General features: G+C 32.8%; 3 protein-coding genes and 1 long non-coding RNA gene across 4 annotated transcripts; 1 reads left to right on the top strand and 3 right to left on the bottom strand.

The window, feature by feature from the left end:
- Positions 1 to 860: 860 nt before the first annotated feature.
- On the top strand, positions 861 to 5510 carry DIN9 (Mannose-6-phosphate isomerase, type I). The gene is made up of 5 exons (XM_078318232.1): positions 861 to 1464; positions 2751 to 2918; positions 3418 to 3741; positions 4089 to 4355; positions 4997 to 5510. Exons 1-5 carry the CDS (start codon positions 1165 to 1167, stop codon positions 5315 to 5317), a joined length of 1380 nt encoding a protein of 459 aa, XP_078174358.1. The 5' UTR covers positions 861 to 1164; the 3' UTR covers positions 5318 to 5510.
- A 19601-nt stretch (positions 5511 to 25111) lies between these two features.
- LOC144568175 (uncharacterized) lies at positions 25112 to 25824 on the bottom strand. The gene is made up of 2 exons (XR_013515603.1): positions 25764 to 25824; positions 25112 to 25403 (listed from the first exon to the last, which is right to left on the bottom strand). It is a non-coding gene; the product is annotated as an uncharacterized LOC144568175 (long non-coding RNA).
- Positions 25825 to 29887: 4063 nt separating this feature from the next.
- On the bottom strand, positions 29888 to 32017 carry MYB62 (myb domain protein 62). Its single transcript, XM_078319058.1, has 3 exons — positions 31723 to 32017; positions 31146 to 31275; positions 29888 to 30706 (listed from the first exon to the last, which is right to left on the bottom strand). The coding sequence occupies exons 1-3, from the start codon at positions 31889 to 31891 to the stop codon at positions 30094 to 30096; spliced, it is 912 nt and encodes a 303-aa protein (XP_078175184.1). The 5' UTR covers positions 31892 to 32017; the 3' UTR covers positions 29888 to 30093.
- Positions 32018 to 56812: 24795 nt separating this feature from the next.
- LOC144568351 (uncharacterized) lies at positions 56813 to 57606 on the bottom strand. Its single transcript, XM_078318670.1, has 2 exons — positions 57163 to 57606; positions 56813 to 57050 (listed from the first exon to the last, which is right to left on the bottom strand). The coding sequence occupies exons 1-2, from the start codon at positions 57505 to 57507 to the stop codon at positions 56988 to 56990; spliced, it is 408 nt and encodes a 135-aa protein (XP_078174796.1). The 5' UTR covers positions 57508 to 57606; the 3' UTR covers positions 56813 to 56987.
- Between the last annotated feature and the right edge of the window lie 3859 nt (positions 57607 to 61465).

The following is a 61465-nucleotide window of genomic DNA, read 5'->3' as shown; positions in this document are numbered from 1 at the left end:
AATCAATATTTTGGTTCAACTTGGCAGCCTCTGTCTTTGAATTGAAAAAAAATAAAAAAAATAAAAACATTTTTGTTTAACTAATTTTCGCTATTTGGGATCAGTGCCTATTTGGGCTCCGCTAATTTGTTTCGCTCAGAGTTTATATGGGCTCCGTTCCGTCTATTAGAATTCTAGAATGGGCTACAGGGGGCAATTTGAATTCCAGGAAGGATCAGAGGTCCGGAAAGCAAATTTTTAACACTATTTTTGAAAATCCAGCGGGGGGCAGCTGACCCCCCTGTGCTACAGTGGGTCCGCCCATGGATGTTGATTGTTGATAGCAGTTCTCTGAGCGAGAGCAGAAAAATATTTTTTAAAGGATGCGCAAGTAAGAAACAGGTCACATCTGATAATTGATAAAAATTCAGAGACCTTTTCAAATAACTGCGTGCGCCGTTAGTTATTAGTTAGTTTATGGTCCTATAAACTCCACCTGCGAGTCAAAGGACAGATTTTTTAATTGTTTGGACCCGGAGCTGCGGAGCATTTCCAGATCCATCAATCTTAGTTGCTGACATGTGGACCCACTTCGTTTCAGTCCTTCTATAACTGTAGAAACTCCGATTAAACCGTTTAACAGTAAACGCTGTTAAGTGGTCCTAGGTATTTCCTACAGTTTCCGTCATAGCAAACTAATTATAAATATTTCAAACATATTACATTATTTCCATAGACCGCATCTCTGTGAACCAAATAGGTGCCTGTTACATCGGTGTACCACATCAGGTTCGCTCAAATCTTTTTTATTTATTTTTTATTTCCTGTAACTCAAATCTTATAAGAGTGCTATTTGAAGGCTTTGTGAAGAGTAAAAAGACAAAAATATTTCTCAGCTCTCCAGAAACGAACTCAGATATAGTAGCACCCCTAAATATTTATCGTCTAGTCATTTTCGATGGCATCTTCAAAGACACAATTCAGTTTTTCTCACCGCGTAAAATTTCCCTCTCTATTCGACTCTCTTTAAATACTTCTCTCTGTCTCAAACCTCCATTTTCAAACTGAACCAAACCCATTAAAAAAACCCCAGTTCCCACTGCTCCAAAACCAAACCCACTATATATATATTCAAATCTTTCTTGAATCCCTCCAAGCTAACATTTCTCAATCTAACCTCGACAAATGAGTAAACTAAGGTCAATTGTGAGGCTTCGATGTGCAGTGAAGCAGTACGAGTGGGGCCAAATTGGTGAGAGTTCCCACGTGGCTAGACTCGCCGAGAGAAACTCAGGCGAGGAGATCGATCAGGCACGTCCATATGCCGAGTTCTGGATGGGGACCCACCCGTCAGGCCCATCCTACGTGGCGTCCGGTGCGGAGGAGGATCCAGTGTCCCTGACAGATTGGATTGGAGAGAACCCCGCTGTTCTTGGAGAGAAGATTGTCGACACTTGGGGCCCAGATCTTCCGTTCCTGTTTAAGGTAGCGCCTCGTCTCTAACTCTTTTGATATTAGTTGTCTTGCGGCTCTTTCCCTTCGAAATTTGCAGTCTGTGTCGGCCTAAGTGGGGATTATAGTTACCGCACTGTGTTGGTCAAGGTACGCTGGTGAAATTTGCATAAATTTGAAAATAGTTGGGTAGATTGGATAAATTGAAGGATAAATTCCCCGATTTCGTATCTAATTTGAGACTTGAGGTCAAAGGGTAGTATCGAGGGGAGAGGCGATGTCAGGATTTAGGAGAATTGGGTATGATGGAGAGGACGAGATCGAGATTGAAATTGAGAAGAGAAAGATTAAGCTTACAGCGGGACCCACACATGATTCAGGAACTCAAGAGACGCGACTTGACTTAAAGATGTATGGGCTGAGAAAGTCCAAGAATAGATAGGCTCATTAAATCAAATTTGGGCCAGCAGTGGGTTACTCTTTTGTTTGTTTGGGCTTCGTTAAAATTAAACTGACTGGATAACGCATATACAACTGGATCTCAAAACTGAAATGCATATATATTCATTTTAGAGGAGGGTTCAAATGCCTCCATTTTTTTTTTTGTGCCTCCATTTTTTTGTGGCTCCATCGTGCCTCCATCCCTCTTCATCATTTTCAAAGTTCAAACAGTCGATCCGAACCGCTCAACCTAATCTCCATACTAAAATATGTTTGGAGACCAAATTTTATAATTTTAGGAATTTTTTTACTATTTTTTTAGATAGGTAAAAGAAATACTTAGATGGTTCAAATTTACTGATTTTGTACCTATTTAAGAAAATAGTAAAAAAATTCCTAAAAATATAAAATTTGGTCTCCAAACATATTTAGTATGGAGGTTAAGTTGACCGGTTCGGATCGACTGTTTGAACTTTGAAAATGATGGAGAGAGATGGAGGCATGATGGAGGCACAAAAACATGGAGGCATTTGATCCCTCCTCTTCATTTTATTCATTTTTTTTATTATGGAAAAGTCAAGACTTTGTTATTATTTTTACCCATTCATCGCACTTGGAATTTATTTACCCAAAATTAGATTGGAATTAGTTATTCGTCAGATCTCTGCGACCAAAAAAAAACCACCGGCGAATATGAAATTACATTCCTTTTTCTGTTCTAACAATTTGTACAAAAAGTTGACTGTTGCATGTGTAAAACCCAATATTTCTATAGGTAATTGTGTAACATTTCTATTTTTCTGGTCCATATCCCCTTTTTATTCAAACACTTGTATGGAAATTAGGAAAATTGAAGTTTGTATCTTTAATAATGATAGGTACTGTCAGTGGCGAAGGCTTTATCAATTCAAGCGCATCCAGATAAAAAACTAGCTGAGTTACTTCACAAATCAAGACCAGATATATACAAGGATGCAAATCATAAGCCTGAGATGGCAGTTGCTATCACTGAGTTTAAAGCACTTTGCGGTTTTGTAACCGCCAAGGTATATGTTTCGTAAGATTTTGCATTAGTTTTTAAACCCAGTGGCATTATTTTAAATAATCTAGTATTTTGTAATGGATTGAATTGGTGATTCATACAGTCGGGTGTTTCCTTACTTAATTGCTCTTAAATCGAGGTTTCTTAACAATATTGGATGACTGGTACTACCATCTACAGTTATGGGCCAGTATGAAATTGAAATTTTTTGAACAGGCCATGTATGACAATATGTGAAGCTATAGGTAAAGAATCATTTATTGTTAGTTTTACCTAGAGTATAACATATTTGCATCTTCTCTAGTGTTTCATTCTTCATCCTAAGAAAAGTTTTCTTGCTTTCTCTTTATTTTTTCATTGGTACATTGCTATGTGAAGTTACTTTTACCAACCAAAATTACCAGTTCTCTATTCTGGTAGGTCACTATGCTAACTAGCTCAGTTATATGCAGTTTCTTATATTGCTCGAAATTTGAACGTTTTGTATTAATGCCTTCTTGTAGGAGGTCCAAGATGTACTAGCAACAGTACCTGAAGTAAGAGAGTTAATTGGTACAGTGAAAAAGGGTAATGGGTTTATTGGTTGCACAGAGTCTCAAGGTAATGGATGTAATCCTAGCATAAATGGTAATGGGTGTGTCAATGAAGAACATGGTAATGGGTTTGCTCTAGGAAAAAACTGTAATGGAGCTGTTGTTGAGGAAGAGCATCTTGATGAATCAAAAATCTATCTCAAATTAATCTTCACTACGCTGATGTCAGCAAGTCAAGTTGCTGTTTCCAATGCAATTCAGAAGATTAAGAGCCGTCTGGTTGCTGAAAATAAGGTAAAAGAAATTTACTTCAAAATATATAAAGTCTAAAGAGTGAGGCTATACAGTACTATGCATGCGGATTGGTCTGTACTATAGATCAAATTTTCCATTTTCAAGTAATTTTCTACCTATCTGAAAAAATAGTAAAAAAATTCTAGAAAATGTAAAATTTGATATCCAAGTACATTTTATATGGAGATCATCTTGAACGGTTCTGATTGAATGTTTGGACTTTGAAAACAGCGATATTGATCCATAGTACAGACCGATCTGCGCTATGCATAGTACCATACCCTCACTCTATATATAAAAATCTAAAATCGTTTGATTACATATTAAACTGTTATAAATTTTGGCAGACAAGAAGTTTGACAGAGAAGGAACAACTCATACTCATGCTGGAACAACAATACCCTGGTGATGTCGGTGTGATATCAGCATTTTTCTTCAACTATGTTACACTTCGTCCTGGGGAGGCGCTTTACATAGGTGCAAATGAGCCACATGCGTATTTATATGGTGAATGTATTGAGTGTATGGCCACCTCTGACAATGTCGTCAGAGCTGGTCTGACACCCAAGTTTCGTGATGTTCAAGCTCTCTGTTCTATGCTTACCTACAAGCAGGTACAGTACCAAATTAAAATAGTCTAAACCAAAATTTTATTCGGTTTTCAAAAATCTAACCGAACCAACCAAAATAAGAGATAGATTAATTTTCAGAAGGTCAAAACTCAATGCATATCAAGATTAAATAATCATATAAATAAATATCAAGATTTATATCAGTCGAACCGCAATAGGTGAAATTTAACCGAACCAAATATAAAAAACCAAAGTAATTCAAGTGCATATGAAGTAAATTTTGGTATTTTAGGTTGAACCGAAATAAGAGAAATTAAACTGAACCAAATATCAAAACCAAAGTAATTCAAAGATTCAACCAAACCGAACCATTTAAACCAAAAAACCGAAACATTTAATCCAAAATTTGTCAGTTCGGTTGAAAACCAAATAAACTGGATTCAATGAACACCCTTAATTGTGACCAATGACTGTCAGTTTTCTTCTTTTTGTGCCCTTTGATACAAGCTTCTGGTATGATCCTACCTTAGTTGTTACCAAAATGGAACTGGTATAGTGCTGCCTGTTGTCTGTCTTAGACCAACATAGTAGAAAACTCAGGGTACAAAATTATATAAATAGAAGTTGCTAGCATGAACTAAAAGTTTTAATAAAAAAAAATCCTATTGTGTTTATTTTTGTAGGGTTTTCCTGAAATTTTATGTGGGGTCCCTCTAAACAAAAATGTCTACCGCTACACCCCTCCATTCGACGAATTTGAAGTCGACCGGTGTTCTCTTTTACCTGATGAGACAGTGACTTTTCGACCAGTGCTGGGTCCCTCTATTTTTCTGGTACTGAGTGGTACAGCCAGCGTCGGAATGGACTCTTTAAATGACTTGGAAACATTCTCTGAAGGTAATGTGTTCTTTGTAAGTGCAAATACTGAGGCTAATATAACAAATGCTGGTGATGCACCATTAGTGTTGTTTCGGGCTGGTGTTAACCAGAGATTCTTTGATTAGTTTGAAGAAGGAAATAGATAATAAAAATAAAATCGAATCTACACATTGGCTCTCACTTTTTATTTGTTATGGTGTGTATATAGTGTTATAATATAAAATAATAACAGTGCAAAAGTGAGCAAGCTTTTTTCTTTTTCTGTAGTTTTTTTATTCTTTTATATCTGGAAGATGTAAGCCTGATGGGAGACCTTTATTGTTTTATTTTTTAAAGATAGGTTATAGGTGATATGTAATAATCATTGTTGTTGCCTAATAATTAGGCAAGCAATGTTTTGGAAAAAAAAGAGAGTTCCAATTCATTCATTCATGCTAGTTATTGTTCTTCTCACTTTCCACACAAATTAATAGCAAACTGAAAGCCGAATTACTTGGAACATAATTACGAATGGTATAAAACTTTCACTATCTTAGAAAACAAAACAAGCTATCGATTTTTCTTTCTATGTTTGCGTCGTGTTCTAGTTAGTCTAAACTTCATAAAAATTTGAGCTGTATATCATGAAAGCCTAGTGTAAAGTAAGAAGGCAGCGTACCCATTTTCTTTACAAAGCACAGAAAATATATCAAGTAGCTCATGTTCAAATTAGGTACTTGTATGTAAATAATTTTACATGGGCTTGGAGCCCAATTTTATTTGAAGGCCGAAATATCTGTTTTCCATTTCATGGCCCAAATATTTTGTTTGAAGATATTCTGCACTGTTCTTCTGGGAATTAAATCTGCTACGATTCCAACAAGAATTGTAGGACCCTCCTTTTTTAAATCTAACCATCAATATTTTAGAATGCACGAATCTCAAAAACAGTTGATTTTCATGCACGAATCTCTAAATAAATGAGTGGTTGGATTTGAAAAAGCAGGTTCCTACGATTCCTTAGAATCGTAGCAGATTTATTTCCGTTCTTCTGTGGTATAAATGTATAATCACAATTATTCACTCACGAAACATTATTTGAGAGAAAAAAAAAAATTCACAATTCATCATGGCATCGTAAATTGTGAGGTGGGCCCATGGGATTACAGACAAATCGGCAAGTCATAACGGTCATTTCAGCATAAGACTAGATTTTTCATCATGCATTGCTCATGTATAGAACATTATTCCCCCAAATAGTAAAAATTAATCAAGTCAGGCTATCTAGGCTACTAGCCAAATGTATGGTCATTTCAGAAAGACTTTCTTTCCATCGCCATTTATTTGACTTGTTGGTGACGCAAGTACACGCCTTCCACAAGAGACTGGGCCCCTACAAAGGAAAGAAGCTAACTCTCCACTTGATTGAATTGGAAAAGAAAAAGAAAAAAAGAGAATGAAAGAGACAGAGAAAGAGGAGTCAGAATATTTCATTTTTAAAAGTATATTAAATATTTTATCAGCAAAGAGATAGAATTTTTTTTTTTGGATCTCATGTAAGGAATCAAATTATTAATTCGGTTTCTATAAACATTTTTAAAGGATAGCAGATCACCAATTTTGACTAGCATCAATACATGAAGGATATGATGCAATAATTCAGTTTCTTTAAAATTTCAATGGTTAAACAAACCAAATCAATGATGTGATTTTTTCTATGACATAGAAAAACCATCATCTATTTCTTTTCCGATAAAATATTTATTACATTTCTAAATAAGAAGTTATTTAGAGGAGAGGTTGTCAACCTGAAAGTTTCCTCCTAAAGGTCAATTCACTCGTGGTGAAATTGGTAGTTTTAAGATACGTGTTTTGTTTGAAGTCAAATATGCCACAAACTTATCCAATCAACAAATTAACCAAGAAAATTTTCACAGGGATTGAAATTTCATTGACAGTTTGGAGGTGATTTGACCAACTTAAAAGAGTTGGTGCTGGATGCTTCTAATAGAGGCCTAATTCAAAACTTCAAACTCTCTAATTAATAAATTAATTAAGTACCTCTCTGTTGATCTGTAAAGTACCAGCTGTTTGGCACCCATTTAACATTTTAATTTGAAATACTAAAACCTCCAATCTTTCTTTAAAAATAAAGTTTTGAAAATTAGAATCCCAGAATAAGTGCAGTGCCGATATAGCAAAATAGTAAATTACAATGAAAAGGAAATAAATTTAATGCAGATGGGACCCACGAAATCGACGGATGCAACATGGAACAACCAGGTGGGGGGTGATTTTAGTTTCGTAGCAGGCTTTTGGTCACGTTGTTTCGTTAAATGCATGGTTGGATTTTGTCTGATTTGGTTTGGTAAATTTGACTTGTTAATTGCTTTTCCTGAGCCTTCACCACTGATGGTACAAGTCATGCTTCCCATTTTGTTTACTTCCTCACTTCTTTCTGCTCACTAGCTAATTTTTTTAATAAGCATAATAGTCAATTGAATTAAATATATAAAAATGGCAGATATATTTTGAAATATAAACCAGCGTCTCTAGCCAATTTAAATCTTTACCTCACAATTTCATTCCAAATTATAAAAATATTAGATTTAACTTTTTTTTTTTAACGTTAGTGGTTTTATATTACTAACAATTCTATTGATAAAAAAACGTATTTACAATGAGTCTAATAACTCTAATTTCTAATTAACCACTCTGATCGAGATGGAGGACTCCACGCTGACATCAGCTCCGCCCCCTCCCCTCTCTCGCATTCTCCTCTCTCACGCTCTGATGTTTCAATACAAAAATATCAATATTTATGTAATAAGATATGAGTGTCACATCTTCTTAAATAATAAAAACTAAAAAATAGACATGACAACTGCTAGTTTTATCAGTGGTTGGGGCTTTTAAAAAAATGTTAGAGTATTTCTGTAATTTTTTTTAATTGAGGATATGATAAAATTTGGGTTTTGATTGACATAAAGAACTTGCAAATATATCAGAAGTATATATGCATGTGGGTAAACTAGGTTTTTAATATTTTCAAATTTGATCTCTATTTAGAGACGGTGACAATGTTGACATTTCAATGCGGGCTAGCATTCTATTTCTCTTCTTTCATAAAATAAGCTTAACATCAAATCATCAAAGTTCAATTCTATCACTTGATTCAATCATAATTAATGCAATACAAGGCGATTTTTCTTCCAAGTCTAATATGGAGGAAAACTTTAAGGAAATACACACATTAATTGGATTGCTAAAATGATCCAAACTATCATTTTAGAGAAATAAAATCACAAAAGATGGTTGATAGATACAGATAACATAAACTACATCCAAAATAAGGAATAGTTCTTAGTCAAATTTTTAATTTTTTTTACTGTAAATGAATATCACCGACCATTAATAAATTATTCAACAAGGATAATTATGATGTTCATTTTTTTACCTCACGCATGAGATAAAAATATTCGATATTTGGTTTAAAGACAAAAAAGAAACAGGTTTTGTAGAGGCCTCCAAAGGAGACACTATGCTACTGTGTGCAATCAATTCTTCATAAGCTGAAACACAAACAAAAACAAAGTGGGTGTAGATCGATATATGGAGATTATTTATTCTATCAATCCACCTAGCGACTAGCGTAGGTCAGGTGTCTGTTTTTGGTCTGGCACGCCATTTATTTCCGTTCATTTATGCATTTTACTAGTAAAAAGTGCTCTGCAATTGCTAAGGACACAATGCTCTGCGTGTTATTCATTTTTGTCTTGAAATAACATAACCGATAAAAAAGAAATTATATTTGTCTCTAATGATATAATATTAACTATGACAACCGATGTCATAGAAAGATCCTTCGTTAACTAATTTTGCTCGAATTCCTCTAAAATCACGATGAATATTATCAATCTAATCTAAATGTCCAAGGAAAAATAATAAACAAGGGAATGTTCATAACGAACTAATTAATCAAGGACTATAAAATTCCTTTCCATGAGGATTCGCCTGAAATTAATATCGAAATTGATTAGGTCACTTCTTTTCATTAGCACAATAACAAAATATATATGACATTTTAAAAAAAAAATTGATGTCTTTTACCTTCTAATATAGTTTTTGTTGTATGTTGAAATAAATCTTTTATGGAAATCAATTACAATGCAAATTATATTATTTGAATTTAACAATGAATTAGTGCCAACAATAAAAGAGTATATTTTTATGGGGGTCAAAAGTATTATTCTGATAAAAATGTTTAATTATCCAATAAGAACTGCTTTATGTGAAATAAGATTCTTGAACAATAACCTACATTCTTTTCAGTTAAATTTGCCTATAAATATTGCAACATACGAATTTTTATTGCTAGCAATTTAAAATAAAATTGATGATTTGTATTTGTAGTTTGAATTATACTACAAGAATGAGATAATATTCGCGAGGATAAAATCTGACTATCCGCGAGGATATACCGACAAAAAATCATTATTTTTGAATGTATCGATTTTAAGGACAAGAATATCCGCGATGATATACTTGCAAATATTATGCCATTCTTGTATATATAGTTGTCAGATACAACGACATTGACTTGTGTAAAATAGTATTATGATAGTGAAATAACATAAAAAGTAAAATATAATTAAAAAATTTAGTCAGCAACGCACATCAATATCTTATTTTCTTATAGTAATGAACGATTGAAATTAAAATTTCTATCAATTAGATTTCGGATTTGGCATATTCTACTTTACCAAGTTGTAATAAAAAGAAAAAATGTCCTATTCTCTATTCTGGTATTTACTATTCCACACTTGGAATCGTAAATAAATTTTGTGCATAGAAATTCTAGCGGACATGGGCTGAGGTCATGGCTGCATTACACCTTTCGCCCTATCATTGGTTGCCAAGGAAAGGTTTTTTTTTTTTTTTTTTTGAACCAAATCCTCTGCCCTTCGGGACAGAAATTTCCTGTATCCAGAGTTACTGCGTGTGGTTCTGAAGTGGACCCTCAGTTAAAAAATTAAAAGTGATCAGTCCTCTTTAACAGTGACCGGTCACACGCAATGACTAAGGAACAAAAAATTCCTTGGGGAGTAGAAGATTTGGAGTCTATTTTTTTGATGAAATTTCATAGCAAGCCTTTTGTACTATTTTTCTCAATAAATAGGAGAATTTTGTACAGACAGCTACTGTTTAAATTTATACGGGCTGATTTAATGCATCCTCGTTGTATTTTTATTGTTCGTAACTTTGTATTCATGCCTAGAATTGTATATATAATTTCCCGACATGTATTTTTAGTAAGTTTCTATCTATTTAAAATTTATATATATATGAAATATGCTAGCATGCTATGCATAGCATAGAGCCCCTCCATGCAACGGCTCGGATTTCGAGTTTTCAAAATCCTAATAGTCGATTCGAACCGTTCATATTGTTCTCCATATTAATATGTGTTTGGAGACCAAATTTGACATTTTTTGAAATTTTTTTACTATTTTTTTAGATTTATTGAAAATCGCTGTTTTTTTATGGTTCAGATTTTCTGAAAACAGGGATTTTCTATCCCATTGTGTTATTTTTGTAATTTACATATATCCTTCCTCTGTTTGTTAAATTTTATTTGCGGATTCATGGATGTATAATTACTATATATATATTTATCTGGAAAAATTTGAATATGAATTCTGATCTTGGTATATATCGACAACTACCTTAACCTGGCGAGTTGGGCCCAGCTTAAACTCGTCACAAGCTGGCTCGTCCAAGTCACGAGTGAGCTGATTTTAGAGGTCCGAATAGAAATCTCAGCTTGAAATTGTCACGAGTTGAACTGAGCTGGCTTGTTGGTTTTGGTACGTATGACCTTGTTTTAAGAAGAAAATAAATTATATAAACTTTTTGGACTGAGCTGAACCGAGTTGGACAGTATAAAATGCACACAAATTCATACAAATTCACAAATTGATGCCTAGCCGCGAGCTAGCTTGCGAACTGACGAGCGAGCTAGGCCCCAGTTTGAACTTATTAATTATGGACCAAACTAGTGGCGAGTTGACTTATTAACAGCTCAATCCAGTAACAAGTGAGTTATTAACGAGGAAGTCAGATGTGAATCACAATTGAGCCATGAACTACAAGTTTTTTTTCCACCCTACTTAACACTTATGATAAATATATAGTTAAATACTGTAAAATTTTTCCAAAAAAATATAAAAATTTGGTCTCCAAACACATATTAATATGGAGAACAAGATGAACGGTTTGGATCAACCGTTAAGATTTTAAAAACTCAAATATTGAACTGTAGCATCGTAGCCCTCTATGCAACCCATAGCACTATAACCTTTCCCTACTGTAAATATCAATACTTGATGTTAGTATGAATGTATGATCCAGGACTAAACTTCCTATCAGGCAAATATTGTACCTCACACTGAGCACACAAGGGCGTAAACCAGTGCTTTAGAAAAGGTGCTAAGACATTCCTAAAAATTGAATTTTTAAAATTTTGTCTCTACCAAATTTTTATAATTTTTATATGCATTAATACTTTTAGCTTCTTATAAAATAAATATTATATTACATCTTATTTTTGTCTTCGCAATCTCAATTTTTTAACTCTGCCTCTGGGAGCACAAAGAGAGATCACAACTGGTGAAACTAGGATTATAATTTCAGCATATTATGTATTTGCACTAAATGGTATTCAATTATATTGTTACCCTTAATTATATCTATCTAATCTCAAATTATGACAAAATTAAAACGAGACATGAATAATCGTTTTCAAAAGACAAATTGAAATGACACCGTAGAAATGCAAAATTACATAGAATGCATCAATGTGCGCATTTATGTATAGAATAAGACTTAGGTGTTATAGATAGCTTAAGGTTATTGCTATCAATAGTACTTAAGCGTTACTCTTATGCTTATTGCCACAAAATAAGCACAGCGTCGACGCTCTGGACTAGCGTTGTCAATGTAAATATGAGAATATCACTTTGATTTGATCAGTAGACACTAGACACTAGTAGATAGGTTGATTGCACGACAAGTGTCACCAAAACAGATCCCGAGGCTAAAGATAGAGAAACGAATCAAGTGGATGCCGAAAGATGTGATCTGATCCATCACAAATCCTTTCTGATAAGATGTTTCCTCTCACTAGCGGCTAAACACCTAAACCTCTCTAATTGAACGCTTTCGCGCTTCTCCATTACTTCACTAAACTGGACGTCTCCGTAATGGACCCCCAACAAAAGGATTTGTTTTCTTGCTAAGAAATAATTAATTGTCATATTGACTGTATATATATAATGTATTTTTACATGAAAAATTAGAAACAACCACAACATTAGTTGTAATGTTTTCTAAACAAGTAATAATATTAAACTCGCGTGTTATTGATTTAGAAGTATCTTAAATACTGTATATGCAAAGCGAAAAATACAAATTGTGTTATTAATTAAGCTATACATCCTTTGCTAGTTTTTTTTTTTTTTTTTTTTCTAATCAAGTTTTTACATATTGCGGTATAATAACAATGTTTCTAAATTATAAGCAGATGACAATAAAATTTTATGTTTTAGCGGTATTTTTTATTTCTATCTATATTCTGTCTCAATTTTTTTAAGATATATATTGGAGTCATGATGGTATATATAAGAGAAGATTCAACACTTCAAAAGATGAAAATTAGAACAAAAAGTTTGATATTTGTGTAGGTAATTTTGGTAAGGTTATAAAATTACAACTTAATTCTTTTTTTTTTTAATCTTTTTTTAGAATTCATCTGTAAAATTAAATTTAAGGTAGAAGTTACCACTAGTAGCGCCTATGGTAAAATAGAATCTCTTTGCAACTCTAACTATACTGACGTGTCAGATGTACATAACAATAGCAGCAATGCAGCTATTGCACAAACAAGTTGACAAACAAGTATTAGTCAGTATGCTAACACCAAACATACAACTCCCACTTTCTCAGTTTCTCTCTGTCTATGGAATATTCATGTATTTAGATGGATTAATTAAAATCCGAAATGCTAATGCATATATATAACCATACATATATATATACTAGTTCGTTCGCACCAATCCATATGCATCTATTAAGAGAGAATGCATAAATTATGGCCTATAATCTATGCGGCCCATTATGATTTAATTCATATTTAATTTAAGAAATTAAACCATTAATTTTGGTCCAAATAATTCGACATTTAGGACATTTCCATCAATATGTCAATAATCAATTAAGATATATTAATTAATCTTAATATCTTTAATAGATGATCAAGAGTTGTTGAAGTTTTCATATTTAAATAAATCTTATGATCTTAATTTTCTATTGGATGATATTACTTTAATTTTGGGTATAAAAAAAATTCTTAATTTGGAGTTGGGGTGTTATTTTTGAAATGAATGGAGAGGATCATTATTCATTAAAAGTACAACGCTCTATGCATGCACCTGTCACCAGCTAGGAATTTACTTGTGTCATTCCAGTGATGCCATCCAATACATGGGGCCCCACTTCCATAATAGGAAGTCCACTGACACAGTTCCACTTTTAATACCATCCATTTCCTCCATCAAAAAGAGCAAAAAAAAGATAAAAGATAACTATTTCAAGTGCATTTATCTCTGCTAATGCTACATTTACCCCTCTTTGCCTTCATATGTTTATAATTATAATTATGGCAAGATTGAAAATTTGAATTACGCAACATGTTGTATATATACTACTACTTCATATATTATTGTGGATTAAATGTGGAATAAAGACTTTAGGTCTCTTCTATTCTATCAAATGAGATTTAAATTGACTGATCTAAGATGGAATAGCTTTAAATTTAGTCTAGTTTAAACATGTCTAAACTAATTCACCTTCTGAGGTGCCTTAAATTTTAGTCCATTTTTCATTGATTGGGGACCCACTGTCACTGTCACTAATCACTGTTCACCCACTTTCTAATTATTTTCCTTTCTCAAGCAAAAAAGAAAAGAAAAAAAAAACTAGCCGCCCTCCCTCACTTCCACCTCTACACACGCACAACCTTCTCCTCCGTCTTCGACTTCCTTCTCCTCTGTCTCGTATAATTAGAATGAAGAGAAGAAATGAAACAAAAAAAATGATCTAAAATAAAAAGAAAATACTACAGTAATTAATGTATATATTGGTGCACAGAATAAAAAAATGCTACACACAAAATAATATATTACATAGCAATAACAAAAAAAATGACAACAATAACTAAACTTAGAAAAACAAATAATTAATGGCATGCTTTAAGCCACCAAATTCATATCAAACAAGGAATAGCTTAAATTATAATATAACTTTAGACAACCAAACATAAATAATTTAGACTGACCTAAGTTAAAATAACTAATTTAGACCATCTTAGTTTTAGTCCACACCCTGTTGTTTTTCTTATGCCAACAATAATAGATTTTTTTGTATTATACAATCAGTGATTACCAATATATGGATGATGTATATCCAATTATTTATGAATTATATGCCCCTTGCCTACATATGGATCCAATTAACTCATATTTAGAAGTTGACATCTGATAATGAATACAATGAAAATTTTCCCATAATACTATTTATATTCATGAAAGAAAATGAAACTTTAGATTACCGATCAGGTAATTAAGAAATCATGTTAATGGTGGTAAGCTAATTTGGGATCTTATAGGAAAAAATTAATGGGGCCCCATTATGAGTATAGATTTTTTCCCTTATAGTCAAGCAGTTCCGTTGGAAATGGAAATTAATAGTTCCACAAGTACATGCAAAAGGGCCCCACTCAGATATAGTTAAAAAGGCGCAATTATTATATATGCAAGATACATGAATAGTTCTTGGCATTACAGAAATTAACTGAGTTAAAATATTTCAAACAAAAGAGAAGTTTTTAAATTTAGTGATTAAAAACAAGGTACGGAGGGATGCATGTTCAAAATCAAGATGTGGTCTTTATTGATATTTAATTAAAGTTGGAGAACTTATCTATCATCTTTAATATTAAAAAAAAATAGTGGTAGCTATGCACAAGTCTTTATCTCAGTCATGAAGATTGACTTTTTAACTTTTCTAAAATAGCTGGTTATATATGGTTATATATTGTAATTTACTGATAAAAATAAGTATATATCAGACCAGGTAGAGTTCGGAAACTATTGTATTCAATACTATATTTGAACACGCGCGTATTCTAAAAATATTTGGGTCTGAATTTTAATTCATATATTTATTATTTTCAAACCGAATCATGGATCTGGATCCAGATACCGTCTTTAATAGTAGAGATTTTGAGTCTAGAATTTTAGTTGCGGGTACATAGATTGCGAATTATCAGATCCAATTCGAAACCAGAGCTAATACATGTCATAAACATTTGAGGAAACCTTTATTCTTAAATATAATTATAATTTCTTAAGTATCTTACACAATATATTATTATAATATAAATTAAAAATTGCTCCAAAATCAAAATTAAACTATATAAATTAAATATCTCACATGATTGGAGTACTCATGGTGTAACAAACGTAAATATATTGGAATTAGAGGTTTAAGTTTTTAGTACTTTTTTCTTAATAGCGTTTTGAATTCAGGAGAAGAGATACAATTTGAAAAAATAAAATATTATTATAAATATTTCTTTTCAAAAAATGGTACATGTGATTGCGTATTAATCTATGTTTCGATACTAATTAATTATACAGAATTATATTAGCATTGTATTTGATATATATACATGCATGTATTGGGTCGGATTAATTTGGTTGTGGAGCAGATAATTAAATCATACCTATATCCTATCTATTACAGTATCAGTTCCGATTCGTATCTGAATCAGAAATTTAATTAAGTACTCATTATGTGTGTCCATAATTTAACCGTTATATTTATTAAATCATAACATATCCAAATCTGATCCGGATCAGTTCTAATTCGGTACCAGATAATTAAAAAAAAGTAGCACCCCTAAACGTATTCTTTGTAAGAAATATAACATGTAAAAGGTAATAATAATTGGACAAAATTGGATCAGTTTTTTTTCTTCACAAGAACGTCAAAAATAAAAAAAATGTTCTAAAAATGGTCTTTAGATGCAAAAATAATAAAGAGTTTTTTTTGGAAAATAAAAAAAAATAAAAAATAATAAAGAGTTGTTGTGTTCTAATTCGTTAGATCGATCTTAACATGCAATTATTACTATATATATTTATTCAAATTTCTTATAACAATTGATGTCACCAAAAACTCTGAAAAGCGATTTCATCTGATCAATTGCAAAGTAATGGTAAATGCTGACGTACGTGATATATCGTTAGAATTTTATTCCTTTTTTTTTTTTTTGAAAAAAAGGTAATTAAATTCGTTTCATTGAAGAAACTTTAAACTTACATTATTCACAAACCAGAAGAGAATAACTGTCATATTTTCAGCATACAAATTAAAGCGCCTAACTATAGACTAGGAAAGAGTTAACATATTGTCCAGCATCAGTTATCAACAAAACAAGATAAACCAGCTTTAGAGGTACAAAACAGAAAAGAGAAAATATAATATCCTTCTTCAGAGTACTCAAAGTTAGGATTGAAAGCTAGAGGTGTCATCATCCGACAGGTTCATCACTTGAGTGTTCTCATTGGGGGGAGAGCTTGCATGGGAATGAGGGTGGTGTCTCTTGGCAGTCATTGATTAAGTGCATCTTCCTCCACTCCAAGACCTGTCCAATTAGGGGTGTAAACGGGCTAGGCCTCAGCTCGGCTTGTTTATTTTGGCCCGAGCTTGGATCGAGCGAGCTGGACCTAGGTCATCCGAGCCAAAAACCCCTGGCTTGCTCGTGACAAGCCAGCTCGAGCTAGCTCGTGAACTAACTCGCTAGGCTTTATTGGGTTGGCTGCTATTATACAAATTCAAAAATATAAAAATAAGAAAGCTCATTCAAAAAATTTAAGAAATCGTTCAGCAGGCACATCTTAAAGCAACTGAAGCCCATATCCTTTTTTCTCAGACCAAAAATACATCAATTTTGCATAATTGCGCCTTTGAAAATGAGACTGGACTTAAAATTATACGGGGCTAAACCCTAAATCCACTGTAACTTAACGAGCCGAGCTGACCCCTGGCTCAGCTCGTTTATTTTGGCCCGAGCCTGAGCTGAGCTGGCTCGTTAACAGCTCGGTCCACTACCGAGCGAGCTAGAGGCGAGCCACGAGCCGTGAGCTTTTTTGACAGCCCTATGTCCAATACACCACAGTAGTGAGAATAGAAAGAATTACATGTCTGCCTGGAGGGCAAGGTTTTTGTTTAAAACAAATACTATTTTGAAGTCTCCAGACACACCAAGCCAAAGCACTAAATATAGCTAAGAAGGTTTGCCTAGAAAAGGGAGGATAGCGATGTGGCAAATGCCATGATATCATCAATAGTATTTCAATGATAGAATAAATCTTGACAATTCCCTAATCAGAACCAAATTTGTGTAACAAATTAAAAGAGGTTAGAATTTCAATTCTAGGAATGCATATATAACAATTTCTAGTTTTGCAATTTTACTAAGTTCGAAATTTGTTTAAAAGTAACACGCCATCTTACAATTAGTTTCAATTGAAAATTACATAATGTGAACACACAATTGCAAAAATTATAGTCCCTAATCGAAATTTGCAAGAGATTGCTAAATTATAATTGTGATCGGCACATCAATATTATTGCTTGCAATACGTACTTCTACAAGTGATATGAACTTGCTATAAGGACGAACATAATATAATTGAAACAAAACTTCATAAAAGACGAGAAAAGAAGAAAGACACCACACTCCTAGAAATCTCCCTGTCCCTCCCAATTTTATTACTCATAAAAATTTAGTGCATTGTATATTTTTACACAACCTAGGCATCCTTTTTTATACCCATCAGCATAAGTAAAATAAGAAAGTATCACAAGGATTTTCTGTATATCTAGCATGATAATTTCCTAATACAAGAGAACTAAAAACAAGAAATAAATCCAGAAGATGCCATATTCTTTTGCTCCCATATTTTATTGATCCGATATTCTTATTTGAGAAAGATCTCCTGCCCTTGTTGTTTCACACCAGCACATACTTGCCTTATAACAAATCCTACCATGTAATACACATAAATATAGTATGCAATATTTACCATTCCTTAACACTTCCCCTCAAGTTGGTATGTATAGGTCAAACATACCCAACTTGACCAACATGTCATGAAATATGGTCCCTGACATAGCTTTGGTGAGGATATCTGCCAACTGTTCACTAGAACGTACATGTGGAATTGCAATAACTTCCGTCTCAATTTTCTCTTTGATAAAATGTCTGTCAATTTCAACATGTTTTGTCCTGTCGTGTTGTACTAGATTATGCGCCATATCAACATCTGCCTTATTATCACACAATAATTCCATTGCTTGTCCTAGATAGGGGTGCAAACGGATCGGATATCCACTTTTTATAATAGTGAATAACATAATTTTTTTCATAATTCATATTAAATTATATAATATATATCTACTATTCGGATACGGATAATTAAAATTCAAAACCATATCTGTATCCGTATCCGCACAAATATTCGGATATCGGATATCCGTATTAAATTTTTGGATACGGTTGGATAATATCCAACCCGTTTGCACCTCTAGTCCTAGAGGATAGCCAAGTTCGATAAGTAACTTCTTTAACCACAACAACTCGCAAATTCCCTTAGCCATGGCTCGGAATTCAGCTTCAGTGCTCGACAATGCAACCACACTTTGTTTCTTGCTTCTCCAAGTCACCAAATTTCCCCTACAAATGTGAAGTAGTCTCCAGTGGATCTCCTATTACTACGATTACCTGCCCAATCTGCATCAGTGTACCTTGAGATATTTAGGTGCCCATATTTAAAAAAAATAAACCCTTACTAGGAGTTCCCTTTAAGTACTTCAAGATTCTCACAACAACACTCATATGTTCCTCACTAGGGTTATGCATGAACTGACTGACCTGGCTTACTGCATAAGCTATATCTGGGCGAGTATGAGACAAGTAGATCAGCTTCCCTACCAATCGTTGATACCTCTCCTTATTAGCTGGCACCTGGTCTTGAGTTTCTTCCATTTTATAGTTCGGCATCATTGCGGTATCTACAGACTTGCAATCCAATAATCCTACTTCACCTAAGAGATCCAAGATATACTTTCTTTGTGACAATACAATTCCTTGTTCAGAGCGAGCTACTTCAATACCTAAAAAATATTTTAGTCTTCCCAAATTTTTCATCTCAAAGTTTTCGGATAATCTTTCCTCCAATTTCTTGATTTCTTCAGTATTATTTCCTATAATTATCATGTCATCGACATAAATAATCAAAATAATTAGTTTATCTTGATCTCTTTTAAAGAAAAGTGTGTGGTTAGAATCTCCTTGCTTAAACCCATAATGTTTCATGGCATGACAAAATTTCCCAAACCAAGCACGAGATGATTGCTTCAAACCATACAATGCTTTCTTCATACGGCATACCTTTGCTCCTTGAAACACAACTCCAGGAGGAGCTTCCATGTATACCTTTTCTTCCAGATCAACATGCAAAAAAGTATTCTTCACATCAAATTGGTGTAGTGGCCAGTCAAGATTAGTTGCAAGAGACAATAAAACTCGAATGGTATTAAGTTTTGCAACAGGAGAGAGTTTCCTGATAATCGATTTCATAGGTTTGTGTGTACTATTTTGCCACTAGTCTTGCCTTATACCGATCAACATTACCATTGAGTCATATTTAATAGAGAAAACCCACTTACAACCTACTGGTCTCTTGCCTTCGGGAAGGTCAACTACCTCCCATGTTTTATTCTTTATAAGTGCCTCCATCTCGACTTCCATGGCTTTCAACCAATTTAGATCCTGTTTAGCTTCCTGCATACTATTAGGTGCTTTGAGAGATAAAAAATTATCACAGAAATATCTTAGTTTTTATGGGAGATGTTTAGTGGTGACATAGTTAGCAATCTCATATTCTTTACTACTTCCATCTTCTGGTATATACCGTTTTGGTGCCTTACCTCTAGTGTCACGAGGTGGTAAAACATACCCAGGGTTAGGAATACTTATAGTGTTATCTCCAGGAGATCTTGGGCTAGGCGGAGCGTGTACGATCTCATCTCCATTTATGTCATTCCAAATACGGGCATCACCTTCCAAATTCTTACCAAAGACACCTCTATTCTTATCTCTAATATACACTTGCTGAACTGTTTTTTTGGTTTTTATCCCTCATTTCCTCATTAATCTCAATCCCAACCGAATCTTCATTTCCCTCACAGTTGTTCGATTCAGGATTTTCTGAGCCCAGTTCACTATCTCTACCATACAGGCCGTTTTCAGGATTTTTGGGCCTGAGCACTGCACTAGACACTTCTCTGTCCAGCAACTGTCCTGCTGGATTGTCATTGTTTCCTTGGGTTACAGGCCCAATTTCTTCAATTTCAACTGAGCTGTTGGTTCCGGAATCACCACTGGGTCTGGTGTTTTGGTTTTGGTTGGTAGGTTGACTATTTTGGAGATTATAGTTAATGCCAAAACCAGCAAGTATATTGTTACCCCATAATTCTCTAGTGTGCTCCCCCTGAAAGGGGTAACTTTCTTTCTGGTAGAAGGGTTCATGTTCAATAAATGTTACATCACATGTCACATACTATTTTTTGGTTACAGGGTCAAAGCATTTATATCCCTTTTGATTTATACCAAGACCAAGGAAAACACACTTAACGGCACAAGGTTCAACTTTGGTACGATTTCTTTTGGGAACATGCACAAATGCGACACAACCAAATATTTTCGGGGTGAGACTCAAAATAGAGGGTATGGATCTAAACTCAGACAATATTTTCAAAGGGGTTACAAAATTGTTACTTTTGGTAGGGAGTCTATTAATAAGATATACAACCATAGTTACCGCATTCTCCCAGAACTTTTGAGGAACATAATATTCAAATAATAGAGCTCGCGCCATTTCGAGTATGTGTTGGTTTTTCCTTTCAACAACTCCGTTCTATTGCGGTGTTCCTACACAAGAAGTCTCGTGAATTACTCATTTTTCAGAGAAATATTCCTAAACATCCCTATTCAATTCACCTCCATTATTGCTTCTAAAATACTTGATATTTTTTTCAAATTGATTTTTAATGAGGTTAAAAAATTCCTTTGTAATTCGTGACACATCATCTTTCCTTTTCAGTAAATACACCTAGGTCATTCTAGTGTAATCATCAATGAATAAAACAAACCACTTAAAACCATTTACATATACCACTGGAGAAGGACCCTAAACATCAGAATGAATAAGATCAAATAGTTCCAAGCATTTATTTAAACTAGAAACATAGGTGTTCGCTTACAAAGGTATGCTACAAAGTCTCAGGTACAACAAGTTGTACCAGTTTAAACCTTGAATCTACTCTCGTCTAAGGTTGCAAGTGCACAACCCTATCCGTATAGCATAATAAGGTATCGATCCTCAGGGACGGTTTAATTCGATTCTAAATTTCTACAAATCCGAGTTAAGTACTAGAAGTGTGAAAGGTTTGGTTTGAATTCGTTTCAATTTCTCAATTCAATAACAAAAGATTGCAAAAGAAAGTAAATGTTTGTTTCAGTCAAGTTTAAAAGGATGTTTCCAGGGTTTCAGATTTCATCCTCAGCTTTGCCTCTCTGGACCTTCACTCGACTCGCATCATCTCTGATGCGACCCTAGTGATGCGACCCGCATGGTCTCCCATGCGACTCGCATGGCCATCGAGTGAATGCAGCATTTCACCTGTTTCTGAGTTATTCGATTGTGCAAGGTTCTACTGACCCTACCCATGATTCCTGAGCCTCAACTCTCGTTTATTAGCACCAGTAACCTAGTAGGGAATTGCAATTTCACCTTCTTAGATCTACAACTTTCAACTCTCGTTTATTTGTATTCAATCCAAGTCAATTGATCGGTTTGCTAAAGGTATCCACTATCTCTCAATAAATGGAAATCTCACCTTTCGGTTCAATTGATCTATCTTTTCAGATTTCTAATCTACCTCAAGTGCTTGATTAAATTGCAAGAAAGATCTAGATCAAGATATTAGAAGAGATGAAAGATTCATTCAACAATAGTCAACAAAATGCAATCACACAATCTCAATCAAGCTTTAAAAGGAAGATACACAATCAATTGATCACAAAAACAACTCAAATTCAAGTGAAATATACACAATCAAAGCTTTAGACTAGATCAACCCTAGAAACAAAGAAGGATCTACTCAAACAACATCATAAAAGAAGAGAGAAGAGATAGGATCATGATAGAACCAATTGAAGCAATCTTGCAAGGATCTTCCCTCCTTTCTCTCTTTCTTGATCAACACTCCAATTCTTGAGGCTTTGAATCTTCAAATTTCGGAACTCTCTCTCTGGTGACCGAGGCGGGCTATTTATAGACTTTTCAAAACATTTGCTTCAATTCTGGGCCCTTATTGGGCCTTTGCCGTCTGCTCTGGAAGCTCGCGATGCGACCCGCATCACCACTGAAGCGACCCGCATCAGAGTGTGATGAATGCGCCTCGCATGCAGTGGTGCTGCGACCTGCTGGTGCGGCTCTAAGTGGTTGATGCGCCTCGCGTCAATCCTGATGAGGGTCACATCAAGGTCTCTTAACTTCAGTAATTTGCTTGATTTCACCAATTTTCCTGCAAGATAAGAATGAAAGCACAGTAGTACCAATTCTACGCATAATCATTATAATAGATGTTATTTAATGGCTCAAGATTCATGTTTTGGTACCGAAATTGGTCAAAACAATAGGTCGGATATAACAATATCAATAGGGTACACGATGGCTCTTGGCCATTATGCAAGTCTTACATGATATATTACGGATATCAATCTTATTAAAAAGGCCAGGTAAAAGTTTTTTCATATAATCAAAAGAGGGATGCCCTAAATGACGATGCCACTGCCATATCTTTGTCCAAAGTTTTTTATTCACTCTCAACCAAATTTGCCAACCCAACTTTCAAGTCTTCGAGATGGTACAGCCGCCCGCGCTTAACTCCATGCCCAATGATCTCCCTGGTGTGGATGTCCCGGAAAATATAGCAATTTGGGTACATTAGCACAACACATTTCAACTCTTCTGCAAGCTGTCCCACAGAGATAAGTTTAGTAGAGAGTGAGGAAACCACAAGAGTATTTGTCAATCTAAGAGATTATGAGAGATGCACATCACCTGCTCCCATAACGGGATAAGAAACACCATTTACGTTTAAAATTTCTATTTTTCGAGGTTTATTAAAATTCATCACATCATTCTTAGAGAAAGTCATATGGTCAGTAGCACTAGAATCAATAATCAACGATTCATTTTTATGAGGGTTTATTAAGGTGAAATTATTACCTTCTTCTTGATTATCATTACCATAATTGGTGGTTGCAAGAGTTGCCTTGGGTAAGTCACCACTTGATTTCTTCTTCTTCAACTCCTTGTACCAGTCGGGTGTACCATATAGTTTGAAGCACCTATCCTTTGTATGACCTTTGATACCACAATGGAAACATTTTATATCGTTGCTAGTGCGATTCTTACTCCTTGCATAAGCAGCTGAAGATGACGGATCAACCCTGTTTCCATCTGTAGTAGCAACAGCTGCAGCGGAGCTGCTGCCACTGGTCGGTTCATTCTGGCTGGGCTGACCCAGTCCAAACCCGGGTATAGGCATCACACCTGACAACACCTGTCCTACAGCCCTAGTTGTGGTATTAGTAGGATTTTGAAAAAAAGAATTTTGCTGAGAGTAAGTACCTTGAGCAACCATAGCCATCGGATTATTAAAGGCACCAAGTTGGCCGACCATAATGTCTTGTCGAACATCTTCCCTTCTAACATGCCCAAAAGCCTCTTCAACAGTGGGAAACGGTCTCATCCGCAATATCTCTGCACGGATATTGTCAAGCCTGCTGTCTAGCCCTCCAAGAAAAATATGTAACCTATCTTGTTGCACAATCTCATTATATTTTTTTCGCATCCTTAGGACTACTCATTTCATTAGGTCTTCTAAAATCTATTTCCCTCCACAAGGCACACAAAGTATTATAAAATTCCTCTAGACTATTTCCTCCCTGTTTGAGACTCCAGACCCGCATTTGTAACTCATATAATTGAGAACTATCACTTAAATAAAAAAAACCCGACTTTAATTGTATCCCACACATCTTTTGCAGTAGGCAAACTCACAAAATTACCCAAATGAACAGGTTCAAGGGAATTAAGAAGCCAATTCCTTACCATAACATCTTCGGTGTGCCATTTTTCGAACTCGATGTCATCTTCCATTGGCTTCTTTGTCTTCCCATTGATGTAACCAAGCTTCTTCTTTGAATCTAGGTAGATGTTCACTGTTTGTGCCCACAACCAATAATTTTTTCCATTAAATTTGACAGAGGGCGCTTGGTTGAGTTCTTGGGATATGGTGCCTTTAGTGGAAGGTGGAGGAAGGGTTGCAAGAGTGGAAGAGAGGCCAGCAGTTTGGAGTAGGGATGGCAATGGGCCTAGCCCACGGGTATTTTGCCAAGCCCAGGCCTGGCCTGCCCGTTAAAAATCAATGGCCCGCCTGCCCGGCCCAAACTGACAGGCCTAAAAATTTAGGCCCAGCCTTCCCATGGGCTTTTTCTCCAGGCCCAGGCCTGCCCGTGTCTGCCTGCTTGTGCCCATGGGCAGCCTTACCTGGCCCGGCCCGGTGACCCATCCATACCAACTCCATTAAATAGACAGCACGCAAGACAACAACATTATATAAAAATTTACTTAATTTATATAGTACACATCAACAAACAGAACAATAAATAATGATAATTAACAACAAAATAATTCATGGTGTGGTTTTTTGCTACTGTAATAACAAAACAATATATAGTTTAACAACAAACAACAACAAAATAATAAATGGATTACATAGTTCAAAAATAACAAACTACAACTTACATTGTTTAACAACCAAATAATAAATGGATTACACAGCAAACAACAAAAAATGACTAATCACTGATGAGCAAATAGAGTGATTGCTCTAATTACCTCATATATTTGAATATTTACATCGCCTCTGAATTTATCCATAAAAGAAGGGCTTCAAGATTTTATCATTCTCTGTCAACAGAGACATGAAGACTATTAAAATTTAATAGATCTAAGATTTCAATAATCTCTACAAGATTATGCTAATCATATACATCCAACATGTGTTTTGAATTAGTAGTTCATTTACAATCTATTGATCAAACTTGTTGCCTTTTTTTATTTTCGTAACTTGTAATCTCTAATTTCGTGATATCGGACTTTGAAATCTCAGAACTACTAAAATTGCACAGTTCTTTAAATTTGCATGTAAAAAAATGATATAAATGAAAAGAACTTGCATTAGTAATTTCAAGATAAATTAGACTTAGCAAAAAGGATATAAATTTGCATGTCAAAAAATGATTAAAAAAATAAGAGTTACCTTAACATCATTAGTAATAACAAAGCAGTAAACCACTACTCTTCTAATTCTTCTATTGCACTGACCTGCATAATTTGTTCAATTATGTTGTTTAATATGAATTGATTTAAAACACAGGATTTCTCCTTCTAATTGGAAGTGGGGTTGGAAAAGATGGAAATCATGGAATATATTATAATTGTACCTCGTTTTGACTTCTCAACTTTAGGAAGAATTTCTATGTAGCATGTATCCTTGAAAGATGTTAGCACAAATATTTTGACACCGTACTGCATTGGAAGACAGGAGTACCAGTCAGGATAATCAAACCAGAAAATTAAAAAAAAAAAGTAAAAGAAAATGTGTGAAAATATCAGGTGCATAAAACATGAAATATCATGCATGCCGTCAAATATGGGAAACACCACCTATTCCTATACTAATTACCTTTTCTAAAAAATCTTAAACTACCCTTATCTTTCATTTAATTGAAGCAAAGCAAGTGCAATAGAGGGAGGGACAGTTTGGAGATCTTTTGTACAAAATTGAAAAGGAAATTTGTTCATCCTACTGGTACGGACTGTACTGGTACGGACTATAGCAGAAAACTGGTACCACGCCAATACCAGTCACCATTCAAGCATATACTCATATTCTGATTGATTCAAAGAATTGAAGCATTAACAGATTAAATCAACTCATTCAATTCAAGAATCAACAAATCACATTTCATTCAATTCAAAAATCAACAAATCAAATAACAGTTCAAAAGAAGGATGAAGTCTTCGTACCATCACATAGACAAGAAAAAACAAAAGGGTTAAGGCAAAATTACCGGAAAAGCCTTCGTGCCATCACCTCTCGGACTGGTGGCGGAGAAGTGAAAGAGACGGAGAGAAACGATCTGGTGGCGGAGAGAGATCACAACTGTGGTGGCGGAGGCAACGATCTGGTGGCGAAGGTGGCGACAGAGAGAGAAGCCTAAGAGACGGAGAGAGAGGGAACAGAGAGGCGAGAGCGAGAGAGACTCAGACTGAAGAGTGAAGAGTGAAGAGCGGCTGCTCACTGGATGGCTAAAACTAAAACCCTAATTCAATATACTTGTATTAACATATAAGCCCAACGGGCTGCCCGTGGGCTTAGAGTGAAGCCCAGGCCTGCCCTGGCCCATCTTTAGGCCCGGCCTTACCTGGCCCGTCACTGTATCGGGCCGACCGGGTAAAGGGCGGGCCGGGAGGATATTACCGGGCCTCCGGGCCAACTGGGCTTTTTTGCCATCCCTAGTTTGGAGTATCATCTTAGTGATCTTATCAGTCAAGGCATCAATAAAATCTGTAGGCAAGGTAATGGTTTTAGGAGACTTCAGGGTTGAGGTCTAATCATTTAAGGCCATGGTTGGGAGTGACAAGAAGAGAGATAAGAATTAAGTTAGCTAGGGTGTCAAGGCTCTGATAACTATACCAGAATAGCCAGAGCAAAGTAAATGAGAACAATAAGAGGAGGTATTACGAGGTAGAAATACAAGCTAGACCCACTAGTTCACCTTCGGCATAGCCATCAACAAACTAGAGAATCGAACCTGTGCTCTGATACCATGAAACAAAACTTCATAAAAGACAAGAGAAAAGAAGAAAGACACCACACTCCCAGAAATCTCCCTGTCCCTCCCAATTTTATTGCTCAGAAAAATTTAGTACATTGTATATTTTTACACAACCTAGGCATCATTTTTTATATCCATCAGCATAGGTAAAATAAGAAAGTATCACAAGGATTTTTCTGTATATCTATCATGATAATTTCCTAATACAAGAGAACTAAAAACAAGAAATAAATCCAGAAGATGCCATATTCTTTTGCTCCCATATTTCATCGATCCGATATTCTTATTTGAGAAATATCTCCTGCCCTTGTTGTTTCACACCAGCACCCGAAATTTTTAAATATACCATACTTCCAAAAAAAATAAACCAAACAACCACGATTTCTGAAAAATTAGATTTTTGACATGGCCGCATCCCCTAGGTGCGGCCACCTTTTTTCGGGCCGCATCTAGGGGATGCAGCCACCCCTTTTTTCCCGTTCAGATTGAACTGCACGAAGAAGAAAAAAAAAAAAGGTGGCCGCATCCCCTAGATGCGGCCCGCAGAAAAGTGGCCGCATTTTGGGAATGCGGCCATGTCAAAATTTGAAATTTTGAGAGAAAGTGGTGATTTGATTTATCTTTTTTGGAATAATGGTATATTTAAAAATTTCGGCACCAGCACATATTTGCCTTATAACAATAATATACATAAATATACTAATTGAAAAAATGTAGTACACATAAATATAGTATCAATATTTACCATTCCTTAACAATAATATACTAATTGACAAAATTGTTGATTTGACAAAAAATATTTTTTCTAATTAAAAAGGGCAGAGATAAATCTGAAGCCTAACTCTAGCAACATTAATTTTTCTTCTCTATTTCTTTTTATTAATTTTAGATTGTTACGTACTTAATAAATATTGCTCCCAAACTATTATTTTTTATTTTCTCCGTTGTTCATCTTGACCATTTTTTTTTTTTGTATTTTTGTCGTGTTACAATTGGATAAGAAAAGCTTCGGACTTACCCAATCAAAAAATTCATGTTCTTATCTATACTTATACTTTATGTCAAATTCAGTTGAGAAGCCATTCAATCTGTTCCATCCACATCGAGGAATGATGAGAAGTATAAAATTCTTTGCAAGGTTCTAACTTCAATTTATATTTTGCATCTATATATGAAATTTCATGTATAACCACATATTGCGTACACTTGTTTTTCTCGACATATCACAATTTATTTTACATTGTTTTGTCATTTTTAATTAGTAAAAAATGAAATATTTTAGTTTTGTACTCTTTAAATATTTTATCCGACTGTTTTTGGTCAATTTTTACAAAAAGAGAATTAATAAACAAGTGTTTATTTTGATTCAGGCAAATGGTTTTGTTTCTCTTTAAACTAATGCAATTACTTTCGCTTTTATAGAATTATAGAGCTGAGCAGTTTTGGAATTGTTTGAAAAATAGTTCGAAAATTCAGCACCACAATGGTTCAATTTAGCTCAGATTAGTTCGACAAATATTCACTTTTATTAAGACAAACATATATTTTAGAGATTCAAATAATGAGTTTGTGTTCAAAAAATATGTCGGCAAAAACATATTTAGTAGTTAGCGGTAACTATATATATATCTTGAACTGAAATAAATGAGTAAGTAATCATTTTAGTTCACACAAATAATTAATATTCTTTACACAGTATAATTAATATGTGTATTATGACATTACCAAACATGTATTCTATATTGGTAGAAATTCTCATGGAGATCATTATTAGCTAAGGGTAGACTCCAAGTATATATCATGATCAAATAAAATTAATGTACAGAACCCAAAAAACTGGTAGGAATACTGATATAACTAAGGAAATCATCTTCATATATCCATAAAAAAATGGTAGGGATTTTGACCAGATCACAAATTTATCTGTTCTCTCGAAGTACAGATATATGTATCTTTAAAAACGGGTTCATCTTGCTTTATGAACACTAACATATTAATACAGCTAATGCCTTGTGGTAGTTTCATTTTTAATTTCCTTCTTATTTTCTCAACAAACAAACTAATTTTATATGAAGCGTAATAAAACAGCATGCCAGAAACTTGTGTCAAATTAAATTGTGTTCATATTTTGTTGGACGTTTATTGATCATGATATATATATATACCGCATCTGTAAGTTACATCGGACCAATGACCAAAGAGGAAAATATTTTAATTTGCTAAATTACAAAAAGATTATTCATGGAGATAAGTATATATCTAGCTAGCTAACAACATTTGACAAATTTTGTTCTGCATGCTAGAGCATATCCTTTTCTATTTATCTTAAATCTCCTCAAATTAAAAAAGTAAAAAAAAAAAAACTATGTCGAATTTAAAAGTGATATAAATAAATAATAGGAACGACAATAAAAGTTGAATATTTTATATCATAAATTAGATAAAATGAATCCATTTCCCGTGAGTATCTTAGTTCAGATGGAAAAACATACATATAGATGTGAACTAGACATGTTCCATCTGGCCAAAATAACATCTCAAGAGAAAATAACCTTTTAAAAAGCTCCTGATGGACTTGAACATCCTAGAAAATTAAGAACACACGCAATTACAAAGTATGCATCGCACATTAATTCTTGCATCCACGTGCACACCACCATAATCACACATCAATTTCACTAAATATTACAACCCCTCATCTCACCTCTCTTTAACATAGTGAGACATTACCACAAGCAAATCTAACTCCTTTATTTAGATTCCACCCCACTCATTTAGCTTTCTCACATGCCACATTTCATCAAATTTCCAACTTCCGTCAAATGCTGTATTAGCCATTGAATTGTAACTATCAAATTGAGATGTTGATGTCAACACCTGGCTCAAGTCCATGTCATCTAACCCTAACTCACCACTAGTCGCAACTTGGTCACTCATCATCGAGTCAAGGTTGTCCGTTTGATTGACAACAAAGTTACTATTCACATTATCGTGGAGTTGTTGCGATGAGGTGCTCGGACTGCATGTATTTTCACAACTGAATTGAAGCATACTCGGATCGACCAAACTTTGATAGTAGCTATCTGCACCATGATTGTTTTGTTCTATATTTGTTGAGGTGGTGCTGGCATCAAGATTGGTAATGTAATTGGAGAAATTGCTTGGTTCGAAGGATGCAGGAGGTTGTTGTGACAAGCCCATTTTTTCGAGCAATCGGGGCATCCAATAACACCGCACAGCATCACGAAACAAGGCACTATTTGCATCGACTTTTAGTTGCCTCGCTTGCTTCTGTACTCTTGTACGCCAGTAGTTCTTTATCTCATTGTCGGTTCTGCCTGGTAGATGTTGTGCTATCCTTGACCACCTATACATGGCATATGTTTACAAATTTTATATAGTTTTGTGTATTAAAGATACAATAACAACAATAAGGTGTATGCTTGTAAATTGCTTGTCAGAATTTAATGGCCCTGGTATGAGTGTTGAAAAGCGCAACAGGTAGATACTAGTGTTGAAACATATATATATATAGATGAGTTTTGAAATGCTTCGAGTAATTTCATTTTCATGATAAAAGTGAAAACCAAGATTACATAATATATAGTTAATTACATAGTCTGTGTATTGACAGTACTCTTTTGAGAAATATAGCCAACACATATAGACTCTGCAAATAATCAGCTGTAGACTGTATCTAGCATGAGCAGTACTATTACTATACTTTTTTTGTGCATGAACCATAGATATTGTTTATATATATTTGCTTAGAAAATAACAGAAAAGAGAGGGAGATGTATAAGTACCTATTGCCCCATTTGGAATGAAGCTCAAGGATAAGGAACTGTTCTTCCGGGGATAGGTTTCCTCTCTTTATATCAGGTTTTAGATAGTTCAACCATCTCAATCTACAACTTTTTCCTGTTCTCTTCAACCCTACAATTAATTAGATATAATATATTGTTATGCCATTAGTCACCAGTTGAACTGCAGACCTTAGAACTAATAGATCACTCCAATTAATTTTATTTATAATTCTGAGTCTAATCATTTATAATTTGAACTAGATTAAAATCCTATAATCAGGGTGACATATATAAATGATATCCCCATGAGATTCATAGACCTTAAAACCGTTAACAGCAATGATGTAACCATGCTTAACAGTAAAGCCTAAGATCTATGAAGAAAAAACATATAAAGAAAGTATAACCTAGCGCCTAGAATCCTAGATCAAAGCGTGAACTAATTAAACCTTTTTTTTTTCTAAAAGAGGACCTATTATTAAACACGACATCTGACAATCACAAAAGAAAAAAAGAATAACGCACATAACTAGCTAACAAGCAATATTTCTTGAAGAATAAATCGGTAGATTCGTACCGGAGCATCTGGCAAGGAGATTCCAGCGGCCTTCGCCATGGGAAGCAATGTAGTTTATGAGCAGGTTATCTTCTTCCAAAGTCCATGGCCCCCTCCTTAATTCCATTTCTTCTTCAAATTCGCTAGCACTAGTTGTTGGTGTTGTTACCTTCTTGTGAGACATTCTCATCAGGTTTTGAACCTCTACCCAGCTAAAATCTACTGATCAAAAGCTCAGTATAGACAGATATGCCTCTATAAGACTATGAGAGAGATGGGGTGGGGAGAAAGGGGTAAATAGAGATCACAATTAGTTGAGAGCTAAATAAGGATGCTTTTATAATAAAGAGACATGTCATACGTGGCAATCATCAAGGAATTTTAGTGGTGAGAGGTAGTAGTAAAAAATAGTATGGTGGCTTTTAGTGGGAAAAAGATGTGTGTGTGTGTGTGTGTGTGTGAGAGAGAGAGAGAGAGAGGTGTTTTCCAATTTTTCATTGATTGAGGAGGCTTGGCTTTGTTGGGTCTTTCCGCATTAAATTCTATTAGTTTCGTTTCTATTTTATTATTATTCTCATGTTTGTTTCTATTTCTTGGAGTGTGAGCATTCAATTCAAGTTAGATAGCTTCTCCTTTTGGGAGCTTTGTGGAAGTTTATGTAGATTCTCTTCTACATGAAGCGTGTTTGACTGGATGATTTGTTACTTTGGTTTCACTGTTTATCTATCTATCATTCTATCTCTTCCAAAATGGTAGAAAACAAGAAAAAGAAAGAGATAAAGGTAATAAGCTTCCAACAATTATTCATGTGAAATCCCCCTAGAATTCTTAAAATCTGAAATTAAGTATACTGGGATTTAGTCTCTCACACACTCACATTATTTAGACCAAATTTGATTCCCAGTCCGGTTTAGATCTTTTGATCCGTGTCGAACAAAATTTGCGTGCCCGGTTTAGATTCATGTAACATTTTATAAATTTAATTATTTTCTGCACTAATTTCAACACTGATTGAACGGCTAGATTATATATCAAACTGAATTTCACCCGATGCGCATTAGAAACCACATGCTCCTGTTTGACATAAATATTTATTTAATCACAATAAAAGTGAGAATTCTTAATTTTAATTATATGATTCTTTTACAAGAGTATCTAATAGCAAAATAATTGAGTGAAACTTGTATGTTAAAACTTAAACCACAACTCTAAACAGTAAACATAGCAAATAAAGTGAAAAAGAAAATAAAAGAAAAGATTGAGAAGAGATGAATCCACGGAGATAATTGCAGAGGAATTAAAACCAGAGAAAGAAAAGAGAGAAAAGAGATGTATGTCTAATCCGGAAAAGGAACTAGCTAAGAACAAAGGGAAATATACTTAACCCTTTTTAGCTACCCCATGCCAGTACCCCTCTTCACATTAGAAAGAATATTTTGTCTATTTTTTGGAAGACAATAGCTAGGTAATAACAAGACTTTTCCCTGCACGAGTAAATAAATTATAAAAGGAATCCATTTGCGAGACAGCACCCTGAGAAGTATGCAAAAATTAGGCAGATCAGCCTTTTTTAACCACATTTTATTGATCTCTGTGTCCCTACCAATACAAGCTCATTTTTAGCATTAGGTATATGCATGCATGCATTCTCAAACTCAATTATTTGTATATTAATAACATATTTGATATTTCTTAAGTGATACTCTATTTTATACAGAAGTAAACACATGCAACAGTTTAATTTTCTCATTTGTCAAATGTGTATATATATATATACAGAAATTTACACATCCAATAAGAATAGCAGTATCCGCAAGGGTACATTGACAGAAATATTTTTACTGAGTGTATCGGTATTACCGACAAGAGTATCCGCATTGATACCCTCGCGAATACTGAGTGTTTTCATTAAAGAGAATCAAAGAGAGAGGGAGGATGATCAATTCTGACCAAAATTAATTAGTTACTTGTTGCAGAATAAAAAAATTCAAGAAGTAGAGAGAAGCGTGAACTCTATGTAAATATTTAGCAATTTTTATCATCACAGAATCAAATTAAATGTAGATAATTAATTTGTTGAATGTCTCCTTTCTTTTCTTTTCGTCCCTTTGGAGCACACTATTGAAGAACCGCCAGCTGTGTAATATCAGACAATATATAAGTGTAGCGGGACACTAATTAACTAGATAATATAGTTAAGTCATATAATTCTTTTGCAGAAGAAATTCAAGTGATAGTTAATTACCCATTAATTGAATATTGTATAATTGCTTCTTTTTCTTTTTTTCTTTTTTTTGATAAAAGTGGGTAACTCCCACCGATTTTCTATTGAAAATCAAGCGTTTGGGTAATGGTACCAAACCACTGGTACCACACCCCTTGTATAATTGCTTTTAATTAACATCATGGTTTAAATGTGCTTGGCGAAGAGCAGCCTTGTGATAGGTACTGAGCCAAACATGATTTCCTTGATATTATGAACCAATAACATAGTACCATGCATGGTCAAAAAGAGATAAATAATTAAAAGAGAGTTAGTGGATCCTAGTGGAAAATGCTCTGGTATATTTTGACCAAAGAAAAACATTGTTGATCCATTTGCTTTATCAATTTAATTGGCAATTGTCTACATAACAGTGAAAACATAATTTTCCATATACCAGCTGAAAATCTGTTTAATTTATCAGCAAGGATAAAAATATATCTCTTTTTTGATCGATATTTCATTTTTTTTTGTTAATGTTTTGACAAAATAATTAATGAAAACATGTGTATATGTACAATTTGTTAACCACATACACTATACCGAACTGTCATATTTTAAATAACTACTTCAAGTGTATATGGAAAACTGCAAAAGCATTTAAATATTATGATTTGTTCTTTGTAGGATAACACTAAAGCTAGCTATATGTAGGTTCCTATCTAAAGAATGATATTTGGATGCAATGTACCTATGCACATATGTAATTTTCTTGCCTGGTCTCCACAACATCCCATTTGTTGGAAGTTACCATCTTAAATTCCCAGCATGCATGCGTCAAAAGATTTTATATACTATCAATAGTGTTTCCATAAAAACTCTCCAGTTAGAAGGATAAACAATTTTGCAAAAAATGTAATTATTTTTGAAAAAAAATATTTTATACAATCTTTTTATTACAAATACAATTTAATAGATATAGTTTTATAATTACTTAGGGTTAAGGTGGCATGCAAGTGTCCCAACCTATGCCGCATGAATAGATAGTTTCTATGGTTTTTTTTTCCACTATATATTATCAAAGTTACAATATCTTCAAATTATTTTTTGTTCAACACTTTCCGAATGAATAGGCGAATTGAATTAAACATGTTTCTGAATTTTTATTCAATTTTTTAAATTATTCACGATTTACAAATTAAAGTCGAATTATTCATGAGTTAATCACAAAATTTATTATTTTTAAAACATTAGAATTTTGATATTTTGATATTCATTATATAAAATTAAATATTTTCCGAATTATATACATGTATTATATTCCGTATCATAAAATTTAATTAGGCTTCGCCGAATTAATTATTTTCAAATTTCGAATATGTCATTATGACTATTATTACAACTTATTGGCATGATACATGGATCGATCATAAGAAGTCTCCATTGGTCAAGGGAAACGGAGAGGTGTGCATTCCTGTTTAATAGATTAATTAATGCAACAAAAAAACACCTATATAGGAAATATATATTTTATGGTATGGTATCTTTCAGGGACCACAAAACCATGTCATTTACCATGATCAACAATTTAGTGGGTGATGGAATAGTAAGCACAAATGCACAAGGGTTAACATTTATATTGTTTGTATTACATAGCTCATAGCTATATGACAGAGAAATATTCATTAGAGTCTATATCTCATTATTGCTATCCATGAATAAACAATATAGATCACGAGATATGCACTTTTACTATTATATTAGTGTATTTAGTCACCTATAAATTAAATTTATAATTGTAAATATATGGAAGATATTTGTTAGAAATATCTGGCTTATTCTTATATATTGTAGAACTTGTTTGCAGCATGAATTAACAGAATGATAGAAAATTAAAAATTAATTATGATTATATAACTAATTAATGGACTGTTTACTGTGACTTAAAATAAGATGTAGTATTAGATATCTGTTATTAAATTTTCTTATAGTCAATTCTATAAATTATTGCAAGTTAAATTAGATGGATTTTGTGATTAAGTTGGATAAGCAAGCTCAAGTTGTTCACTGGTTCAAATTGGGCTAATAAATTGTTTTTTATAGGTTCATTTCACCAGAAATTTACCTGTTTGACCTGATTTAGAAATAATCAACAATAATTGACTTGTCAACTCGTCCCTTACAAACTAATCAACACATTTCACCTCTGTTTTACAATGTCACCTCCACAATTTTCTATTTAATTGTAGTAAACAAAATTAAAAATAAAATAAAAAATAGTTTCTTTTAGTTATTGTGATTTTTTTTTCTTCATGTCACAAGTAACCCTCTGATCAGAAAAGGGTGAACTTGCGTAAAATAAGAAATAGAATCAAAATTCATGCTGAGTATTTGATCAGAAGTGGAGACGATGAAGAAAACAAAAGGAATTCACACTTCTCTCTTGAAATTCCGTTGAAAAATCCACACCAAAACAAAGAAATTTGACGAGAATTGTACGAAATTGCATGAAGGGATGCAAAACCATTCCTTTTTCTCCTTTGCTCCAATCGATGATTTGACCGCAAGTCGCTTTTCCGTTTGCTCCGACGAGATGAGTTTCTACTTCTTCTCCTCCGTTCTTTTTCCTATCCGAAAAAAAAATCTTTTGTTTTCTTTTTCTTACAAACTCAAATTATAAAAGTTAGATTTTAATGGCATTATTTTTAAATTGAAAGAAATTTGAACATAATTATATAATTATAAGATTACTGTGCATAAATTTATTCGAAAAATAAATTTAATCGATCTTAAAATTTCAATTGAAAATCATATCCGTTTTGTTATTTTAAATTTTTAATTCCATTAAATACTTACATATTTTGTTTCCGTTCACATTGTAAATTGGCAGCTGAAACTCTGCAAAAGAGGCATGGCTTCTGTATGACATTTGCATATGCAGTTATTCGTGTTGCTCTAGTCTGACAGCGCTCCTTTTCTCAAAAGTCAAAAGAGAGTGTCATGCTTAAATTGTCTCCAGTTTATACTACAACATAGATTAGACTTGAAACGAGTACATGAGCAAATTAGTCAACATAATAAAAGTTGTTGTACATCTCTCTCTCTCTCTATATATATATAAGCAGTGTTTTAATATTTGATTCTTATTCGGTATTCGGAAAGCCACCGAATACCGAATATACAGTATGCGGCCGAATATTTGGATTTATATATTCGGATTTTCAAATAAAAAATCATAGACATTAACTCTAATAAACATAGATAAACATTACAAATAAGCATAAATAAAACATAAATTCAAACTTAAATAAATAAAATTATAACTTATTCGGTTCTTATTTAGATTCTTATTCTCTATTCGGAAATATTCGGAAATATTCGGTTCTTATTCGGATTATTATTCTCTATTCGGAAATATTCGGTTCATATTCGGTTCTTATTCGAATTCTTATTCTCTATTCGGAAATATTCGGTTCATATTCGGTTCTTATTCGGATTCTTATTCTCTATTTGAAAATATTCGGCCGAATAGATAATATGCGGAAAAATATATTCGGCCGAATATTTGAAACCGAATATTGGACCGCATACTCATTTTCTATTCGGTTTCCAACCGAATACGAATATTCGGCCAAATAGGCCGATTTTAAAAACACTGTTTATAAGATAACCTACATATCATATATTAATGTCAAACCATATTGAAAAATCAGATTCACATAGTCATCGTTATAGTATTTTAAAGGTCAATTTTAAAAAAAAAATTCAAATTGATTTTGTTTTTAAATAGAAAAAGATAGATAGTTCATTTCATGATGCTTATATTTTTTTAAAATAGAAAATAAATTATAGTCTATACCATGATGCTTAGGTTATTTTGAATGGAAAAAAGATATATAGTTTTATAATATTATTTGGAGTATTTTGAATGGTAAATTGGACTTTGTACTGGTTCAATATGAATATTCTAATTCCTTAATCAATGTTGTGTTACTTATTGCTCTATGAGACTAGATAATGTTGATAATTAGTAAAAATATAAAATATATCATTTTAAACAAATAATGTTATGTATGATAGTTTTGCTATAACTACACTATTCGCGATACTTTTTTTTTTTTACACTTTCGCTATGACGCGATAATCGCTATTTAAAACCTTGTGTAATATTATTATTTTTTTCTATTTAAAAGATGATTGTACCTTGCATCTTTTATGTCATATTTTTTACTTAATTTGTTGATATAATTGTGCATTAATTTTGAGATTTGATTGTAAAATTAAGGTGTTGTAAAGATTAATCTTTATGAAATTTTGTTTTAATTTATTACATGCAAATCATTTCTGGTAACACTGACTTTGTTTTAAGCATAAATGAGTTTACATAAAATCTTAAAAAAAAATAGCATAGCGTTATATTTTCTGACTTTATATTGTCTAAAATATCTTACACAAATTTGGCGACAGGGATGGCCACCTTGGTCTATAGCAGAGCAGAGCAGAGCATTCCATTTCCAAATCCCAACCAATAAAAGCATTGATTATGCTCACAGTCTCACACTGTATCTCTCAAATATCTTCAATATTCATGCATTGATGGCAGGAGATTCTATTTAGTAGAATTATAGTTCAAGTGGGACCCACTTCCTTTCATTCAGTTCCATCAATTGACTGTTTGTCAATAGTTTCACCTGTTAGAGAAGATCACAAGTGGGTGTGAACTGTGAAGCGCTTGTTTGCTAGTTGCAATCTCACCCCTTACCTACCCTTTCATCATCCTACACACAGTGCAATACAAATAAATGTTTACATCTATGTAAAAATGGTTTGTCATTGTTCAACTTAAACGAGTTTTTAAATAATTATTAATTATTTAAAAAAAAAGAATTCTAAATTTTTTAAACTCTTAAATTTTCAAAATTAATTTTAGAATTTATATTAAACCATATTATTAATAAATTAAAAATAAGAAATAATTTGAGCCAATCATTTAATCATATGGAATTTATAAATAGTTTCTCTATATCTCTGGTACTGTGAGAGTTTTTAATATGATGTGGCAATTTATAAACCAGTTTCAGCGATGTGGAAGAGTTTCTTATTTAGAAACTATATACAAAAGTTTATTATTAAGAAATTGTTTATAAATTCCAAGGGTTGCCAAATGATTGGCTCAAATTATTTCTCATTTTTAATTTATTGCTGACGTGTCTTAATAGAACTTTTAAATAAATTTCAAGAATATGAGAGTTAGAAAATTTAGAGACCATAATTTCTAAAAAGTAATTAACAGTTATTTAAAAACTCATTTGAGTTGTTAAGATGTAGATGCTCACATCTCTAAAACTGGATAAGAAGCTGCCAGCTCAAATTAAAAACTCTAATAATACTATAAATGCAAATACTCTAACTCTCTAAGAAATATATAATTCATGAGTGAGTCTATGGTACTATGCATATCACGATTTGGCCTGTGCTACGGCTCAATATTCGAGTTTTCAAAATTTTAATGGTCGATCCAAACCATTCATCTTGTTCTTCATATTAATATGTGTTTGGATACCAAATTTTACATTTTTTGAAAAAATTTTACTATTTTTTTAGATTTATTGAAAATCACTGTTTTTGGATGGTCCAGAATTTTCAGATCAAGTGATTTTCTAAATATCTAAAAAAATAGTAAAAATATTTCAAAAACTGTAAAATTTGGTCTCCAAACACATATTAATATGGAGAACAAGATGAACGGTTCGGATCGACCATTAGGATTTTGAAAATTCGAATATTGAGCCGTAACACGGACCAACCCGTAATATGCATAGTACCATAGATTCACTCTATAATTCATTGTTAAACAAACACTTAGAAAACTATTAAATAATATTTGAATTTTAAAAAGGTTGGAATTTCAAATCCGAACCCTATATAACCAGTAACCATGAAATTTCTGACATTTAATAAGAAATAAAGCCGTCATCGATGGTTCGGCTCTAAAAATGGCCGGAAATTTAATTCCCGGTCTAAATTTGTTTTTTTGTTATTGTTTTAATATTAAAAATAAGGGCTGGAATTTATAAATAGCCGAAATGTTAATTGTTGTTCTTAAACTGGCCGGATTTTTAAATGACAGACTTTGAAGGGTCGGAATTTTAAATAGCAGTTTTTGAATATATCAGAACTTTGAATAGCAACCTTTGATTTTTATTTTTTTATTTTTCCTAGTTAAAAAGTATCTATTGATCGGAATTTAAAAGTTATTAACTTCGATCCCCCATAAATTTTGGATTTGTTTTTAAATTTTCCTACAAGTTTATTTTAAAAAATATATATATATCTTAGAGAACTAATATTTCAATCTAGTGATAAAGACAATGTTCTTTGCATGAAAAGTTGCAAGTTTCAAATTCAGATATAGAAATCTTTTTATAAATAGTTTGATAGTTTAGAACTCCAACCTCTACTTAAAAAAAAAATTACATATCTTAAATAGAGAAAAAAAATATAGATGACATGCCAACTCACCACTCGGTGCTATATATCTTAAATAGAGAAAAAAAAATTAGATGACATGCCAACTCGGTGCATCATTCCAAGATGGCATGTTATGTTAACAGTTATAGAAAACTTGGATGTGGCCCCGCTCGTTGCGTCATCATCACATCGCCATGAAAGAAAATAAAAGTTGTTGGTTTTAATTCACTTTTTTCAAATGAGAAATTATTGAGGTTTGATCTTAGTTTTGGCGCTTATCAGTTAAACTGCATGTAGTTACAAATGGGTTTTTATCGTTGTAAATAATTTATTTTACCATTCAGTATTGACATAATTACAGAACCCCTCGTCAAAAGTACAACACATGAATTTGTAATGTAGTGTAATCTGTTGGGGGTTATTCTAGAAATGCGGAATATCAGTACACAGGTACTAACTACAAGAAACCCGCTAAAGATCCCGTATACCAACAATATCCGAGCAATTAGAGACAAATACAACTTGCATGCAACCAAAATCAACAACAATAGAGGAAAGATGTTACCGCGAGATAAATCAAGTTCAACAAACACACAAGAAAAAGCACATAAGAGATTAGGTGGTTCGGTCGAGCCTACTTCACTGAGAGGCAACCAATTGACAAACTTCACTATTAATCAAGAAATTACAAGGAATACATAAGAGTGTTTCAATTGTTAGTACAAACAATCATTCTATTTCATTATCTCTATCTCTCTCTCTTTTCTCTCTTTCTCACTTTCTATCTTGCACAAGAAGGAGCAGCCACCACTACTAAACAAAACAGTTAGGTCACAAAATATAAAGAGAAAAATGGGGAGGGAGTTGGGCCTTAGGCCTTATTTGAGCCTAAAAAAAATCGCAACATAATCATATCAATGTCAAGCCTAAAAGAGAAACACACTTGAATCCAGAACAACTAAGGAATAACAATATATCTTTATTAAAAAAAACATAAAAGCCAAGAAAGACACAATATATCTTAAAAAAAAAGTGGCGGGTCAAATTAAGGAGAAAAAACAAAGGGTGTGCTTCAAATGGGAGGATGCGGAGGGAGGGAAAGGACAAATTGATTGTGCAGAGGTGAGAATTCATCAAATTAGAGTTGATTGAACGAGTTCACCTACTCCAAAAAAGAGAAATCAGAGAGAATAAAAAGGGGAAGAACACTCCTATAGAGTTTTGGCGAAACCCTTCACTTCAAATTGGGGGTAGGTTTTACTGTGCGGAGAAGAGTCGGATTTCGCCTCCTTTTTTCACCTTCATTCTCCTTCTTCTATGCGTTGTGTTTCTGGAGCACACCATAAAACTTTCGCAATATAAAATTAATTCTTAAAAAAATTTATACAATGTAATTGAACAATTAACAGGATAGTACTGTGTTTTTTAGACAGAGGGGTTTTATGTATCCCAAAGCATTCTTTTCAAATTTGGAAAATGTATTATTAGCCATTGGTATATACAAATTTATTCCGTAATAATTACTACTAATTGGTCAATACAACCATTTAGAACCAGTAATGCTCCTTTATACAACAATAATATACGAAACATTTTTAAAAGACAAGCTCCTTGATTATTATTATTATTTTATTTTATTTTATTTTATTTTATTTTTGCAGCTGATCAGCTCCTTTAATTATCAAGTGGACCGACTCGGAGCAACCCATAATAGCCAAACGGCCCAAACCCAAGCACTACTAGTAAAAGACTTGTGTTTTTGGAAATTTATATCAACTAAGGTAATATAATATTTCTGGTTAGATTCGGACCGTCAGATCAGAATCACACGAATATTGAAGGAGTCATGTGCATTCAATCTCTGAATTAACTCAGAATCTAATCGGACAGTTTGGATCTAAACAGAAATATTTGAATTACTCTTTGTATTATGATTTATGTTTCTTGATTCTCATTAAAAGATATGCTTGATGTGTCTAAGGTATTATATATACTCTGTCTTAATTCAATGTTTTTTTATCTTTTTGGATTTTTATATTACATCGCTGCACAATTAATTGTGTTGTTTATACTATTATATATGTTTTAATATTTCCAATAAAATATGTATTTGGATCGATAATTTCATTCGCTTAATTAAGTTTCTGATCTTTTCATTGTTTTGATCGGATGGCTCTTGTATCATGTTTCTTTCTCTTCATTTAAAAATATATGTTGCAATATATATAACTCTTAAAACAATATAATTTTTTGTGTTAATTCCTCCGTTGAATCACTATGCAGTTAATCATGTTGTTAACCATTGTATGTTTTTAATGTTTCAAAAACAATATTTATTTGTGTCCAAATTTTTCTAGATGTGAAATATTTGGTAAAGCAATTAATGTAAAAAATTACGCTTTCTTCATCAGATATTTATTTTTTGTGAAAAAAGTCCGAAAAATAGTCATAATTCATATAAAATTGTTGAAACCATATATAATAATGAGGTTTTTAGATTATTTATTTTCAGCATCTTTCGGAATGAATAGACCAATTAAACAAATTTCCAAATTTTGCAAGATAATAAGGAATACTACTATATATAGGCGTGTCAATGGTACCTTTTTAGCCGTTTATCCGACTCGTATCGTATTCGATGAGGCGGGTATGGGTAAGTTTCTTTTTTCGTTAGCTTGTTGGGTATGAGTATGAGTAAGATTTTTCCCAAAATTATAAAATTTCACCCCTAGACATATTTTAGTATGGATATCATGTTGAGCGGTTCGGATCGACGATTTAGACTTTGAAAACAAAGATGTTAAAAATGAGGTATAAAAAGAATTAGGTATTGGAGCCCTCCTCTTAAAATATAAAGGGTAAAGTTGTAAATTTGCATGAAAAAAATGCAATTATTAATTGTTCTCACATTGAAATCAGATATTATTTTTGTGTAATTTTTTTACCAAGTGCAAACTTACTAAGTCGCATTTAAAAACAGTAAGAGCACATAAGGTGGAATGAAATGTCAACAAATGGCAGTGCCTCCGGTACTTGGATGTATTGCTTAGATTAGATGTAAGATGTGATTGTGACCTGCATTGCATCCTTGTTTCCTTCTTGTGCCACAAAACAGAAAGGGATCTCTCTCTCTCTCTGACCTCTTTTGCCTTTTCCCATCACTAACTACACCATCAATTTTTCCTTATTTTAGCTTAGTGCCTCCCCTCGTCTAAACCTATACTTAGCCTAGGTTAGATATTCATGCTATCAAATGACTTTCATAGCATTCATTGGACTATTACACCATCATACCGCACGTGATATTTTATCCCACCCGTTGCAAACAGAAAAAAAAAACTTTGCCATTTTAAAAATAAATATTTATCATAAATTCATATTTATCCTTTCAAATTTGAAAAACTCACAATTTTATTAAATTTATTATGTTTTTTCTTATTAAAATTCATTTTAAATATGTAAAATTTTATTTTATAATTTATTAAAAAATAAAAATTGAAGCATGGGTAAGAGAATTATTCAGCCTTATAATTGACCGGTTATACACAATGACATTTAAGCATACGTGTCTGTGTGTCACAAGGAAATGAATCATTTGCTCTCACAAGTCAGCTAATTAGATATGTATTTCGTTAATTTGTGAGTTTCTGAAATTTTGAAAGATAAATATGTATTTGTAAATTTTAAAAGAACAAATACATAATTTTAAAATTTGAAAGGTATACATAAGAGTCTCCCTTTTTGAAATTAGTTAGAAAGTTTTACTAATAATCTATTAAATGGCTTCAATTACCTTTTTCTTTTAGAATAATTATAACAAACCCCCCACTCCCATCCCCCCATTTTCCCCGCACTCTCTCTCTTCCTTACCTGCCATATATCCCCCCACTAATTTCCCTAAAAGTTTCATTTTATGCCCCCACTAATTTTCCTAAAAGTTTCCTTTTATCCCCCCACTCCCATCCCCGCATTAATTATGCATTCCTCTAATAACAATTCTCGCGTTAATTATTGTTTTAAAAACAATCTGCGCATTAATTATACTGTTATCTAATAACAATCACTGTTAATAAATGCTTATCTGTTAATTGATATTCAAAAAAGTATTTATCATTATTTCTGAGAAGTATTTACGCTTGTAACATAAAGTATTTATCTATGTAACATAGAGTATTTATCATTATGTCTGAAAGTATTTATCATTGATATTTTACTGTAAGTTGCAATTATGTCTGAGAAGTATTTATCTATGCAATACAAAGTATTTATCCATGTAACATAAAGTATTTATCATTGATGTTTTACTAAAAGTTGCAAGTATGCCTGAGAAATATTTATCCATGTAACATAAAGTATTTATCCATATAATGTCAAGTATTTACCCATGTAATATAAAGTATTTATCATTATGTCTCAGAGTATTTATCATTGGGTGAGAGGATTGTTTATTTAATGGTCTCCAGTTGTGCGGGGACGATTCAAAAAAAAAGAAATTTTGTGCGGGAACAATTAATGGATTGATTTATTCTTTCATAAATAGAGATCATTGCATAGGGTTTAATACCTGATAAATTCAAGTTAAATACTTTGATGCTTCAAGTTAAATACTAACAGTTTTTTAAACGTTCATTAATGATTGAGCGGTCCCCCCATGTTTAATGGTCCCCAGTTGTGCGGGGACGATTCAAAAAAAAAGGAAATTTTGTGCGGGGACAATTAATGGATTGATTTATTATTTCATAAATAGAGATCATTGCATAGGGTTTAATACCTGACAAATTCAAGGTAAATATTTTAATGCTTCAAGTTAAATACCCGCAGTTTTTTAAACGCTCATTAATGATTGGGCGGTCCCCCCATGTTTTTTTTGGCAGTATCTGCGGGGATAAATGCGGGGATTGTTATCACTGTCCTTTCTTTTATATCAATATAATCTATTAAAACAAATTAGATGTAAATGAAGCCGTTTGATTGAATTTGAACAGTCCGGATTGGAGAATAGGAGGGTCCTCCTTTTCTCAAGAAAATGAACATATTTCATTCCCTAATAATTTATCAGGGGAATATTATTTTTCAATGTATATAGTATCTATATATTTTTTTTCTGACATTCATTGACCTGTACCTTTTATTTATTTTTGCACCATGCTTTATGCATTGTATTCAATGGAAGGACAGAGAATGGCATGATGGTTGGGGCCCTTTGGGGTAATGTGGAATTAAGAGAATTAATTGAGGTAAAAAATTTTGAAATATATGAAGTTGTTGTAAATTCTGTTATACTTTCTGTTAGCAATTTGTTAAGAGGTTAACAATAGTTAGATTTGGAATATATTTTCGACTTACGCTATAGTTCAAAATGACAGTTCATTTTTAAAGAAAATCAAATGATATTTAATTTCTACGTGAGAAATCGCATATTTAATTTTTCAGGTGTTACATATGGGTATCTAAAGTGACGGTTGGAACTTTATCTTTATCTTAAAAAAATATCAAATTAGGTTAGAAACATAATATAATTGAACTAATCGTCGTGATTTTTGACTAATTAATATTGCTGAGGCGACCAGACCACCGCCCTTGAAAAATATCCAAGAGAATAATTAATGGGCTTAAATCTGTTGCTATCAATAATCAATCAAATAAAAATAGGATGATGATGTTAATTTTCTGAGGATAAGGGGGTTAACATCTAATGATTAGTGTTTCAACCAGAAGAATTATTTATTACTGGTCTAGAATTGCTAAAATTTGGTTGGAATTGGTGCAGCATGCGTCTATGGACCATTATTTTTAAAGCTAAGTATTTAATGTACGGTAGATGAATACTTAGTTAATTATTATGATCCGGACTTAGCTACTTTCTTTCTAAAAAACATAATTAACAGAAACCATTGATTGATTGTTATATTTTAAACGGTCATATTCTTGCGCCCGTTGTTTTGAATAACTGTTTTTATTTACTCTTTTTTTGTGAAAAAACAACTAGTTTTTATTCCTCTTTTTATTTATATATATATAAAGAAATATGTTATTTTTTTAATAAAATTGAAAACCTTGACAACAAAAATATTAAAAACAAGAAAATATTATTCAATGTTTTCTCTATATTTGGTGAAATTTGAAAACCAATTGATTATCAATCAAGCTATTTAAATATTATCAAAATGTTTGAAAAAATATCGATTTAGCTTTCTTGTCACTTGATTGTTTGACTACAGAATTTTCAAATTGCACCAAATTATCTGATACGCGATCTATTCAAACTATAACAAATATATCTACAATTTAGTTTTTTTTTTTTCTGGTTATTTTGACAACTGTCTAGTCAATTGTTGTAGTTGTCAAATAAATATATTTAATTTTACCCTTGAAAATTAACCATTAGCTTAATAAACACTTGATTGATGATCAAACAGTTTTAAGATTGCATAAAATTTGACACACAATCTATAATTTTATTTTTTTATTTTGACAACTCTCTTATTAATTGATACGGTTGTCCAATCAGTATAAATTTTAATTTATTTTCAGTGGCCCTATTGTTGTTTAATTGTAACTTTTCTGAAGTTTATTTGGAGTCAAATGAAAATCCTTTTTGCAAAACACTTTATGCAATTACAATTGAATAGGTGAATAAATTACTTATATCTGCACATCATTTGGTCGCTAATAACCCATAAATTACTATTGATGATTGGGTGAATTATGCAAATTTTCGCTTACCGTACTGCTCAATTAATGTTTGGATTAGAACTAAATATTGAGAATGTTACAAGGATAAAATGGGCATGTATTAATCAAAAGGAAAATAGATTAATTTAACCAAAAAAAAGACATAATTAACAAGAGTTGCGATTCATTGATATATGATTATATGTAATATTTATTTTTCTCTAAAGTTTCATAAACGAGAATAAATGCAAGCTGAGGAAAGCTTTTCTGGGGTGGAACTTTCTAGAGTAACTAATATTAATTAAAATTAAATAAAAATTTAGTCAATGTTAAACTCTTAGTGCCGTAAACTTTTCCGACAGATAGGTCACTATTTAAGAAAAAATAAAAATAAATTAAAGAAAAGGGGCAGAAAGTCATTGACCCATTTGTTACCAACTCCAAAAGGGTGTGAAGGGATTCAATCGCATATGATTAAATTCAGTTCAATATTTAATTTTGATCAATTGATCAGCATTGAAATTTGTGTACCAATTTAATTGTTTATAATTTTAACTGTGCATGCAAACATATCGAATATGAATTTGCAAATCTGATCCAAATTCTAACTATCTTTTTGTTATTTGAGTGCAGCTGTTGAAAAGCTGATGAAATTTTGGGCCACAAGGTTTTGTAAGGTTAGCGCCCCTTCGTTATTTTGGGCCAAATGTTACTTGGATGTAATTTTTATGTAGGAACCAGAAATGGCTCAAATGGTCCATGTATGTTGCAAATATCTTTATATGAACAAAATTTCGAACGAAAATTACACTTTGACAGATAATAAATGCAAACTATATATGTTATGGAACCATCGCTTGGGATCGTCTCGGAATTCTAATCCGTTGTTCGAGATGTGTTTCTCTTCTATAAATTAAACGACGGATTTGGATCCGGAGACAATCCCAAGTGACGGATTCGAATCGGACGGTCTCGATCGAAAACTCAAAAATTGAATTACTTCACTCGATCTGAATTCAAACCTTACTCCGAGCTTGGCCTCGGGACACCGAGGTGTAATTGTTCAGATCGGGAACAATTTTGGCCTATCCCAAATGGATAGGCTACCTGTAATAACACTAACATTAGTAGTTCTAGCTAGCTAATATCTTATCATTTTATCAAAATTATACACACATACATACATATATAATTTTTTTTTTTAAGGTGCATACATATATCTTATATGTAAAATAAGCATTTACACTAATATATAACTAAAGTCTATAGTGCAATTTTAATATTTTTTTTACATATACTATTACATCTTCTCACTAATATCTGTTCATGATTGACCTAAAATATGTGCCTTCTTTGTTATTAATCATAATGTGTGATAGAACGAGCATACCTCGATGTCTCCGTGAGGTGCTGTTGTAACGGCTGGCTCACCGACAAATTTGAAGATGCAATCAACATCATTAGTACAAATAATGTAGCATTGGAGAACAGAAGAGAAAGAATATGCATATATGCACTCTAATTAACAGTGTTTAATTTGTTAATGTGTTTCTCTTCTAACAGTATGAAGGTGCAAGAAAAGCAAACAGAGAGAGAAGGTTTCATCCTATTTAATGCTCTCAAAACTGGTTCATTTATAATCCAGCTTGGTTTGTAGCTAGGTAGATTCAGTACATACTGACTTTAATTAATTGTAGGCTGCTCCAATTAATTATTGTCCTTTTATGGAATGCTTGAAATGCTTTAATTAACCTGTTTGCTGTACCTAGTAGATATTTTTCATTAATTCGTTGTAACCAGTAGATATTTATTGTTAGCTGTACCCAGTAGATATTTGCAATTTGGTGTAATTAGTAGATATTTATTGTTTGCTGTACGTATCTAATTCCTGGTGTAACCAGTAGATATCTGCCGTATCTAGTGGAACCAGTTTGCTGTACCTAGTTAAGAGCCGTACAATATCTATTTTTTTTTTTTAGGAGAGTACAATATCTAATCGAACTTCCTCTTTTGTTGTATGTAATGACTAAATAAAATTAATTAATTAATATGAAATGGAGATAATACGGTTGGTTAAAAAAAGTCCTAATTATTAGGACTGTCGTTTACTTAAAGGTTGAGAATTTAATTTTTTTTTTTTCTCACGATTTTGCAACTTCTATTATTTACCTCAAGATTGAGAATTTGACTCTCACGATTTCACAACCTTTGTGAAGATTTTCAAAAAAAATCTAATCGACGGCCCAAAAAACTTAAATCTTTTCTTCAACAGCCCATAATTATTAGTGGAACCTATAAATTTCCCAAACCCCTCTTCCGATCGAAATGATATCCTCTGCGGAGTTTTTATTCTGGTCCGTTCGTTTTGGATCGGACGGATCGGATTAAAAGTTCTGCAAACTTTTTTTTTTTAAATTCGGATAAGATCTGATCTAGTCCGTCCGATTCGAAACGAACGGATCAGATTAAAAGCTCCGCACGGAAAAACTCCGCAGAGAATACGCTTCCCTTCCGATCGGGAAGCGTATCCTCTGCGGAGCTAATCGCTGCGAAGCTTTTAATCTGGTCCGTTCATTTTGAATCGGACGGACCATGTTAGATCTTACCCGAATTGAAAAAAATATATATATTCTCAAAATTTGCAAGATCTGATCTAGTCCGTCTGATCCGAAACGAACGGACCAGATTAAAAGCTCCGCAGCGATTGGCTCCGCAGAGATAGGCTTCCTCTTCGGATCATAATGACGGCGTTCTAAGCCACCAGAAATTCTCCCTGATGTGTCTCTCTGATTTCATACGCTTGCTTCCGTTCCCCACTACTCCGAGCAGTTGAGAAGTTTCGAGATACATATATATATATCTCCTTAATCCTCTTTGCTTTTGATCAGATTAATGCCCCTTGAGTTAATGTCTGGCGTTTCCCCGACTATAATATTGGTCCAGATCTAACTGAAGGCGGTAATAATTTATTGAGGTTATATCGGTAATATTGCCTCCTTCAATTGGATCTGGAGTCTGGACCAATATTGTCTTTGTTGGACTTTTGTTGGGTTCAAAGGGAATTGCATATTTGCATTTACTTCCTAAAATACAGGCAACATCTTTGTAGACTTGGTTTGTACCAAGTCTGGTATAGTTCTCCGATATCAATTATGCATGCATTAAGAGCCAAGCAATATCAAACAGGTTGTGAAGGAGGGTTTTACAAGTTTCTTGGGTCTAAAAGGAAATAACAAGTTACTAGTTTGTATAAAAACATATTCCTCTAATATAGTTGTCATAGCAAGTAAACAGTTTAACAAAAGGTGGATGTTTAGCTAGTTAAGTAGATCGAAGAAGGGCTAAATTTTGGATATGTAAGGTTCTCAACAATCTGTTTCTTGAATTAAATGGGCATATAATGCTTTTTCTTTTAAAAAAAAAAAATCTGTCAGTCAGAAATTCAGAATCGGTGTTACTCAGACGGACATAATAAGGTAAGTCTCTTCCGATTAAAGTGTTCTTTGATATGGTAGCAGGTCCTAATTTAATTTTAAGCAAGGTACTTCACAAAGAAACAATAGGATAGCATGCAGTGCCTGAACAGTAAACATGAGTAATGGGAGTGTTGTAACTCACAAATCACAAACAATAAGATGATATTGTATCTTTCATCTGTATGGTTTGATATGGTAGCAGGTCCTACACTTTTTGAGGCTTTTGCCTTCGTACTGTGACTAATATGTGTTAGGAATCCAGTATTATTGTATGCAACTGTTACATTAAATAAACAAATAGGCTATGTTTTAACAAGATGCTTTTGGCATTAATCCGGTATTTTTTTTCATTTCTCTTTCTAAAGGGATAAATGATTGACCAAATTGGTACAGTTTGCATAGTTTAAGGAGAGGCATAATTTAAAAATTAGGGGTCTCATTATGCAGGCAGTATACTTCAGTGATCATTTGCGTAATTGCTCCAGATAATTGTACTTGTTTGAAATATTATATGTACAGTGATCATATGTCTGACTTTTCTCATGAATTAGCATGTACTACTTTTTTGTTCTTCTGACGTTATGGGAAAATACAACAAATTTAACTGCCCGTCTATTTATAGTGGGTACCTTTTGGCTGTTACTTCATTTCTAGTTGTAACTGGTGAGATTGGATTGGGTCTGGTTCAGGTCAAGTTATGGCCTCAGTCAACTCACTTGAAGATTATTTTGTTTCTTGAATTAGTTTGGGTTTGTGTTTTTTCAGGTATTGGGTATCAGCTTTGGTTGGCGATTTGGATACTTTTAGGTTATTACATTTATCTTATGTGAAGATCAAATTCAGTACCATTTTGGATCAAAATTGGTTGCAACTCCGGAAAGTTTGTCGAAATGGTTTAGTTTCCTGGGTGCTTGCTTCCTGGTTTAGATAGCCAGGTTTCAGATCTAGTCAAGTTTGGTTTTGAGCATTTTTATCCAGCTTGGGCCAGATTCTCCCAATCTACAAAGCATAAATCTTAAACTGAATTGCATTGATTGGATCATGATATGTTACTGTGACAGGTGAATATGTTGCTATGGACGAGAATTTGCCCCGTTATGTTGTACCTGACTTGACCGATTTCAAGGTATCTCTACCTGGATTCCTTTAAAATCTCAAATTAAACGAAACTGGTTCATAGTGTAATTAAAAAATATATATAAAAAAAAGCTGGTAATATATTGGTGGTAAATTTGCAGGAGTTATCTGAACCATCCAAACTTGTTTCATGTATTTGATAATTGAAGTAACATTGATAACATGTGATATAATGTATGCCAGAGGTCTCTACTGGCTCTTCCACTTGATCAGCCACTGAATCTACAAATGCTGCAAAGTGGAGGTATATTTTGTTGTCAGTTGTGCTTCACTGTCAGAATTTTAATGAGAGAAATCCCGTTGATATCATCATTCTTAAATTTAAGCACACGAGTTGCCGGTATTCTCTCTGTATGTGCTCTATAAGATGGATATTTTTTTTTTTGGATTACAATCTTATTCGTTTATTTTGAAGATTGGAAATTTGTGGCTATCCAATTGCATTGAATGTCTAAAAGAACAACTCGTATTTGAACTATTTGTTGAGAGTAAAAAAATTAATGCCAAAGAGACTCAATTATATAAATTTCAGTTAGTATGATTAAATTTAATCAATGCAGACTGCTGAGTCCATTTTTTTATTGTTTTAATGTGTGGGTAGAACTTAAGAAGGTTTAATTTAGCGGTATGGGTACTTTTAAGCTCGGACATAAAGTTAAGATTTAAGATTGGCAAAATGTATTGCTAAGAAATTGACGTTGCGACAGATTAAATAACTAAGAAATTAAGATTACTAGAAGTTTAAGCTGACCAGAAGAGGTGCTGTCTAATCACTAATGATACCAAAATAACTAACACAACTGCACGCCACGCACATGATGAAAAATATCTTGGCGATATTATCCATAACATTAATGGTGCTGGTGCATCATCTAGGATAAATACTTAACTTGTTTACAACACAAACATATTAATATTGAGGGGTCCACCTGTTAGATACCAGGTGAGCTTTAGATTGCACGACTAAAGGTTTTCTTTTCCTTCTTTCTGCCTTTTTTTTTTTTTTTTTTTTTTCTGTTAGTGTAGTTATTTGATATTAAATGAAGTACACTCGCAATGCTTAAGAGGGAAATTATGAGAAAGCTATAGGCGAATGCAATTCAACCAAGTAAAGTCACAGATGTACTCTATATATATCAGAAAGTAAACAAATCTAAACAAGGAAAAACCCACCACAGATCAGAAAGTAAAAAAAAAAGGTTACTTTTACAAGAAAAATAAACTAAAAATAATAATAGAAACAAAAAAAAGGTTCCGTTAAATTGTGTTAAGAAGTAAACAAACCAGTTCGTTGCTGCACTTTGGATCTGCATCTGTTATTGTTAACCAATATCCAATTGGTGCGGTCCAGTCCGGTCCAATTTTTATTGGGCCTTTGTATATCATGGTTGGGTCATAAAGACCATAGCCTGTTAGGATTCAGCAACAGCAACGACAAACCCAAACGCCGACGCCTGAGAGGAGATTTTGTATTGTTCAAAAGAAACACATTGACGTAATCAAATTAAATTCATATCTTATCTTCTTGGAAATTTATCAGAACAATTTTGGTATCTGAGTTTCGGTAATATTAATCTATTATCTTGTATCTATGTTTGTATTCTCAGTTCACGGCGTGTGTTTGTGGGTAGTGATATTAACACTACATTTTATTTTATTAACACAACATCTTCAAATATTTGAGTGGAATTGATAATTTTGTCTCCTCATAATTATCACTATGGCTGACAACATATATTTTCTTTATATAATTATATGATATGATAATTTATTACTAATTAGTTTCTATAATTGTTGGATCTTCTTTTCTTATTTTATAAACCTTTTAAAAGAGGAGAGAAAAAAATTTCAAGCATTGAGTGACATGATAAATTGCTCATTATTCTTTTCGATAAATTAAACAAATAATTTGGTATATGTATTTTTATTTATTCATAATAACACAATTATATTACTTGGGCTCTTTTAATTATTCTTCTAGTTATATACTTTTAAATCTATATGCCTATCTAAATAAAATTGAAAGGAATAAATTATAATTTTGTTTTGTTATTATTTAACCCAAACAGATGAAGAACAAGCAGGACAAGATTGACTGCAACCAAATGCGGGTCAATTGAACCCATTTATTTTTAATTTTTTTATGTTTATATATGATATTTTTATATAATTTCAAATGTTATAGATACTGTAAAATTGATTCCCATTCACAGTATGAAAATTTTATATAATTGATTATTGTTCATATCTAACTTTCATAGTTTGAATGTTTCGCTTGGCCTTTGAGAAAAAAAGAACATGCTTGTAGGAGATTGAAGTTCAATAATTCAATAATAGTGTTGATTGAAGAACCAGAACAATTATTTTTGTGGAGAAAAAGAGATTATAAGTTCAAGGATACAAGACATGAAACTTTGTCTAATTAATGAATTTATTGTTTAATTATTTTAATTTTGCTATAAGACTCTATCATATATATGATAATTAATATACCTACTATTTTAATTTTCATAAAAAGAAGTAAACAAACAAGGAAATATATAAGTAGGCATTAATATACATAACAGATTTATTTTGAAAAGGAAATAACTATTTTTTTTGGCAAATTTGTCTAGACTATTAAAATATTTGATTGTGTTGTGTTAATAAAAAAATTAGTGTTGTTAATATCAGCAGCCGTGTGTTTGCCCTGCGGCCACAGCAGTTTTTGTTGCTTCTCTCATATTAATTAGTTGTCGTTACTGTCAGGTAAAGCTATCTTTAGAGCGGTTCCGTGTTTATTGATATCGTCATATTAATGAAGATGAATCTGCACAAGTTTCAATCGTTCTTCGAACCTAAATCATCTGCGCAAATCTTATTATAAAACGTTTTTGGGATAAAATTCAGATTATGCTATGTTGGAACGTAGACAAACCTTGTGGCCGCACCTCGTTTGCAGTTAAACAAGAGGCCCGTTTCGGATCTTTTATGTCTCTCTAAATCGTTTATGCGGTACTTTTGTTTGTGTAGCGAGTGAGTGCTTACAAGTACTAGTCTGACGTCATTCGGCTAAAGTGCTAAAGCGTGATCCTACTGTTCTATTATATTTTCTTCTTTCTTCTTTTTAACCTTTATTGGATTCTAGATATTTTGTGGCACCCATAAAATGCGAGAGGTTGTAGCGAGCTGCTTACGTATGGAAATAATGCTCCTATGGATGTTTTTGTTATACAAATATTTTCTTGACAAGATGTTAGATTATTAATTCAATGTTAGACTAATATTTAAATAATTATGTATTACATACTGTTAAATTTATGTTTAACTAAAAATAATTATATGCAACTTATAATTTATTGAGGATTAATGTGTCATGTATTATATGGACTTTTAATGGGCATAACTTCATATGTAGTATCAACCTTAATTATGAGTTATATTGAATAATTATCAAATTAGATATTCTAAGAGAACCTTAGGCTATATGTTATGATTTGGTCCTCTCAATATAAAACATCCTGAATTCATATCTTGTTACCCATTTGACATGAGAATGAGTGAATTTAAGAAAAGGCAAAGCAAAGGAGACCCTTTCAAAAGAGCCTTGTTATTATGGAAGAATCAAATCAGTGATGCTCTTACGCACAAGACAATTATGGATTAATATACGCTTTTGCACTTCAATTTATATTCAACAAATATGGTTATGTGGTCCATCGGTTCCAACAGAAGACACATATAACCCCCACAAAAGTGGGTAAGTAATCAACATTATTAACCTCTATAGACCAATTTGATTTAGTATGTACTTCATAAGAAATGAAAGGAGGGGAGGAGAGAAGAGAGGAGGGGTGATTGGACCTGATCAAACTTTGTTTACTTGCATCAAACTGTTAAATTTTGAGGGAGAGAGAAAGGGAAGGGAAAATAAAGGAGGTAAAGAGAGGTTAACCGTTTACCTTATCATCTCCTTTCTTCTTCTTTCTCTCTTCCTTTGTGGAGCACTACTTTAATGTCATATTGATTTCATTTTGTATATGTCAGCATGTGAGTAATGTTTAAAAACATGTTGTTATGAACTAACACAAAAAATAACTGTTATTCTTAAAATTGATTCCAAAGATGTACATGAAATAGACTCAACACCATGTCAATTTCAGTTCAGTTATGGGTCCAGATTCTTTTTGACCTGATCTAGAAATGAAACAAATAGCATCAACTTAGAAATTCAAAATCTCAAATTGATCATATCCCAAAATGACAAACACAACTGACCCCAACAAACTTGAAATGATGTACCCAACGCACAGGAAAATTTAATGATTTTGGGATAAAATTTTCACAGCATATCTTGGCGATATTATCCCCAACATTTATGGGACCCACCAGTTAGGTACTAAGGGCCTGTTCGGCTGACAAATGGAAATGGACATGGGCACGGGAATTGAACTGAAAAACACTGTTCCCTTGGGAAAAAAAAAATTCAGTTGAACTGAATTTTTTTTTTCCCACATGAATAGTGATTCGTCCGAACAGGCCCTAAGTGAGATCTGGATTGCACCACTAAATTAAGGTGGCGTCTTCTTCTTAATTCATTGTGTCATTTTTTGTTGTTGTTGGTGTAGTTATTAAATATTAACTGACGTTCATACAAAATGATTTAGAAGGAAATTAACAGAAAACTATGGGTAAATAATCAATTTCCAAACCCAGTTAATTTACACTATTAAACCAGGTTTTAATCTAGATAAAAAATAATCTAAACAAGGCAAGGGAGCTTAAGCATCAACTGATAATAAGAAACTACTGTAAAACAGCTATATCTTTTTTATCTGGTATTAAAAAAGAATAAATTAATAAAACAAATTTATATATATTATAGGGTCCACTTTACGGGGTGATTGGACCCACCAGTCAGGTACCAAGTGAGATCGGAATTGCATGACTAAAAAGGTAAGTCTTTTTCTTTGTTCTTTCTGTCATTTTTTTTGTTAGTATGATTAATAAATATCAACTGATGTACATACCAGATGATTAAGAAGGAAATAAGCATAAAAAGTTTAAAACCCACTTAATTTACGCTAATTTACCAACTCTTTATTACTTTAGATCCACCGGCAAACACATCCATGGACAAAAGTACTCTAGATCAAAAAATAAAACTATCTAAACAAGGCAAACTGGATAATATTATCAACTGTTATTATGTTAATAACAAACCACGGTAAAACAGCAATATTTATTTTTACACTACAAATAAAAGGAAAAAAAAACCTTGTAATTTAAATTGAGTTAATTAAGAAAAGTAATCCCACCACAGGTAAGGTTACCGCTGGCTCCGATCAATCGGGCACCTTGTACAAGTCCAGCGTGATTTCTCTTAACCACGACCCAGGATAAACCATCTACAAAATAAAATAAAAAAATAATAAAACAGAGAAATATATCACATTAACAAATTCCTTCAGCAAGATTCTATGAGTATGAATATAGATACTAAGTAATTAATAAATTTACCTCAACTTGTTTCTGCACAATACGAGGCCGCTTCTTTGGTCTTCGCTGAGGCAGAGAACCGGTGACGGCGTATATATCCTCGGCAATCTCGTCACAGGAGAGCGCCAAAGAGAATCTCGCCCGCTCTTTCGGGTGGAGCGCAGCAGACCCCCTTTTCGACCTGAGGTTCCATGGTCGCGACTTGATCGCAACCGGCGCGTCAGATTTGGCAGCGTGGAGATTGTTACGGGGTTTAGAGATGGGGAAGGTGAACTCGGGAGAAGGTGGTGGGGTGCTGTTGGGGCCCATGGTCAGACTAGAATCAGGCGGGTGAGATGCAGCGGTATCTTGTGCTGAGATCACCATATTGAGCGGAGGTGAGAAAAGCGTAAAAAAATAATGATAAGTGATGTGTCGAATGAAGGCTTGAAGGGAAGAGAAACGATAAAAAGGAAACAGATGAAGGGGTCAAGAAATAGAAGTATAAAAGAAGAATAACACAAAATGCCAAGTGGGGAAGGAGAAATTTTATGTGGTCTTACAAACTGCAGCTGGATTAGCAGCCTTTTTACTGACATGTGGGTCCAGCGCAGGAGTCAGAACACAGAACAGAATCATCAGTTGTCTGTTTGAGGCCTGAGGGAAAAGTAACCGGTGCCGGTCCTCCCAGGTACCTGATTTAAAAAGATTAGCATCAAACGGTCAAGATTAATTCCTGTGGCTATGAAAATTATGGGGTTTTGTTTCGAGATTTGTGCCAAGTTAAATTGATGACTCAGATCTAATTGTATTAAGTCAGGTATTGAATTGGATGTGAATTCAAAGGGGAACCCAGATTGTTTGGTGCTCGGCGGTGACCAGAGTCACTGTACGCACAGGTTGCAATTTTTGTCTTTAGATAAGAAATAAACCTTTTGAAATTCTAGAAAGATAATGATGATGTTTTTTTTTATAACATGAGAGGAATCACAGTATCTGTTTTTTTTTTTTTTTAATATTTCGAGTGGCTCTTTAATGTGTTGCAACGTTATTCGTTATCCGTTCGATCAGAACTTTATAAAATTCCATTCATAAAGAAACTGCATATTTTTTTACGATTTGTCTTTTGGATCATGCGATCCCTATTTCAGCCTTCTTTCTTTTTTTTCTAAGAAAACGAAATACCAAGGACTGTTAACTGTGTGACCAATCATACAAGACTATTAAGAACAAAACTAGAAAATTTAAAGAGGCGGCTGAAATTTAAATATGTGGTAAGTAAGATTTGAACCGTAGTCTGCGTAAATATCAAGTGCAGTTCTAACTACTAAACTATAGCTACATATTTAGTATTTATGAGAGAAACTAAACTATATAGACACATTTAAATTTATAATATAAAGGAACAAATTGCTAATTTGTATATATGGACCGGTTTATGATCACCTCTTGGCTTATGAGTAAAATTTATTTCTGAACGTTAATACACTAAAGAAATCCATAAAATATGCAGTTTCTTAATTAATTTTAAGGAAATAGTAAATTTGACGCGGTTCTTTTCATGCATTAGAAAAAACATTGAAATATTTCCTGTTCTTTGGGAAAAAAAAATTTCTTTACTGAAAATTAAAAGAGAGGACAGAATTATCTGCATTAAGTTCTAAGAAAATTAATTTAAACAGAAAAAAGGTAATGGCCTTACTAGATTCATGTAGCAAAAACGAAAAAACACATACTAAATTTGTAATGAGGAATATTTCCGGGAGAATTTTTTTTTGGATAAAAAGTTCCGTAGAACTCCTTTTATTTTTTGGAGAAAAGTTAGGCCCAAAGTTTTTTTTGGATAAAAAAAAGTACCACGGAATCATGGAAAAGAAACAAAGAAAAGTTCAGCAAGGTTTTAGTTCAAATTAAATTAAGTATTAAAGCACATTTAAAAATTTAGTGAACAGGTGATATTTTAGAAATTCAAATCAAACGGAACTATATCCATTTAGAAAACAAATAATTTGAGCAGATGCAAATAGAATATTTTTCGCATTAAAATGTTGTTGAAGAAGAAGAGGAAATTAATAGGCAGATTAATATTTGTCTATTAGCACCGGCTTTATAATACAATAGATAAGAGAAAGTTAGAAAGACATAACTTGTCATCCGAATAAGTACTATTATTCTTCCGGAATTATCTACGGAATGAGAAAAAAAGAAATGGAATTATTCTCAAGTTATTCATGTGGATCTATATTTATACTAAACCTATTATTACTGCTATCAAAATTATCCCGTAATTTTTAAAAATACCAAAAATACCATTTTTCCAAAAATGATAAACCAAAATACCACGATTCTGTGAAATTTCAAAAAATAGCATGGCCGCATCCCCTAAGTGTGGCTACCTTTTTTTCAGGCCGCATTCTCTAGATGCGGCCACCCTTTTTTTTTTTTCTTCAGGTTGAACTGCTGCACGAGAAGGCAAAAAAAAAGGGGATGCGGCCACCAGAAAAGTTGCCGCATTTTCTAGATGCGGCCATGCTATTTTTCGAAATTTCACAAAATCGTGGTCTTTTGATTTATCATTTTTGAGAAAATGGTATTTTTAAATTTTTTTAAAAATTATCATCATGCTCGTTATTATATATTATTATTATTTTTGTTATTATTGTCATCATGATCATCATCACTGAAATGTTATTATGAATATTATGTTAATATCATTATAATTGTCATTAACATTGTCATGATTATCATTTTCAATAATACTATCGATATTTTTAATAATTACTAAATATATTTATCATTTCATTATTATAAGTAACATCATTAATGTCGTCATCACAATCATCATCACCATTCTTTATATTATTTTTGTATTATCATAATTGTTATTATTATCATCATAATTAAATTATTTATTTTATTATGACTATTATCACTATGAATTTTGTATTATTCTTTTCGTGATTATTGTTGTTGTTGTTATTTTTATTTGTACTGTTGACATTTCCATTTTTATTATTTCATTATTATAATTACTATTATTCTTCATCTCTTAACACTGTTAAGTAAGTCCTTTTGTAAAGACTGAGAGTTGTTTCCTGTTTCCTGTTGAGTGTTGTTTGTTTTTGTTTTTTTTAATAAGCAAACAAATAATTATTTACAATTTATTTCTGTTTGCTTTGATATCAGAACAAATCATAGAAGTGTATGTAAAGATCATATACTGATATTTACAATTTGTCTTTTAGGGCACATATTGTTTATTTAGTTTCACTAATTATCTTCTATTTAATAATAGTAATTAAAGTAAACAACCTAATTTCTCTCAAAAAATTAAACAACCTAATTAAATATTTTTTTAATAAATTTAAGAACTGTTTTTTGCATTTAACGAAATATCTTAATAATAATTTTATGGATGTAATATAATTTTCGTTTCTAAATTCCATCTGTACAAATTAATTTATCTTGTAAGAACAAGTTCCATCATATCTGAATAAATATCACGATATAAATTTCTTATTCATTCAAATGTTCTTCAAATTTAAAAACATATAGCATAGAACAATTGCCATAATATATAAATATTTTCTTTCCGTGGATTCCCGTATATTATTTCAGGAGTAAGGCTACGGTGCTATGGGTTTAGGGATGAAAACGGGTTGGATATTATCCGATTGAATTCGGATCCGTATTCAGAAATTAGATACGGATATCCGATATCCGAATATCCGGACGGATATCCGATATCCGGATAGTGGTACGAATATGGTTTTGAATTTTAATTATCCATATCCGAATAGTATATATACAACATATAGTTTAATATAAATTATGAAAATATTTATGTATATATTTACGGATATCCGATATTTGATCCGTATGTATCCGTCTAATATCTGATCCGTATCCGAAAAATAAAACGGATACGAATATGGTTTTACCACTATCCGATCCATTTTCACCTCTATATGGATTGCATAGATGGCCTCTATGCAACGGCTCAATATTCGAGTTTTCAAAATTTTAACAGTCGATCAGAACAGTTCAACATGATCTCCATATGAATATGTACTTGCAAATGGTTCGAATTGTCTGTTAGGATTTTGAAAATTCGAATATTGAGCCGTTGCATAGAGACCGTCTATGCAACCCATAGCGCTGTAGCCTTACTCTTATTTCAATATATATAAAATACGTATCCGTAGAATCTCATCCGTTAAATAGACCGTAGGCAGAACTTGGTGTTGGCCCGTTGTTTGCAATTGATGGTTCAATGCAAGACTGACACATGCAAAATTCACTAATTTAGGCACTCGTTTTAGCAGGAACTTGATCTGACACGGAT

Source organism: Carex rostrata, chromosome 17 (genome assembly GCF_964058835.1).
Source record: "Carex rostrata chromosome 17, lpCarRost1.2, whole genome shotgun sequence".
Lineage (NCBI taxonomy): Eukaryota > Viridiplantae > Streptophyta > Magnoliopsida > Poales > Cyperaceae > Carex > Carex rostrata.
This window is presented reverse-complemented; position numbering and strand designations above follow the sequence as displayed.

Excerpts from the sequence above, each read along its gene's own strand:
- LOC144568351 (XM_078318670.1), bottom strand. The coding sequence starts at position 57,507 with ATGGTGATCTCAGCACAAGATACCGCTGCATCTCACCCGCCTGATTCT. Across the intron at positions 57,051-57,162 it reads TTGTGCAGAAACAAGTTGAG|ATGGTTTATCCTGGGTCGTG; the intron begins GTAAATTTATTA and ends TTTATTTTGTAG.
- MYB62 (XM_078319058.1), bottom strand. The coding sequence starts at position 31,891 with ATGAGAATGTCTCACAAGAAGGTAACAACACCAACAACTAGTGCTAGC. Across the intron at positions 31,276-31,722 it reads TCTCCTTGCCAGATGCTCCG|GGTTGAAGAGAACAGGAAAA; the intron begins GTACGAATCTAC and ends AATTAATTGTAG. Across the intron at positions 30,707-31,145 it reads CATTCCAAATGGGGCAATAG|GTGGTCAAGGATAGCACAAC; the intron begins GTACTTATACAT and ends TGCCATGTATAG.
- DIN9 (XM_078318232.1), top strand. The coding sequence starts at position 1,165 with ATGAGTAAACTAAGGTCAATTGTGAGGCTTCGATGTGCAGTGAAGCAG. Across the intron at positions 3,742-4,088 it reads GTCTGGTTGCTGAAAATAAG|ACAAGAAGTTTGACAGAGAA; the intron begins GTAAAAGAAATT and ends AAATTTTGGCAG. Across the intron at positions 4,356-4,996 it reads CTATGCTTACCTACAAGCAG|GGTTTTCCTGAAATTTTATG; the intron begins GTACAGTACCAA and ends TTATTTTTGTAG.